Consider the following 72,089-nt stretch of genomic DNA (forward strand, 5'->3'; position numbering starts at 1 on the left):
AAATCAAGTAACTTCTAAAAGAAATTAAGCTTTGATATTATTTTTAATGAAAAGGATTCATTTTTCTGAGGTAACAGGCTTTCGTTTCACGCAAAACGGACTAACGGTTGAATTATTATTAATTAAATACTGATAATTCCATTTATTAACCATTATAAATAATTATTACTAATTTTTAAAACCCAAAAATAATTTTTAAATCATTATTTAAGAAAATCAGGATTAAAAATAATTTTTCTATAATTTTTGAAATTAAAATGAATTTATTATGATTTACTGAAAATTATTTGATAAATTATCAAAATAATTAATCACTTTTAAGTAATTAATAAGTAATAAATAAATAATAAATAATTAAGAAAATAATTCAATCTGATTTTTAGAAAATAATTCAGAATTATTTATAATATAAATTAATTAATTAAATAATTAATCAATCAATTTACAAAATAAATAAAACTGATTTTTAAAATTAATAAAAATAAAATCAAAATCAAAATTTCAGAAACAGTTGTCAGAAATTGGTTTCTGACAAAAACAGATCAAAACCGGGTAATCTGAACGGGTCAAACGGGTTGGATTCCGGGTCACCAAGAACACGCCGGAATTTTTCCAGATTCCGGTGAGTTCCCGGAGTCCGGCCAAGCTCCGATCAGCCCCAAATCAACACCGTTTGGTGCTGTTTTTGAGTGTTTTTCATTGCAAATCAACACAGCAATCCAACCACGGTCAAAACATCACAGAATAACTCCTGAATCAACTTCTCCGGCAAAATTGACATAAACTCCGACCAAAAATCGAATTTGCAGAATCGTACATAAAATCAAACGTTATATAGTGCAAAATGAAGCTAAGAACATATACAATCAAAGCCCTGACATTACAAGAACTAAATATTCACATAAATCATCGAGTTGTGTTTTGAAAATTCGACCTAAACCCTAGAAATCGTTGTTAGGTCCCAATGTGTTTGTAGAAGGGGGGGTTGAATACAAACAGTACCGAATAATCGAATTAAATGCGGAATAAAAAATGTGAAACAAAATTCAAGTTAAATAAAAATATTATTAAACTTGAAAGGTGTTACAACAACTGTATCGATTACAAGGTATTAATCTCAAATCAATTATCACAAATCTAGAATAAATTCGACATGAACTTTTTCTATTTTTGTAATAATTAGAATCAAATGCTAAACGCGATTTGAGATTAAGTTCTAGGGATTTTGATCCGCTAGATTGTTACACAAGAACAAGATAAATAATTCTAGTGGTTTGGATTTAACATTAACAAACTAGAAATTGATCTTGAATTTCTGCAGATGAAGAATGTTATATTTCAAGGCGGCTGCTCTGTTCTTGACTTGTGTGTATTAATGATTAAAAAGATATGTTGCTTCTCTGCTTCTATTTAAATCAACAAAACCAATAGAATTGACTTGGCATGACAATCCTATAGCTGGCAAGACTTTCGGTAGGACAATTGAATGAACTAGCAAGACAATCTGAATGAACTAGCATGACAATCAGAATGAACTAGCATGACAATCAGAATGAACTAGCAAGACAATCATCCTCCTAGAGTAACTTTCGGTATGACAATGGAAAATGGCCTAGCATGACAATCGGTATGACAATCCAGATTGTCATGCTAGTTCATTTTCATTTGTTTTGCTGATTTAAGCCTTGAATTTAATCCAATTAAGCTTCTGAAAATTCCTAAAATTCCTAGAATTAATTCAGAATTAATTAATCAATCAATTCAATTAATAAATAAATTATTCTTCGCAGATATAATTTATTTTCTTAATTAAATTAGATGACTTAATTAATTAATAGAGAATTAATTCTAGTCTTGAGCAGCAACCATTCTTCTGCAAATCTTCTGAAAATCACTGAAAATTATGAATCAATTCCACCACTTCAACGTTGACACTCGATGTACTGTCTGGTTCATGAGTGACTAACTTCCGTGACGTTTCTTCATGTCTTGACTCTGACACTTTGATTTTCTTCAGATTAAATTCTTGTAATTAATTGATACTCTGACGAGATCTCTGTCACTTGATTAAATCCACGATCTTGACTTATATCACTGAGGCATGATCAATTTCTTGAACTTCTTCCAGTGAATTAATTCCTCAAGTCTGTAGATGAACCTTGTCTCTGAATCCTTTGACAGATATTACTTTGCGAGATCTCTCTGACGGTAGATCCACTATTTACTTATTACATTCTTATTTGAGTTGAGTTGAATCCTCGAATATACAAATAGGTCTATGACATATGACTTACAATCTCCCCCTATTTGTTTGTTAGACAATGACACACAAATACCTAGAGGATAACTCAACTAACAAATAAGAAAAAGATATAAACATACATGCAAAGTAAATAGTAGAAAAGTTCTGGATGAGATTTAACATTTTCCAGATTCCAAGTAGATGTTCCTCTAGACTGAACATATCTTCAAGTAGTTTCATCTTCATTTGTACAACCACATTTCCTGTTGAGAAGCCCATATCTCTTGCTTCTCCCCCTATGAGAATCAACTGATTAAAGAAGATCACCTTCGTTTTACCACATCTCCCGTACAATAGGATCCGCAGATAAAAACCAATGGTACTCCCCTAACAGCTTCTTCCCTTACTAGGAAATCACCTTGTGTTTACCACCTCTCCCGTACAATAGGATCCGTAGTTACAAACAACAATGGTGTGGTGTAGTGTACATATGATCTTTTTCTTCCTCCCTGCTATTTCTCCCCCTTAGTTGAGGAATCCTCCAAACTATTACTTAAGCTTTTATCTCCCCCTTAGTGAAGGAATGTATGCCGTCGTCTGAAGGAGTTCTCATATTTCACTTGGTTGGAAAAGAAATAACAAGTAGTTTCTCTTTCTTCCTCACTGTGAGTGTGTGATCCTGTTTTAGTGTACCTCACATGTGTTTCACTCTTCTCTCCACTCGTGTTTACACTCATTCTCACAAGTGTATCACTCTTCTCTCATAGCTCCATAATCCAGCTGTACCTGCAAGGAAAATCACCTTAGCCATCCTTAAGGAGGTCACAGGTGGTGCAATGGGAGTTCACAAATCCCCATCCTTGTTAAACTCGTCAGATGAATCTGAGTCATAATTTACAAGTTGCTAGTTTCCCTTTTAGGGTTCCAGATTTGAATTCTGGGAAGGTAAACAATGATCCAACAAATTTAGCATAAGGATCAAAGTTCCCTTCTAATGTCTGTGAAGACATTTCCTTGTGACTTATCAGGTAATATCTGAATCATTGTCAACAAGTTGCCGATCTGCACCTATGTCAGATCCACTATCCGCAGATGCATCCAGGGGATTTAAGCCTGGGGAGGTAGATACTGACCACTGACATATGGCTTTTGGATCAGTATCCTCTCCTAACACCTGTAAAGGCAATTGGTCCACTAACGAACCTTGAACAATCGAATCTGACCTTAAAATGGTCGAAACTCTTGTTTCCGTCAACTCATCCTTTGTGTGTGTAACCTCTCCTTGTGCATCAAGAATTGATTATGTTTGAAGTGGTGACACTACATCGGATACCTTGGCCGACAGGCAAAATTCAATAGACTCACCCTGTTGAGAGAATGAATCTAGTAACTGTTTTTGAGCCTTTTCAGCCATTACATCTTTTTGAGAAGATGTATGGGGGCTAGCAGTTGTCTCGGTTTAAATACTACTCATCTATGTATGAGACAGAGCTACTGGGTTGACTACAGAACCTTCCTTATGTGGTGCACTAGGCACTATCTCCCTCACGCTCATTCATACTATATTTAGTGGTAAGAGAGTGTTGGTTGGTTCTGTTTTTTGTGTTTGTCTTTACAGTCTGGGATAGACGTTGTGGGTTTTCAACCTCATGACTGTCAATGAAAGAAAGTCATTGGAGACTGAACCTGTAACACAGAATATATGGTAATAGAGAGAAAATGATTTACAATAGTGATTTTAAAAGATTTTACATGAAATAAGAAATCACTAATGTAGAAAGAAGTTTGATTTTGTTTTTCAATATGAATGAGTTTTTGATAAAACATTGATCACTTAGGGTAAAGTCTAAGTAATTCTCATTCATGTCAAAAGCTTACAAATATCTGCAACATAATGTTAACAAGATATCATTGACCGATACTTGTCAAGTACTTTAGATACTAATTGTTATGTTGCATAATTAATATACCACTGCACATATAAAACAATATGATAGTGCTTAGTGATAAGAGAGTTATAAATATGACGACTCTACTTATTCATATAAAATTGTAACTGCAGTTAGAGTGCCATACCATGTCCTTGACGATTGCTTGAGCAATATACTAGTTCATACCAACCTGAAGTGAGATTGTGAAGAAGAGATTGCATAGTCCAATAGATCTGCAGCTGCAAAGTCCATGAACTGTGGTGCACTGACTTCCTCTTTTAACTCACCAACCACGAGTACACTTGTACACATCTTACTAGAGTACAATTCCAAGTGTAATGTGCAGCAAGTGCCTGATATATCGTAATATTCTCAAGTCTCGTCACTGGTGCTATATGTTAGATACTGCTTCCTGATAATAACCTAGCACAATATACAAAATTTCAATGATAACATTCCCAGCTTATAAACAGCCATATCCCTCAGATAAACCTTTGCTGTTATCTCCAAAGGTAATCAGGGGGCCAGCTTTCTCAATCCACATTTGATAGCAGGGCTCTATCTCCGGTCATAAGTCTTGATGATCCACTTGTCAAGAATCCACACTACCGGTTACACCTGTATACTGCCCTGCACTTCAAATGGATTAGACCTTCTTCGGAACCCAAACTTGGTTGGGCCCGGCATACTTGTAGAATTGTCCTTTGTCAGGCAAAACAACATTTTTAATTTTAACGATCTCAACATCCTCAATGACTGAACATTTGACCTTGTAAACAGCCTTAACAAATTTCTGTTTAAGCTTAGGCACAAATGTCTCCTTTCTAGCCTTAGAAGGACTAGCAGTCTTAGACCTATCATGCTTCTTGTTATTCACATGCTGACGAGTAGTACTCTTATCATTAGACACATGCTTACCATTAAAATAAGCATACATCATATTAAAAGCACAAGACATACAATTAGCAACACTACATGCTTTATGAGAGTGATTAACAGCAGGCAATTTATGCATGGTAGACATGGCATTATTGTTATCCAACTCATGTGTGTCTGAGTTAGTCTCAGTTGCTTTCACAACTTTGACTGGAACTTTCGACTCACTTGACTTGGAAACAATCTTCTCATAAGCATGATCCTCAGCACGTATTTCTTCTTGAATAACAGAAGAGGTCGCATCAAATGGTTCAGCAATTGATGCTTTATAGAGGGGTTCATCAACACCCTTAAGCACATGTGGTACTTCCCTCCCTTTAGCACAGACATGGGGAGGGGAGTTTATGCCTAATTCTCCAATAGCAGCATTGTAATCATAACCTATTCCAGATGTTTGATTAACAGCTTGCTTACTGTAGAACTCTTTAGCCTTCGAACAAGAATTGAAGTAGGCTCTAACCTTAGTCTCAAGACCGGTGATCTTGTCTTTGAGAATAGTTTCGAGTTTTCTATAACAGTCAACTCTATTCTCTAGAAAAGATACCTGTTCTTTTAATTTGTCTTGATTAATGTGCACAAGTCTTAATTCATTGACCTCTTTCTCAAGGTCTGTGATCTGTAAACTTAACAGTTCATTATCACGACGTGCACAATCTAAGTTACCTCTTAGATGATAAACCATTTCAGCATCAGAAAGTTTTACCTCTATTCTTGACGATGAAGCTTTTCCATCAATAGCCATAAGAGCAAGATTTCCTTCATCTTCATCTTCACTGTCAGTATCATCCCAGCTTCTTCCCTTTGCCAGATAAGCCCTTTCAGAGTTCTTTCTTACTTGCTTTGGCTTCCTACATTCTGTGGCAAAGTGTCCCAACTCATTGCAGTTATAGCATCTAATGGTGCTTCGATCAACCATCCCTGTTTTGTATCCACCACTGCTGGTGTTAGAGGATGAAGATCCACCTTTCTGGAATTTGTTGTAGTTGGACTTGTACTTAAGCTTGGGATTCCTCTTGAATCTGACATGGGAGAATCTCTTGACAATTTGGGCCATTGACTCGTCTTCCAATTGCTCCAGCTCTTCCAAGGAATAAAAATCATCACTTGATTGATTTGTAGTAGGAGGATCATATTCTGCTACTAACTCATTTTCCTCACCCTTGGAAAACTGTACCATTCTTTCTAACTGTTGAGATTGTTGTTGTTGTTGACCTTCAGCTACAAGTGCAGTAGATGTGCTGACCATTCTATCCTTCCCGTAGACTTCCTTCTGTTGAATCTGCTCCAACTCATAAGTTTTTAACACTCCATAGAGCCTGTCCAAAGAAATCTCACTCAGATCTCTAGCTTCTCTAATGGCAGTGATTCTATGTTCAAGATGAGCTGGCAGTGTTAAAAGGAACTTTTTGTTGACCTCCCTGATTGAATAATACTTTCCATTGATGTTCAGGTTGTTGATCAACGCATTGTACCTCTCAAACACTTCAGTAATTCCTTCTCCTGGATTTGATTTGAAATGTTCATATTCAGAGGTTAGGATTTCCAACTTGTTCTCCCTAACTTCCTCTGTGCCTTCATTAATCACCTCAATAGTTTCCCACATGTGTTTGGAATTTTTACAGTTCATCACATGTCTGTTCATCAAGGGATCAAGGGAATCAATTAATATTAATTGAAGGCTGGCATCCAAGGAGGCTTCTTCCTTCTCAGCAGGAGTAAAATCTTCAGGCTCTTTTGGATAGGTTCTAGCTTCAGTAGTCACCACACCATCTATTATTACCTCCGGTTCAATAACCATCGGAGTTTTTATACCCTTCTTTAACAAGTTTGAATATTTGGGATTTGCAACTTGTAAAAATAATAGCATCTTCTTCTTCCACATGATATAATTCTCTTTATCAAATTGTGGAATTTTAACGGTTCCAACTTTATGTGAAGTCATTATGAATTTTTGAATAAATAAAAATTCAAGGAGTTGAAAAATCACAAAAGTCTAGGATCTTGATTTGTTCGTTAATCAGAAGGCTCTGATACCAATTGTTAGGTCCCAATGTGTTTGTAGAAGGGGGGGTTGAATACAAACAGTACCGAATAATCGAATTAAATGCGGAATAAAAAATGTGAAACAAAATTCAAGTTAAATAAAAATATTATTAAACTTGAAAGGTGTTACAACAACTGTATCGATTACAAGGTATTAATCTCAAATCAATTATCACAAATCTAGAATAAATTCGACATGAACTTTTTCTATTTTTGTAATAATTAGAATCAAATGCTAAACGCGATTTGAGATTAAGTTCTAGGGATTTTGATCCGCTAGATTGTTACACAAGAACAAGATAAATAATTCTAGTGGTTTGGATTTAACATTAACAAACTAGAAATTGATCTTGAATTTCTGCAGATGAAGAATGTTATATTTCAAGGCGGCTGCTCTGTTCTTGACTTGTGTGTATTAATGATTAAAAAGATATGCTGCTTCTCTGCTTCTATTTAAATCAACAAAACCAATAGAATTGACTTGGCATGACAATCCTATAGCTGGCAAGACTTTCGGTAGGACAATTGAATGAACTAGCAAGACAATCTGAATGAACTAGCATGACAATCAGAATGAACTAGCATGACAATCAGAATGAACTAGCAAGACAATCATCCTCCTAGAGTAACTTTCGGTATGACAATGGAAAATGGCCTAGCATGACAATCGGTATGACAATCCAGATTGTCATGCTAGTTCATTTTCATTTGTTTTGCTGATTTAAGCCTTGAATTTAATCCAATTAAGCTTCTGAAAATTCCTAAAATTCCTAGAATTAATTCAGAATTAATTAATCAATCAATTCAATTAATAAATAAATTATTCTTCGCAGATATAATTTATTTTCTTAATTAAATTAGATGACTTAATTAATTAATAGAGAATTAATTCTAGTCTTGAGCAGCAACCATTCTTCTGCAAATCTTCTGAAAATCACTGAAAATTATGAATCAATTCCACCACTTCAACGTTGACACTCGATGTACTGTCTGGTTCATGAGTGACTAACTTCCGTGACGTTTCTTCATGTCTTGACTCTGACACTTTGATTTTCTTCAGATTAAATTCTTGTAATTAATTGATACTCTGACGAGATCTCTGTCACTTGATTAAATCCACGATCTTGACTTATATCACTGAGGCATGATCAATTTCTTGAACTTCTTCCAGTGAATTAATTCCTCAAGTCTGTAGATGAACCTTGTCTCTGAATCCTTTGACAGATATTACTTTGCGAGATCTCTCTGACGGTAGATCCACTATTTACTTATTACATTCTTATTTGAGTTGAGTTGAATCCTCGAATATACAAATAGGTCTATGACATATGACTTACAATCGTGAATCATTATCCAAGCATCATTTGTTCAATTAAACACCATGAATTGACTGTAAATCATCTAACAAAGCTATATCAATCATCAAAACATCACAATAACCCCAGAATCAAAAAGCCCTAATTCGAACATAAACCCTAGAAATCAAAAATCAAAAACGATGCAATAAAACGTGAAATTGATGCAAGAAACAGAAAGAACGGATCAAAACCTTCGATTTGAGTACTTGAATCACACCAATTGATACTGTAATCAGTGAGAAATCACGACTTGATTCTTCGACCCGAACCTGTTCTTCCCGACCCGATTTCAGAGAATTTTTGGTAATTTTGCAGATTTTAATGATTAATTATAATTAATTAAATAAAAATTAGGCTATTTATAGTAGTAAAAATAATACTCCTAATTAAAATTAAGGGGCTAATTATACATTAAATAAAAATATTGGGCCCTAATTTTTATAATTTTTGAGTATTAAAATTTAATTTATAAATATTTTATATATGCAATATATATGCCAAAAATTCCCAAAAATTGTGAAAAATGCAAAAATGCAAAGAAATAATATAAATGAAAGTCCTATAATTTTATAAAAATAAAAATGTGATTTTTGTGGGGGTTTTGACACCCAATGGGGCCCGGAAAAATCATATTTTCGCAAAACGAGAAAATTTATAAATTATCTAGATGTTCAGAACAAGGCGATTGTAAAAGCCATTTGATGAAAAATAAGGCCCATTATTTTATTTGAAATACTGGCTTTAAAATCATCGTTTGGGTCATAAAACGTTTGAAATAAAACCTATAAATGCATAATAAAATATCTAAAAAATACCTTAAAATACAGAAATGACGTGGAATACACGTATCACGTAACAGTTAGGGTTTATCAGATAATCACACATAAATGACACATTAATTCACATATTTTATTATAATCATGATATAATATAAACGTAAAGTTCCCAGTCGTTACATCCTTCCCCCCTTAAAAGGATTCTGTCCTCAGAATCTTCTATGAAAACAAATGAGGGTATTTCTCTAATATTTCACTTTCGAGTTCCCAGGTTGATTCTTCAACCATAGGATTTCTCCACAACACTCGCACTAAATATACAGACTTATTTCTCAACATTTTCTCTCACCGATCTAAAATTCTTACCGGCTATTCTATAAAAGACAAATCAGGTTGGATTTCTATCGGCTCATACTCGATTACATGCCTAGAATCAGGATTATATCGCTTAAGCATGGACACGTGAAACACATTGTGAATATCCTGCATATGAGGCGGTAAAGCTAATTCGTATGCAACTTTTCCCACTTTCTTCAAAATTTCAAACGGTCCAACGTAACGTGGTTTCAATTTACCCTTATTGCTAAATCTGGTTAATCCTTTCCATGGCGATATTTTGAGTAGTACGTTTTCTCCTTCCTGATAGTCTATATCTTTCCTGGCTTGATCTGCATATTTGCGTTGCCTGTTTTGCGCTGCATCGAGTCGTTTTCGAATGAGTTCAATCTTTTCTTTCATCTGTTGAATTAGTTCTGGACCCAAAATTTTGCGTTCTCCAACTTCATCCCAATATACTGGTGATCTGCATTTTCTCCCGTACAATACTTCATACGGTGGCATTCCAATGCTGGCGTGATAACTGTTATTATAAGAAAATTCCACTAGGGGTAGATGTTTATCCCAACTGCCTTCAAAATCTATCGCACAAACTCGTAGCATGTCTTCAATCGTTTGGATAGTTCTTTCACTTTGCCCGTCGGTTTGCGGATGATAAGCGGTACTCATGTTCAATTTAGTTCCAACACATTCTTGAAATTGTCTCCAAAATCTTGAGTTGAAACGAGGATCTCGATCAGACATGATAGAGACTGGAACTCCATGTCGCATCACAATTTCTTTGAGATATATGTGTACTAGCTTGTCGAGTGAAAATCTTTCATTGATTGGTAGAAAATGTGCCGACTTCGTGAGTCTGTCAATGATTACCCATATCGCATCATGATTTGCCTTTGTCCTTGGTAGTCCTACCACAAAATCCATCGCTAGATGTTCCCATTTCCATTCTGGAATGTCTAATGGTTGCAATAATCCACTCGGACGTTGATGTTCCGCTTTAACTCGCTGGCATGTGTAGCACTTACTTATCCATTCAGTTATTTCCTTCTTCATGTTCGGCCACCAGAAGTTTTCTTTCAGATCACGATACATTTTTGTACTTCCTGGATGAATGGAATACTTCGAATTGTGCGCATCTCGCATTATTTCTTCTTTTAATTCTACTACGTTAGGGATCCAGATTCTCGACGCAAAGCGTAAAATTCCTTCATTATCTTTCTGAGTTGTGATTTCTTCTCCCGTCAGGTCGTCATCTTGACTCATCACTTCATTCTGACAGCGGCGAATCTTTTCTAACAATTCCGGTTGGAAAGTCATAATGTAGATAACTTCTGTAGATTCATTGGAAATACGAATCTCAATTTCCAATTTGTCGAATTCCTTGATTAAGTCTTCACACGAAGTTAACCGATTCAATCTTTCTTTCCTGCTCAGCGCATCTGCTACAACATTTGCTTTTCCTGGATGATAACTAATCGTGACTTCGTAATCCTTTATCAATTCCAGCCATCGACGTTGTCGCATGTTCAGCTCCTTTTGCGTAAAGATATACTTTAGACTTTTATGATCTGTGTAAATTTCACATTTTTCACCGTAGAGATAATGTCTCCAAAGCTTCAACGCAAATACGATCGCTGCCAATTCCAGATCATGAGTGGGATATTTTTGTTCATGAGGTTTAAGTTGTCTCGAAGCATATGCGATGACGTTACGTGGTACATCAGTACACATCCTAACCCGCGATATGAAGCATCGCTGAAAATGACGAAATTTCCTAGCTCGTCTGGCAATACAAGTACTGGTGCGGTTACTAACCGATTTTTCAGCTCTTGAAAACTTTCTTCACACTTATCACTCCATTCAAACTTTTCACTTTTTCGAGTTAACTTGGTCAGCGGCGTTGCTATTTTCACAAAATCTTTGACAAACCTTCGATAATATCCTGCCAATCCCAAGAAACTTCGAACTTCTGTCGGCGTCCTTGGTCTTTCCCAATTTAACACAGCTTCAATCTTTGTTGGATCGACTTGGATGCCTTCTCTACTGATAATATGCCCTAGAAATTGTACTTCTCTTAACCAGAATTCACATTTCGAAAATTTTGCGTATAGTTGCTCTTTCCTCAGAATTTCCAAAGTTATTCTCAAGTGTTCTGCATGCTCTTCTTCTGACTTGGAATAAATCAAGATGTCATCAATGAATACAATCACGACTTTATCCAAATATTTCTTGAATACTCTGTTCATCAAATCCATGAATGCTGCTGGCGCGTTTGTCAGACCGAATGCCATTACCAAAAACTCGTAATGCCCATATCTTGTACGAAACGTAGTCTTTAGAATATCTTCAGCTTTAATCTTCAATTGATGATAGTCTGATCGCAAATCTATCTTTGAAAACCATGCTGCTCCTTTTAGCTAATCGAACAAATCGTCGATTCTCGGTAAAGGATACTTGTTCTTGATAGTGAGTTTATTCAATTCCCTATAGTCAATGCATAATCGCATGATGCCGTCCTTCTTCTTCACAAATAACACCGGTGCACCCCATGGGGATACACTAGGTCGTATGATGCCTCGGTCTAGAAGATTTTGCAGTTGCGTTGATAATTCCTTCATTTCGACTGGAGCCATCCGATATGGAGCTTTCGAAACTCGTTCTGTACCTGGTGCTAGATCAATTATGAACTCAATTTCTCGATCTGGTGGTAACCCTGGAAGCTCATCTGGAAAGACGTCTGGAAACTTGCACACAATTGGAATATCTTCTATTCTAGGACTTCCTCTTTCGGTATCTAACACGTAAGCTATGTATGCCTCACATCCTTGTCGAAGCAATCGTTTAGTCTGCATCACAGTAAGAAATTTCTTCTGCTGTTTTTCGCCTTTGAATATTACTGTTGCATTCTCCGCAGTTCGCAATTTGACTCTCTTATTCGCGCAATCCATCTGAGCGTTATGACATGCTAACCAATCCATTCCCAAGATAATATCGAATTCTCCTAGTTTAAAAGGAATTAAATCTATCGAAAAATGATGTCCGGCTATTTCTATATCACACGCAGGACATACTCGATCTACCGGAACTTGGTCGTCATTCGCTAATTTTATAATTAACGTTTCGCCCAACCATTCGATTTCACAATATAACTTACCAAGAAATTCTTCAGAAACAAATGAACGAGTAGCTCCAGAATCAATTAATACTTTTGAAATTACAGAATTCACCAAAAGTGTACCTGCAATAACACTCGGACTCTGCACCGCTTCTTTCATGGTCATGTTAAAAGTTCTTGCTTTGGGTTGATTAGGCGGCGGCGGAGGTAATGCTAACATTCTCGGAACACTGGCTTCCATAGCTGATCCTTTGCAATTTCTGGCGATATGCCCTTTCTTTCCACACTGGAAACAAGTCATCTCTGCTGTTCTACCTGTTGGACATTCGTTAGAATAATGCCCTTTCTGCTTACACCGATAACACGTTACATCCCTTTTGATACATACACTGGTATGCTTTCGATTACATGTCTTGCAGTACGGCACTGGAACTCTGACCATTCCCTGCTGACTGGAGGTTTGGAAACGATTACCTGCCTTCTGTGAACCTTGTCCTATCCTTTTAAAATTCAAATTTGCCCGGGCTTAGAATCCCGGCTTTCTGCTGGAGCGATCTGGGAAACTTCCCTGTCCCTTGTCTTGCTGAGATCTTTCACTTTCCCCTTCTATAATTAAAGCTTTCTGAACTACGGCGGTAAACGTCGTTAATTCGAAAACTGCAACTTGGCCACGAATCCATGGTCGTAATCCTTCTTGAAACCTTTGAACTAGTTTTTCTTCAGTGTCAACCTGTTCTGGAACAAACCTAGCCAACTCAGTAAATTCGGCTTCATATTCTGCCACAGACATATTTCCCTGCTTCAGTTCCAGAAACTTAATCTGCATTTGATTCTTCACATAGCGAGGAAAATGCTTTTCTAAAAACAACTCTTTAAACCTATCCCATGCAATAACTTCTTCACCCTCTAAGGCCTTTTTAGATTCCCACCAATAATTCGCCTCTCCTTTCAATAAGTAACTAGCAAAATCAGTCTTCTGGTCCTCACCTACCTTCACTAGTGCAAACGCTTTCTCTACTTCTTTTAACCAGGTGGTAGCTTTAATAGGATCAGTAGTCCCTTCAAACTCTGGAGGTTTAACTGACTGAAACTGCTTAAAAGTAACAACAGGTAATACTGGTGGTAATTGAAGCTCAGGACGAGGTGGCTGTTTTAACATTTGTTGTTGTATCTGCTGTTGCTGATGCTGCATCTGCTGCTGCATCATTACCATCTGTTGTTGCATCAGATGGAACATTTGGTTCATGGTCTCATTAGTCTGATTTTCAGAATTGCTGTTAGAGGTCTCAGCCCTAGTCTTTCTTTTTGGTGCCATCTTCTTCTGATAATAAAACAGGTGATATTTATTTAACAGTTTAATAAACAATCGACAATATGTATGGAAAACAATTTATTCTGTATTCATAACATGGTTTATTTAAAGAAAACAGTTGTTGAGTGTACAGACTGGAAATGTAAACAGTTAAATAAAATAATTGTTTTTTTTTTTTCAACAGGAATTATAATATGAAAAACTGTAAAGTGAAAGTAAATGCTATAAAACTGTAAAGACTGAAATTTAAATAAAAAAAAAATTTGAAAAAGTTCATCTTATATATATGTGACACCAGCTTCAGGTGTAAATGCTTGATACAAAAAGTCTCGGGCTACTGGTCATCACTACGGCTACAAGTCACTCTATCGCTACAAGTTAAACTACTACTACAAGTTAAACTACTGATACACACATACACACTACTCACTAGGTTATACTATGCTGCCTCTATATACACATGCACTCTGGAGTCACCGTCTCAAACCCTCTCAGAACCCAGGCGGAATACGCCTAAGCTCCTCTCTAAGTGCCTGGACCAAAGTCTGTGCCAAGCGAAAAACCCTGTAGAACTCTGCAAAAGAAGGAGGTCCATCATGAGTCAACTCATCCAGCTCCCAAGTAGCACTCATCAATACTGACTGTAATCGTTGTCTCATATAATAATCCGGCTGTAGGGCCGCTAACGGTCCTCTGTCCCTCTGATCAAACAGATGCATAATCTCCCGACAATGTGCCCACCAATACTCCACATCATCCCTCATAACTCTATACTCATGGTATGGTACCATATGCGGCTGAGCAACCTGACCTACTGACTCCTGAGAAGGAACCCTCGGAATACCTGCACCCTGTTGGGGTAAACCTAACTGCAGATCCACATCATGCTCTCCCATCCCCTCTACTGGAATCATCTGAACTATGTCCGGCTCCGGGGCATGCACTGGTATAGGAGGTAACAATGGTGGTGGTGGTAACTCCTGCTCAATACCTAGTATAAACTGGTGCTCAATAGGTAAAGGAACCATCGGCTCAAAAAACTCAAATGGATCAAACATCTCTATGGGATCATGCACTATCTCCTGTACTGGTGGTACCGGCTCCTGTGGCAATGGTGGTGGAGGTGGTAGAGGAGGAAACATATGCTCAGATACTGGAGGTATGGCTGGTGTTACTGGCCCAGTGACTGTCCTCTCGGAAGATGCAGAATAACCAGAAGATGTCATCTGATAATATACCAAAGAAAAGAAAAGGTCATTAACAATCCTAAGATTATTTCCCTATTCTAATCTGACCTAAATCCTAGCACTATTCATCCTAATTTGACTATCCCTATCTTATGTGATCTCCTTATCCTATCTTAATCCTAATGTTCTTGTTTTCAGGGAACAAACCTACAGCTCTGATGCCAAACCTGTAACGCCCTCCAGACCCGGGGCATAAGTCTGGGGGTTACTAGCTAATCACCAAACCTGTACAATTTGATTAACAATTAATAAAGAAATGAAATTAAACCCCTTTAACACTAACCAGGATCATTTTAGGTTGAAGTATGAAAACAAGAACCACTAACTACTTTTATTACAAACCAACATTCAAAGTCTCACCAACTCTCTTTATTACAAACCATTGTTTAATTCATTTTAAGCTAAGTTCAACTTTTATTCAAACACACACACCTACTATCTATCAACACTCCACCTGCTCGGGCAACTCAAAGCTTTCTTCCTGGATTGGGATCAACACCTTGGGTATAAGAGGATCCCGAGGCTTGACTCGCTTCTTTACCACTCGAGTCCTGATTGGTTTCATATTCCTTCTTAACTGGAAACAATAAGGTGAATAACAACAAAAGGGGTGAGCCAAAAGTTGCTCAACAAGTCCACAAACATATAAACAGTGTTAAAGCATTTTAAATGAATCCGCCATCCCAGGTATATCTGCCAAGATATAACCTCACGAGAATAGAAAGAAGGCCATTATTGGCGAGTACAAATAAACTAAACTGGACACAAGTTCGCATCTATATTCTGTTGATCAGTCAGAATATAATGCAGATCCATATCTCAATATATAGATCCAGTCGGGTACCCAGGCACTACGGCCCACGTTGAGGCACCAGTCATCCCGGTCCTCAGGATTAAGACACATTCAATCCCAAAATATCATTATCCAGTCCATCGCCTAGCAACCGGGACAATCGGTATGCTTTGATATATTCCAAACACTAGAATATATCAATCTCCATGTGTTACCAACAGAATATGAATCAAGAATCAAAAGAAACGGAGAAATCAAGAATTGAAATGAAATACGAACAAAGGAATAGGGATTGTATATTAGTGATCAAGAACAATAATCAAGAGAATGTAAATGTGATAAATATTTGAATCAATATCACTATTCTGAAAGTAGAATAGAGGAAAAACTTGCCTTCTGCGCGACTTACTGCAATTGAATCACTTATTTCTATCACCTTGGACTATTACCGACTCAACTAGCCTGGCTGGCTTAGCTTCTGTTGGCAAAACAGACTGGTTAAGTCACGTCGTACTTTATTTGCATCTTGAATCGACTTCAAACTGATCCTAACATCTACCCATGCGCTTATGATTGACTCATGTATTACATATAAGCAAGTAAGACTCGATTAACCACGTAATACACATAAGCACATAAGCACATAATCATTTTTATGGTTAAAATAATTTTTAAAACTAAAATCGACTCGTTGATCGCTCAACTGATCGTTATCTGACTCGTTTCCCATTTTTCCGGAATTTTTCGGACTCGTCTCGGCACGTAACTTGACTGATAATCAAACAAGTCACAAAATCAACTAACTTCTAAAAGAAATTAAGCTTTGATATTATTTTTAATGAAAAGGATTCATTTTTCTGAGGTAACAGGCTTTCGTTTCACGCAAAACGGACTAACGGTTGAATTATTATTAATTAAATACTGATAATTCCATTTATTAATCATTATAAATAATTATTACTAATTTTTAAAACCCAAAAATAATTTTTAAATCATTATTTAAGAAAATCAGAATTAAAAATAATTTTTCTATAATTTTTGAAATTAAAATGAATTTATTATGATTTACTGAAAATTATTTGATTAATTATCAAAATAATTAATCACTTTTAAGTAATTAATAAGTAATAAATAAATAATAAATAATTAAGAAAATAATTCAATCTGATTTTTAGAAAATAATTCAGAATTATTTATAATATAAATTAATTAATTAAATAATTAATCAATCAATTTACAAAATAAATAAAACTGATTTTTAAAATTAATAAAAATAAAATAAAAATCAAAATTTCAGAAACAGTTGTCAGAAATTGGTTTCTGACAAAAACAGATCAAAACCGGGTAATCTGAACGGGTCAAACGGGTTGGATTCCGGGTCACCAAGAACACGCCGGAATTTTTCCAGATTCCGGTGAGTTCCCGGAGTCCGGCCCAGCTCCGATCAGCCCCAAATCAACACCGTTTGGTGCTGTTTTTGAGTGTTTTTCATTGCAAATCAACACAGCAATCCAACCACGGCCAAAACATCACAGAATAACTCCTGAATCAACTTCTCCGGCAAAATTGACATAAACTCCGGCCAAAAATCGAATTTGCAGAATCGTACATAAAATCAAACGTTATATAGTGCAAAATGAAGCTAAGAACATATACAATCAAAGCCCTAACATTACAAGAACCAAATATTCACAGAAATCATCGATTTGTGTTTTGAAAATTCGACCTAAACCCTAGAAATCGTGAATCATTATCCAAGCATCGTTTGTTCAATTAAACACCATGAATCGACTGTAAATCATCTAACAAAGCTATATCAATCATCAAAACATCACAATAACCCCAGAATCAAAAAGCCCTAATTCGAACATAAACCCTAGAAATCAAAAATCAAAAACGATGCAATAAAACGTGAAATTGATGCAAGAAACAGAAAGAACGGATCAAAACCTTCGATTTGAGTACTTGAATCACACGATTTGATACTGTAATCAGTGAGAAATCACGACTTGATTCTTCGACCCGAACCTGTTCTTCCCGACCCGATTTCAGAGAATTTTTGGTAATTTTGCAGATTTTAATGATTAATTATAATTAATTAAATAAAAATTAGGCTATTTATAGTAGTAAAAATAATACTCCTAATTAAAATTAAGGGGCTAATTATACATTAAATAAAAATATTGGGCCCTAATTTTTATAATTTTTGAGTATTAAAATTTAATTTATAAATATTTTATATACCAAGGAAAAGGAAAATGCTAGTGTTAATATATTAGATACAAAATTGGGTACCGGTATTAGATGACATTAATCATATTTTAATGTGTTATAACTCAGCCAAATTTTTAAGATGAAAATGCATTAACACAAATATGAGCTAATTAAATATTTTGTAACATAAAAAATTTTGATACCCAGTTTTATGTAACATTACTTTAAAATAATTTTAAAAATAATTTTAAGATACCAATTTTGTACCCCGTACGTGCTAAATTTCATAATTAAACGCAAGCATATGATCTAATCATTGTAACTTTTAATAAAATTTTGTAGAATAATGAACACATACTAATAACTCAAAATTATAAATTTATTTTATATATACAGAAAATCCAGAGCTATTAAAATGTATGATTCAATTAAAGTAAACTAAATTTTGAGATTTAGTTGTTACGGCAAACACTATAAAAATGGAAATTCATATGCGTGAATTTAGTTTGTTTTGTTAGTTGGGTTGGGGGGGGGGGCAATTAACACGTGTTAAGAAACAATATTAAGAAAATGAGTAACAGGAGGCGACTCCGTAGTAGTACTGTACAGCAGTAGTAGTAGTTACAAAAGGTCAAAAAAGAAAGCATGTCGGTTAGACCCACCGAAACACAAGAGCCTTTAAAAACACATGCTAAATTCTTGTCTTCCTATCCTTATTTTATATATATTTATCCATTCTATACACGTTACTTTTAGTTATATATATATATATATATACCTACTTGCTATCCATTTATTCAGAATCACTTGTACAAAATTGAAACACAGTCATCAACAGAGAATTTAGGCGTCAACATGTCGAGAATTTCGCCGGAAAAGTCGTCTAAGTTTGCTCGGACTGTTAATCTGCTCAGCCATTATGTTAAAGAGAAGGGTAGTTTGCGAGATCTTAATATAGGGATCAATGGAGATGTATCGGTTGAGAATGATGTCAAGCCCATGAATCTTTTTCCTCAGTATGCTACTATGCCAGATGCCATTAGAATCACCAGCTCCAGGTTTGTTGTTTTTCCTCACTTTTCTTGTTCAAGATTTAAGTTGTCAGAAGCGTAGTTCAATACCTTGTAACTTATAAGTTATAAATTATTTGTACTCGTAACTTATAAGTTTTGAAAACTTTTGAAAAGCCAAATTGGAGTAGATGATCATCAAGAGCGTTTTTTAAAGATGGAATTTTAATTCATATTTAACTGTTATTATAATTTTTTTATTATTAAGCTGTTTAGTTTGTATTCCTAATGAATTTTTGCGTATAATTGCTTCAGGGAGCTTCAAAAAGGCCAAATGACTATAATCTACGCGGGACAAGTTTTGGTGTTTGATGATTTTTCTGGTGTAAAAGCCAAAGAACTGATGCAATTAGCAAGCAAGTCTGTTGCGCCATCATATGTTAACACAAGCAAAGCCGTCGAAAATAATGGAAACTGGAAGCCCTTTGCCTCCAACAGTGGTTCAGCTCAATCCCAGAACGAAATGAAGCAGGCAGTGGGGTTGGATCTGCCAATTGCAAGAAGAGCGTCACTGCATAGGTTCTTGTCGAAAAGAAAAGGCAGGGCTAGTGCAAGAGGGCCATATCAACTGCACAAGCCATCTGCAAAGGAACTGTTTGATCTTAACTTGTAGATCAATGCTAGATAGAGATAACAGGACTTGATTGTTACGGTACCTTCCTATGCGTTGTGCCAAGAGATTTGTTCGATATACACATTCATTTACTAATGATGTTACAAATTTCGCCCTCTGAAGAACAATTTGTTGAATGTATGCTGTGACAAACTTACGAATCTAGTCCCAATAACCAGGTGTCGGTGTGTCCCTTTCCCTGTTAATGAAAGCCTAGTTGGTTGGAGGACTCAAATACTTGTCAAAGACAAGGTCAGGGGAGTGAACGTGTTTAATCATTAAAAAATGTGCGTTACAAATTCATCTGCAATTAACAATACATACCGCCAACTAAATTAGCTCTTCCTCTCTGCCCGAGGCCAACAAGATCCACCTCTACAACATAGTATAAGCCATTCAAATTACAAAATTGTAGAATACATTATATCTCCAATATCTGATCATGATTAAGGCACAACAAGCGAATGAGGAATTGCTGCTTTGGTTGCCACTTCAACTAATGAGCATTCAATTATTACTGAATAGCTAATGGTAGCACAAATTGATCCGGTAAAATCTTTCTCAACGAGTCAAGCTATTACATCTACAAAAATTCCCACAAACCACTGACAACCAAAAACACGAATTCCTCCAAGAAAGTACATGTCAATCACTCTCTAACCTTGCAATATATTGATCATAATATGAACCAGCTCGCTCTAAATCACCAAGTTCAGTATAACAATCAGCTATTGCTCCATAAGCTTCCGTGTTTCCAGAATCTTCTTTTTCTCTTTCTGAAGTTGCTAGAACCATAGAGTGGTATTTAATGGCCTCTCTGTATTTTCCTTGCCTTTGCAATGATGCTCCTAAAATAGGACACATAAGAAAATTATAAATTAGAGCTCCTCGTTTGAGTTTAAACTTTGTACATTTATATATACCAGATGATAAGGATACAGTATAACAGTCAGCACATAATGCAAATTTTGCAAGACATTTCAATTCAGATTGAGAACTCGGAATTATATCTTGATGCATACACCGGAACTTGCTACATAATTCTTTGTATTAAAAGAGGTTAGGACACACCTCCGGTAGGAGTTTTTGGCCCCTTGTACTGATCAAATAAATTTATTTCATTTCCCTTGCTTTCAAGAGATCCAAACATATCATCAAGTTAATATCATTCATCAAGTCATGTAATTCTTACTCTACCTTTCTGTCTTTAAACTACATGATGATAAATTGATGATTAATTTTTTTCTTAGAATATAGAAACTGAGATGGACAAACCTAAGCCTCTAGCAGCCTTTTTCTCCTCTACTGGATCCTTGAGACTCTGAGCAAGTTCAAGGGCTGTCTTAAACTCCACAAATGCCTTTTCCGGATCTTGGTTTCTTAAATAATACTTTCCATTTTTCAGGTGAGAAATCAAGTCATGCTTCCTGGGATCAATGATAACTTCGCTCTCTGCTATCCTAGTACCGACTGGAGCATAACTCAGAGCAGGTGCGTAAGACTCAATTTTGGCTTGCCTTCTTAAAGCTGCATTTATCTGGCGAAGCTGTTCATTAAGGCGATTCAGTTCTCCCTTTCTCTGTCTTGCAAGTAAGCCTGAGACATGCAAACCACTAACTTAACCATTGAGAATGTTACTAAAGAATTGAACTGTCTGATACGAATGAGACCTTGAGGAGAAAAAAAAGTACATTAATATACCATGACCTAATGACTACTTTCATAAGTAAAAAGAAGAAAGATTAATTGACACGAAATCAAGACTGATATTATATTTATTTGACAACTCAAACAACAATTTTTGAACTACAGGTCATGCGCAATGGAGAAAGTGTCTTGGATGAATTTACTTCCAATTCTCACGAACACGGTTATGACTAGAACTCCCTATAAATTTGCTGGTTATTTGAAAAAAGAAGAAAAAATCAATTATGGAACATGGTTTGTAAAGCCTTTTTTATTAAAAAATGAAAAAAGATTGTGCTCTCAAGGCAATTGCTGGAATAGGTGTTTTTTGGTGAACAGTGCAACTGAATAATAACAATATCCCATATTTGGGTGCAGTATCTTAGTAAACATTCAACAAGCAAAAAACTGTGGAAAACGAAATCAGCATAATCTAGTGGTACATTACCTCCAACAGTGGCTCCTACAAGTGCTACAAATAGCAGTACTGGCATCTCAAGGACAGATCTATCACTTTCACATGTTTCGGCCAGGACTTGAAGTGGAGTATAGAACATCAAGGCATTGACAATAATTAGTGCCAACGAGGAGGACGGTATCTGGCAGAGCAACGAAGTAGCAATGTCAAATTAAGACTAAAATAGTTTTCAATCATAAAAAAAGATTGAATTGTAAATAAAGTTACAAATCTGAGACATTTTGTTACCATTAATTGTGAAATTGCTAAAATGCATAATTAAGATCCCATATATGTATATTGAACGTATAGTTATCCAACTGATATGACAGACACTTGATATTCATGAGATTAATAAAATATAACATATACTCAAAATATATTAAAAAAATAACATCAAGATTTAGACCAGCAGAAATACATTAAAAGACAATTCTGATGTCAGTACTCATAATCTTAAAACGATTTTAAGGAAAAAGGAAAAAAGCATTCAATAAGACTCATAATTTTCAGGGCTAAGATTTTGTTGTATTTTTTTATATTTTATTTTAGCTAGATTTTTTGTACGAAAAGAAAATATTCACTAATCCAAGAAATTTTATGAGCTTTACTTAAACTGTGAGTTAATTCTTTACTTTTAGTATCAATTCACTTTTCATAAGAAGAAAAGTCATACAACTGAAACCAATAGAGAACATGAGTTAATCCCAAAATTGTTGTGGGGTGAACCACCATTGTACCTGATGTGGGGAAACGTGTTCAATAACAGTACCAGCATGATTCTGATTACGACCAACCAAACATGTTGGTTTAAGGGAGTACTGTTCAATATAATCTTTCTGCAGATTCAAAAGTTTGCAACCTGCTTTATGAGAGTGTAATGGTCCATCAGAATCACTTACGGAAGGAAGTATAACCTTTCTGATTTTTAACAGAAGAGAAACCACCTGACCTGATATTTAAAAATGTGATCATATAAGAGTCATTTTGCAACACAAAGATAGTTATATAACTTGCACAAAGTCTACCCTAGTTGCAGCAAATATTTTTTACAAAGTAAAAAGTAGGGTACGATGAAATGGAATAGATGAGCTTTCATGTTTTGATATATCAACCATTTTTTCTCATACCCAAAATCATAAAGATTTTTCGGAACCCTTGTCATGAAATAAAACTCATAGATAGTACGTAAATTAGCGATGCAAATGTCTGACATAACATTTGTTCATAGATAAAACCTATCCCTCTATGTTAATGCATCTCCATTTGTAGTTTTAGTTTCTTATGGTCAGGGCCGGGGTAAAATATTCGGGGGCCCTATGCGAAATCACAAAATTGGGCCCCTGATTTTTACTTCAACTGAAAATTTTAATGAGATACAATTCGACAAATAAAATGAATTATCAAACATGTCAACAGGAAATATATATATATATATATATATATATTTTGATAATTGAGTCAAAAATAGAGGCCCTTCTTACTAAGAGAAGTTCTTCTCGGATATTTTTTAACAAAATCCCTCTGAAACACTTTTGACATCCACTTCATCCATAATCCCACATTTGCTTGCCATCTAAAAAGGTCCATTTAGCCTTTATTGTAATATTTTTATTCGTAAATATAAATATAAAGTCTTCAACATTTGGGCCCTGTATTTTCGGGGGCCCTGTTCGGTGGCTCAACCCGCGCTCCCAGCACCCCCTCGGCTTATGGTATTAAGTGTATGCTTAAAATTCTAGCTTTCACAAACTCAAGTCATCATCTCACTATGTCAAATTTCTTGAGCCTGTGTTTGGAAACATGGAATATCAAATGAAGGTTTTATATGAAATGGATTGTGAGATATCATTTCAAACATTCCAAGTTGGGTTTATTTCTAAATACCATGGAATTAACTAACATTAAAATTTTATAAATATGGAAACATGTCATTTGGACCAAATCCATCATTTGAAATATAATCATAGACTCCTAGTACCAAAACATATTATGAAATAAAACTACATTCTCTTTGTCAAATTCTCTTAAAATGGTGAATATCGTTATTTCTTTAAACATCGTGCTATTTGCTAATCAAATAAAAGGAGCATACTACTTATCTCCCATGGTACTAACCTGCAACACAATAGCACAAGGAGTTTTAGAGTAAGTAGATTACACGTCTAGATGATCACTGTAGTTCATTCAATACTTGGCGCTAATGACTGCGAGTCTGCTTAACTAAATTCACCAAGCTTTGTACTTAAATCGTTCAACTAAAGTATAAACACAATTATCGAATACTAGTTTCAGTGCCACAACTACACACTACAGATCAACTACACCTTAAAACTCCAGATCAATCTTGTTTCTAAAAGATAAAATAATGTTAACATATTTTAAGGCTACTAATACTAAACTCAGTTTGATTTTAGTATTGAAATGAACTAAATAGGTTAACAAATATAAAATGAAATAGCAAAAAGAAGCTAATATCTTGATTATGTAACAGCAACAACAATATGAATACAATTAACCTGAACTTACACAAGAAGAGCTAAAGTAAACTTTACTTAAATATATAAAGATTCTTTAACTTTGAATGAATAATAGGAATGAGAAAAAAATAAATGAGCATTTGTTTACCGGAGAAATGGGTTTTCAGAGGAGGGTGGTCGGCTCTCCGGGAAGAAGTGGCAGAATTAGGACGGGGAAGAATGGAGGAGCAACGGACAACAACCGCCATTTTAGATAACTGGATTTTAATAATTGACTCATCTTATAATATTACATATGTTAAAATATTTGAATAAAAATAAAGCGATTTGCAAATCGTATCGAGGAAGTCTCTCAAATTTTACCGAGGAAGACTTGTAAAACTTATCGAGGAAGACTTGTAAAACTTATCGAGGAAGATTTGTAATATTTAATGAAGAAGATTTAAATAACTTACTTAGTAAGACTTGTAAACCAACTACTATAAATAGTTCATTTAGCTAATGAAATGAAACACAACTTTCTCTCCATCTTCTATTCTCCTATACTTTCTCTACATTAAACATAACTAATATTTTCAGTTAAGGTTTATAACACGTTATCAGCCCGAGTCTCTGCCAACTGAAATTTATTCTCGAAAGATCTACGACTTATTCTGACCCACGACCAACTGAAACTTTATTCTCGAAAGAGCTGCGACTTATTTTGACGCACGAGTCCCTATCAACTAAAACTATTTCATAAAAGAGGTACGTTTTCTTTTTCTCATTTTATTCTAAATATCATTACATATTTATGTTACTGATTGAAATCTATAAAGATGACTATGCCGTCAAATAATATTATAAAGATGGCGCTGCCGTCAAGTAATAATCAAAAGTTTTCTGGTCGGCTAGGCCGTCGTAACTTTTGTATAAAGTTATTATTTCAACTTGCCTGTTTAAATATTATGTGACATATTATATCTTACTTAAAATCTATTCAGAATGGCAAATCTTACAAAATTGGAGTTTGTTGCCTTGGATGTTTTGGGGAATAATTATTTGTCATGGGTCCTTGATGCGGAATTACACCTTAGTGCTACTGGCCTAAAAGATACTATTGACCCGGAAAAAATCCCAACTGTTGAACAAAATGCAAAAGCGATTATCTTTCTTAGGCATCACATCCACGAAGATCTAAAATCTGAATACCTCACTATCGAAAATCCACTCACCCTTTGGAATAATCTCAAGGATAGATTTGACCACCAGAAACTTGTTCACTTGCCATCTGCCCGATATGACTGGATTAATTTGAGGTTACAAGATTTCAAATCTGTAGCTGAATATAATTCTGCTATTTTCAAGATAAGCTCAAAATTAATTTTCTGTGATGAAAATATTACTGATGTTGAAATGATTGAAAAGACCCTTTCAACCTTTCACCCCAACACTATGATCCTGGCTCAACAATATAGGGAGCGTAATTTTCAGAAATATGGCGAGCTGATATCTCTCCTTCTTGTAGCTGAAAAGAATAATGAGTTGCTACTGAAAAATCATCGGATACGTCTCACAGGCTCTGCCCAGTTACCTGAAGTACATAACACGTCATTCCTGAAGAATAAACGTGGGAAAGGGCATAGAGGAAGACGGGATTATGGACGAAACCGTGGACGTGGAAATTTCCGTGGTCGGTTTCACAATCAATATTATTCTGACCACCTGAAGTGGCAACGTGATGGTTACAACTCTGGCCACCAGAAATGGCAATGTGAAGTGCCAAATAAAAGAAAGGCACCCCAAGAAGGAGAGAACTGAGGCATCTGTCATAGGTGCGGATCTGAGGGGCACTGGTAACGTACTTGTCGCACACCCAAACTTCTTGTTGATTTCTACGATTCATCCAAAAGGAATAATGAAAAGAGAGTAGAAACCAACTTCGCTAATTATAATCTAGTTAATGAAACAGTCAATAAGGCCTCAAATGAAATAGACACTGGTGCTAATCTTTATTATGGTTTAGACGACTAGACTTCATATGTATAGTCTTACTTTACTTATTTTCTTTGTGTTTTACTTATTTCCATTATGTACTCATTTTATGTACTTGTTTCATGTTGTTGTTCTATGTACTCGGTGTGTTTTTAATAAAGATGTTTTCGTTTATACATGTATAGAGATGGAAGATATATGCATTGTTGACTGCGCAACCACACACACTATTTTACAGAGTCAGAAATACTTCTCACAGTTAACTAAAACCAACTCACATGTTTGGACGGTATCGGGTACATCAAATATAATAGAAGGTTTTGGGAAAGCTAGTTTTCTTCTACCAAATAAGACACACATACACATACAAGATGCTCTATACTCTAGCAAGTCAACTAGAAACCTACTGAGTTTAAAGATATCTGTCTTAACAGGTTTCACGTTGAAACTACTAATGAGAATGAAAAAGAATACCTTCTCATCACCTCAAACACCATTGACAATAAAAGGTTCCTAGAAAAATTTCACTTGATTTCTTCAGGATTATATGTTACGAGTATACGAGTTCTTGAATCTCATAGTGTCAACATCCCCAAAGTCATAGACCCAAAACTACTTTCCCTCTAGCACGAAAGACTCGATCATCCAGGAGTATCTATGATGCGTCGTATCGTTGAAAATTCTGTGGGACATCCTCTTAAAACTCAAAAGATAATATCCCAAGATGAACTTCATTGTTCAGCATGTTCCTTAGGAAAACTGATTGTCCGACCATCCCCAGTTAAGCTTCAAACCGAGTCCCCGAAATTCTTAGAAAGAATTCAAGGTGACATTTGTGGTCCTATTCATCCATCTTCTGGCCCATTTAGGTACTTTATGGTTTTAATTGATGCGTCAACTAGATGGTCTCATGTATGTCTACTTACAACCTGAAATACAACCTTTGCCAAATTACTTGCCCAAATAATTAAACTCCGAGCTCAATTTCCTGACCATCCCATTAAATCAATCTGACTAGATAATGCTGCTGAATTTATATCTGCAACTTTTAATGATTATTGTATGTCAGTAGGAATCTCAGTCGAACACTCGGTGGCTCACGTACATATACAAAATGGATTAGCAGAATCCTTAATTAAAAGATTTCAACTTATTGCCCGTCCCTTACTTCTAAGGGCAGAGTTACTTATATCTGTTTGGGGTCATGCAATACTTCATGCTGCAAATATAATTAAAATAAGACCTTCTGCTTACCACAAACAATACCCTCAAGAATTAGTTCTTGGTCAAGTACCTAATATATCTCATCTAAAAGTATTTGGTTGTGCTGTGTATGTTCCTATATCACCACCACAAAGAAATAAAATGGGACCTCAAAGAAGAATTGGTATATATGTTGGTTTTGATTCTCCGTCTATTATAAGGTATCTAGAACCATTAACTGGTGATGTTTTTACTGCTCGCTATGCTGATTGTCATTTTGATGAATCCATGTTCCCTAAATTAGGGGAAGATAATGATTTGCATAAATTAAATTCCGAAATATCATGGAATGCATTAGGATTAAATTCTATTGATTCACATACTAATTAATGTGAATCTGAAGTTCAAAGAATTATTCATATGCAAAATATTGCTAATCAAATGTCGGATGCCTTTAGTGACTCTAGACATATTATAAGGTCACATATACCTACTATTAATGCTCCGGCACGAGTTGAAATCCCTACTAAGAAATCAATTCCTGAAGAATTGATTGGTGATTCAAAGCCACGCCAGAAGCGTGGTAGACCTATTGGTGCAAAAGATATTATACCACGAAAACGGAAATTGATTGGAATTGCTCCAGAAGTGGCAAAAGTTTCAGAAAATACCCCAGAAGTGGTATTGTCTCCTGAAGAGGTTCAAGCCCCTGAAGTGGCTGTAACAAAACTCCCAGACGTGGGATTGCCTCCAGAAGAAAATGTTGCCCCAGAAGTGGCACATGCCCCAGAAGTGGCAAATACTTCCACATAAGCAAAGGTACCTGAAAATTATGAGATCTCAATGAATTATGTCCATAACGCGAAATTACTAGATCGTGGGAGTATTAAGGTTAATTATGTAATTATGTATATGCTTTTTCTGTGGCATCTGATATTATTATGAACTCCGATCCTGAACCACAAAGTGTGAAAGAGTGTCGATACCGATATGATTGGCCAAAACGGAAAATTGCGATTCAAGAAGAATCGCAATCCTTGCGCAAGAGAAATGTATTTGGACCTACAGTCCAAACACCAGCCGGTGTAGTCCCTGTCGGGAATAGATGGGTGTTTGTACGAAAACGAAATGAGAAAAAATGAAATTGTGATATATAAGGCCTGGCTAGTAGCCCAGGGATTCTCTCAAAGACCTGGTTTTGATTATCAGGAAACATACTCTCTTGTGATGGATGGAGTTACTTTTCATTTTCTAATGGGTATGGCTTGTATGGAAAAACTGGAAACAAGTTTGATGGACGTTGTGACAGCATACCTATATGGATCACTTGATAGTGATATTTATATGAAAATTCCTGAAGGGTTAAATATTGAGGACACTAAGCCTCGACATTTATATTCTGTTAAATTACAACGATCATTATATGGTTTGAAATAATCTGGTCGTATGTGGTACAATAGGCTTAGTGAATACTTATTGAATGACGGATATGTTAATAATCAAGTGTGTCCTTGCATTTTTATTAAACGATCATCAACTGGTTTTGTTATTGTTGTTGTATATGTGGATGATTTGAATACTATTGGTACTACTAAAGATATTACTAATGCTGCTAACTATTTGAAAAATGAGTTTGAAATGAAAGATCTTGGAAGGACAAGATTTTGTTTAGGTATACAGGTGGAACACTTATCTTCAGGAATATTTGTTCATCAATCAAACTACACTGAAAAGATTATTGATCGGTTCTACATGGACAAAGCTCATCCACTAACCACACCAATGGTTGTTCGATCACTCGAGGTTAAAAAGGATCCTTTCCGTCCTATAAAACAAGATGAAGAGACTCTTGGACCTGAAGTTCCATATCTCAGTGCAATTGGCACTCTCATGTATCTTGTAAACAACACACGACCTGATATTGCATTTGCAGTGAACCTGTTGGCAAGATTTAGTTCTGACCCTACTAAAAGGCATTGGGATGGAATAAAACATATATTCAGATATCTTTGAGGGACAATCGATCTTGAACTATTCTTCCCAAACAATTCAAGATCACGGCTAGTTGGATATACAGATGCTGGATACATGTCAGATCCTCATTTTGGGCGATCACAAACATATTACCTATTTACATATTGTGATACTGCTATCTCTTGGAAGTCTACAAAACAGACTATGGCTGCAACTTCATCAAACTACGCAGAGTTACTAGCAATTCATGAAGTAAGAAGAGAATGTTTTTGGCTAAGGTCGGTCATTCAACATATTCGAGAATCATGTGGATTATCAAGTATTTCAGACAGTCCTACAGTTCTATTCGAGGATAACTCGGCATGCATCAAACAACTTAAGGAATGATATATTAAAGGGGACCGAACAAAACACATATCGCCAAAATTCTTCTACACTCATGAACTTCAAGAGAATGGTGATATTGATGTTCAACAAGTTCGCTCATGCGATAATCTGGCGGATATACTTAAGAAGTCACTACCTACATCAACATTTGAGAAGCTAAGAAATAATATGGGTATGCGGAGGTTAAAAAGTTTGCTACATCAAAATGTCAAAATGTGAGACATTTTATTCAGGGGGAGGCTGTACTCTTTTTCCTTCGTCAAGGTTTTTATCCCACTGGGTTTTTCCTTGCAAGGTTTTAACGAGGCAGTCAATCTTTGCAATAACTCGCATTTGACAATCAATGGGGGGTGTTAAAATATTTGAATAAAAATAAAGTGATTGTCAAAGCGTATCGAGGAAGTCTCTCAAATCTTACCGAGGAAGACTTGTAAAGCTTAGCGAGGAAGACTTGTAAAACTTATCGAGGAAGACTTGTAAAGCTTATTGAGGAAGTTTTGTAATACATAATGAAGAAGATTTTAATAGCTTACTTAGTAAGCCTTGTAAACCAACTACTATAAATAGCTCATTTAGCTAATGAAATGAAACACATCTTTCTCTCCATTTTCTATTCTCCTATACTTCCTCTACATTAAACATAACTAATATTTCCAGTTAAGGTTTATAACAACATATATGATACTTATTATGCTGATAAAATGAACCCCCGCAAAAAAGAATTTTACTTTAAAACTTTTAAATTTATAATTATGAATAATGAAAATGAATTATAATTAAAAACCAAGTTTTCGCACATGACCGATTACGGCATCTATAGCAACTCCAACTAGGAGTGAGCAGAAAACCGCACAAACCGCAAAAACCGCTCACACCGCACCAATCCGCACCGCAAAACGCGGTTTTTAATTTTTGTGGTGCGGTTGCGATTTAAATTTTTAATAAACCGTGCGGTGCGGTGTGGGTTGTGGTTTTAAATTTCTGAAATGCGTTTCAAACCGCACCGCACCGCAATATTTAATATGTTATAAATAGTGAACTCGTTTAATAGAATTTAAGAGTTACGATAAACTTAAGGTATTTTTTTCCCTTTGGTTACTTGTTGAGATCGATGGCTTGGAAAAATGATTACTCTACATTAGCTACCAAAAATACAAAACGCAATTAACCATCGGTGTCCACTAGTTTTTTTTAATCATAACTTAGATTTTTAATTAGAATAATTATAACTTATAATTTATAAGTTATTTTTATTTTGTAATTGAATTCCTAAAAAAGTTAAACTTTCCGGTGTATAATTTCTAATTTGTATTATTGAAGAATATTAGTGACTTTGTGTTATATTAGTCGGAAATTTGATTAAATTTAAGTTTTGTATTTTATTTAAATTTAAATTTTGTATTTTATTTAAAATTTTCAAACTTGTAAAGTGTAAACCGCAGTGAACCGCACCACACCGCACCGCATTTTCGTGGTGTGGTTTATGCGATTTTTGAGGGTACGCGGTGCGGGTGCGGTTTGGAAATTCGATCAAACCGCATGCGCGCTTTGGTTTGCGGTTTGAGGAAAAAACCGCACCGCCCGCACCGCGCTCACCCCTAGCTCCAACACTTCCCATCTACTCCCACTGTCTCACTGAAATGTTTATGTTCACTATTTGTATGTATTTCGAGATTTTTATAAATTATAGTTTCATAATATTTTTTAAAGAAATTTTGAATAAAATTTTAAATATAAAACTTTTATTCAGAAAAAAAAAATTAAAAAAAATTATTGAATTAAACTTTAAATGAGCATTGAAAAACGTGTTCAAAAGTAATATAAACAATTCAGTGGGACTAAGGGAATATTAGCTATATCGGTCCAGCTAACACTAACCAGTATCAAATTTAGCTATCTTCTATAAAAACACCTCTAATCACAAGTGTTAGGCAAAATTTTAGCTATCGAGAATCCATGTTGATCCCAATCTCGTTTTTTATATTTATCCAACTCATCACCCACTCAAATACTAACCTCTCCAGCCTGTTCTTTTTTTTTTCGAGAAAATTGCATTTTGCCCCCTTAAATTTGGCCAAAAATTAATTTTACATACTACCTACTTTCAGAAATTGCAGTTTACATTCCCTATTTTGAAATCCGATCCATTTTGCACCATTTTTGCCAAATTTTGTGCCCAAGTTCTTATCTTTAACAACATATATAATCTATCCGTGAATAAAAAAGATTAGATATATTGAAGGAGACAACAATTAGGGCGAAAATTTAGACAAGAAGGGTTAATGTTGAATCGGATTTCAAAATATAGGGATGCGAACTGCAAATTTTGAAAATAGGTATACAAAATTGATTTTGACCAAATTTAAGGGTAGTAAAATACAATTCTCTCTTTCTTTTCTCCATCTACATCAGTTCCAAATTCCGAATTTATCTTTAATCATTTAATTTACTTGAATTAAGGTTGTTGATTTCTTAGTTTTTTTGTTTGATTATATCTTTATTTGTTTCTTTCAAAATTTCCCTTCCCTTCCCTTTTTTAAAATGCCTGATTGTATTATTGTGATAGAAATATATATGTATTTGGGTATTCTGATTTTGAAATTTGGGGGTTTTCATCATATTTACTCGGTTTGATTATATCTTTGAGGGTTTTTCACCAGTATCCTGATTAAAGAACTTGCAGATTTTTATCGCTGAATCTTACTAGATCTTACTGCGCTGAAATCTTACTGAAAGGTAAATACATTTGTGGTCAATATAAACGCAGTGCTTCCGGAGAATGTTCACTGACTTGTATATACACTCATGTTGGCAATTTTATGGTCTTGCAAGTTGACATAACTTCCTGAATTATTATCCGTTGCTAATGAAATTTTGTCAAAATATTCCCGATAATGAATTTTTTGGATGAATCTTTCGACAAATGTAATGAATAGCGGACCAACTGGGATTTCGATATTGTCTTACTGACAAATAGTAAATATAATAATATTTTTAATGCTCAAACTTCGAGCAATGTGTCTGTCCTGTGAACTGAAATCTGCTGATTATTCGTATTGCTAGTGTTGGTACCCGCAAAAGTGCTACTTCTGATTACTTTGATTTAGTTAAAATGATTTAAAATGATGTAACTCATCAACACATGTTACTCTGCTTTTGGTTTAAGTTCTGCAGTGATTTTGTATATACTGTGTATATTGAAGCAAAGAACTTTTACATAAATGAAAATAACAAAAAATATTATTATTTTTGAAATATAACTGATCATTATAACTGTTATAATTGAAATGTTCAACAAATTTTAACTAATCATTATTCTATAGTATTATTTAGCTACTAATTTTACCTTTCCCCCTTAAGATGTTCTAAAGGTGAGAATTTGTTCCGGATATGCCTAACTGAATGAATATATTTCAAATAATTCGATGGCTTTTCAAAATGATAAAATATGGTTCTATATTTGAAATGGATATTTCAAATTTTGAACTTCGGATATGTTATTTGGATTTTTGGATGATTCAAAATATTCCATTTCTTTTGTTTTTTAAGCTAATTCAGTTAGTAATTTTTTTTAGGATTTTGGGCATTTTGATAACAAACCCATATTCGTGAGCCGATCAGATTTAGTTCGATTCAATATTTAAAAACGGAAATTCTTTTCTTAGAATATTCAGTTATTCAAAATAATTCGAATTTCAGATATTCGAATGCTACGCACGAATACACGATATGAATTACTAGTGAAGTTCTAACTTTTAATTTTGACTTCAACCCTTGGTTTTATCGAATTAAAATTGTAAAAATAGACATTACTAAAATACACGCATTAGAAGTTTTTAATAGTTTAATATTATTATTTTTAAATTTTTAATGTTTAATATTTTTATTCGAAAAAGAAGATTTTCAGGTTCTCTTTATCGTATAATAAAAATTCTTAAGTGTGTTAATTATTAAAATGTCAATTACTTAAAAAGGGAGCATCAACCAAATTTTTGGCGGTTAAAACTGTTTACAATTTTTCTTAGTTTAAATTTTTATGAAAGCAAAAATGATTTTAATTTGAAAAGCAGACGGTGGATAAACTTAGTCAAGCAAATACAATATTTTCAACAACCCCAAATAGCACAAAAAATAATAATTAAGTAGATAGCTGATTCATGACTTAAACGATGATTCAAGACTCCTGCTAAATGTTTCTTTTACCCTCGTTTACATCGATTTAAGGTTTACAAGAAAAGATAATTTATAAATAATTTCCTGAATTTGTTTTTTAAAATAAAATTAAAATATCATTTTTTATTAAAACAAACTAAAAATAATTTATGTTGCTATTTTACGTGTAAAAATCTCTAATTAAATGACAACACAATAAAACCATTCTACAATGATAATTGATATCCTCCTTTGTACTAATGCCCCCGAGGCCCCGACCAGTGATCAATCTTTTTTATAAATTTAGGGAAGTCATCACATTTAAAAAGCACTAATTCAGAAAGATTCTACTGTACTCATTTCTGCATTCACGTCAAGGCACCTTTGCTAAACGACACTAAAACATATATACACAGTTCATCGTAATGCGAAGAAATCACTCAAACTCCATAAATGTTCAGCTGCTCAATTTAACTCAACAGAACTACCAACAATCAGTGTACAAATAGTTCATATGCTGACAATTGCAAAGTGTATTTTCTGTAGGAACAAACAGATACAAACACATATGTAATTCACTAGTATTGTATTTCATATACTAGTATTGTATTTCATATACTAATAATAGTTTATCAGCATATGGTACAACCAAAAAGATCATTAAGGATTAATTGGCCCCCGTCCTCTAAAGGTGTTCCAACTGAATGCCTTGAAACAGATGATTAAAGTTTCCACCTAGAATCATATACCAATACAAAATCTCTGGCATCTAAAGATTTTAAACAGTCAATCTAGTGGACAGGATATAAGCAGGGTGATGATTCTAGCAGTGCAGAAATTTGGAAGATCACCAAATCTTGTTCCTGACCCAAAAAAGAAGGATGACTATCCCCAAGACAATTGCAACAGGGGCCCATTTCCGGATCAAAGCCTACATTAGAGGATCAAGCAACAATATATGACAGTTTTGTCATGAAGAAAGAAATTCAAAATCATTTACAGAAGTTGCAAACAATTTAGCCAAAAAAAACAAATTTGCAATTATTTTAGCAAAAAAAATTGCCAACAAAAGATTCACTGTGCATCACAAAATGGGACTTCAAAATAGGGTTCTGCCAACATCGTAACTATTAATGCTTTACTATAATTTTAGTCTTTCTCGAAAATGGATATGTTATACCAGTTCGTTGAATTCACAAGGATAATACAAAGGAAACATCGTAACTAAAGCTTGAATAAAAATACAAAGGAAACATTTGGAGAAAAGCTTTTCCTTTAGTACAACAGAAATGTTCACTCAATTACAGATAATAAAATACCTGAAGTCCATTTTCATGTTTTATAAACACAGGGCATGCCATCATGCCAAGTAGGAAAATGATAATAGGGCATATTCAAAGAAACAAAAGGATTTGTAAGACAGAGCGGGAGATAGATCTCGGCTGTGTAATAAGGAGACAGAAAGCTGAGAAGTTATCAAAAATAAAAGATGGAAATAGCGTACTAATTTGTTTCCTTAATATCAAGGGGATAGTGAGGGATACTCTTTTCTACACGAATAAATGTGAACAAAGTAAAAATTCACTTTCCAGAGATAGAAAAGTATTTATATATGGTACATCGTGAATTTTAGTTTATTGGTGCAGGGTAGGTAAACTTCCCTGCTTTCAATTGTTTGATGATGTCAATCTTTAATCCTAAGCATTGTAACCTAGCAAATATCTCTCTTTCTTGGTAACAAGATGATGAGGGTTCAAGCTCATATGCAGGCCAGGGGTGCCAAAACTTTACTTAATAAAAACAATGATGTCAATATTTAAATTCAATTTTTTTAAGAAAAGAACATTCAATATACTCAAGCTTCCTAAACTTACTATGGACATAAAAGCAGTACATTTTCAATATTCATATAGTTCCTATGTAACTTGGGGACTAATACTTAGTCAATACTAGAAGAAATCCATCATTTACCAGGCATTTTAGATTTAAGGTAATAGTGCAAACTATCACCAAGTTTTTCTGGATGGTCAAGTGTTCATTTCAATGAATGCTTAATTCACAGCCACAAGTCCTGAGCTCAAAACAACTTTGCAACTTATGAAAAAAACCCAAAATTCTTTAGAAATTTGGCAGGACTGCTCAAATCCAGATAATTCTAGAAGTCCAAGCCTAATTACTCATTCATTTTAAATCAATCTGAAAAGCTGAATAAACTAATTGTAGCATACTTTCCTGCAACATTAAAGCCCATCAACTTGCGTAGATTTCTATCATCTATACAAGTGCTTGACTAACTAAATCGTGGAATAAACACTTCATTCCACAGAATTTTTTGAATTAAAAACAGGGGTTGTGAGTTTGGCACGCCCCGAGTTAATTCGTGCACACAGTCCGGGCATTGTAGACTTGCACTGGACAGTGGTACAATACATAACATAAAACACTTTTATACATGACGAGTGTGCACAAACCAACCAAGGGTGTGAAAATATCAGCACCCAACAATATACATAAGATCCAAGAAAACTAACCTGTCGATTCAAATCTTTTGCTTTATCAGCATATATGCGTGACTCTGATGTCAACCGGCTGGACATTTGACTGACCTCTGCAACATTTAACGAGATCAAAAAATATATTGGTCCAAGTATAAGAAAAAAAAATAATTAGTAGGGAAAACAAATCCAAAGTTGTGGATAGAAAGAAAAGGTAGGAAACAAAAATAAACATCCTATCACAAGCTAAATTTATACACACTCCTTCCGACTCAAAATGAGAGGCCACTATACATAGCCAAATGTCCATAAATAAGAAAAGGACTTAACAACAGATGTATCCCAAAAAACATCCTTATATAGTTAGTATCTAACAAATATATAAGTTCCCAATTTTAAACCAAAATGCAGATCTTACAAATAACTACAACAAGGAATTTCTGAAGTGAGATGAGAAGATGGTCAGAAATGAACTTACGATCTAACTTTTCACCAACACCAAGAACTTCCTGTACATTTCGAGTCATTATTTGGTGAACTTCATAGAGTTCATCATTGAGCTTTGCAATATTTCGCTGAGTTCTTGTGTCCTGGTACAATTTCTTTGTTTTCTGAATGAACGTATCTATCAGCATAAAAGAGTAAAAAAAATTATCAGAGCCTGCAATACTATGTAAATGACTACTAATGATGTAAAGAAAATTAAATAATAAGATGCTAGATCTACCAAATTTTATGAAAGCATAGGGTCTTGCAGCAGTTTCAATTTGACTCCCATTAACACGCTCAAATTCATTAGCAAGATCTTCCAGGTATTGAAAGGCAAGTTTCTTTGGATAAGAACGATCACACATTGTCAAGTAACAGACACGCCCTTCAATAATATAACTGAGCACCAAGGTTAAGGGGGAAAAAAGACACAAATAACAGCAAGAGGAGAACAAGGTAAAACAAAAAATGTTTACGCTCAGATGTAAGGTGAACTACAAAAACACATTAATAATGTGTGTATATGTACATAAGCAAGAGTAATTGTTACAAAGCATTATTTTGAAAAACATATCCATCGCATGCTAGAGAACAAGAAATGTGGAAGCTGTTACATGATAGTCACTGGAATTTAAGGAAACTACAACAAAAAATTTGATCTATAAAGTACCAGGAAAGACGGGAAAGATGGTTATTAAAAGTATAACTAATTTTTTTTACTGCAAATCTTAAATATTGTCCTCTATATGAACAGGTGAATAACAGGAAAAAGTAGCATTGCAGAAGTAATGTGAAAGTAATTTATGTGAAGAAGAATGCAAAAGGATACTGGAACATATAGGGGCCAGTTTCAACAGACATCCTTGAAGCTTCATTGTGACCTCTTGAGAGGTTCTTAAACAGCGCCTTGACTTGTTGTTTGTAGATATCAATATTTTGAACTTCACGTCCATCATCCAGACCCTCCACTAGAGGAAGACCATCAGTGACACGAGCAATCATCGTCAACTTTACCATCCTTTAATGCGCTAAGCTAAATAAGTTGGTTGAAGAATCATAAGCTTTAATGCAATCAACGGCATTACAAATTTATACTAGTTTAAAACACAACAATCATGTTAACGACAGTATAAACTAGTATTATTCTCTAGCATTTCGCATATCTAAAAAATGATAGTTTATATCTTGTCTTGGTCCTTCACCGTTGTTTCTCCCTTTATTTTGTTCATTGAATCTTTCATATGTCATAATCTAGTCCTGCAGTTAAATCGAACTATTCGTACCACACAAGTTTAAGTAAACTCTCTCGTAAGCCACTCTTAAATCCGTGTTGCTCCAGAATGCAGCACAATTTCTGAATATATATATTCGAAATCCTATAATTACGATAAACTTTTCTGTCTTCGGTTTTACATATTTAACACACGTATTTAACACGATAACAGTAATTTTTGTAGAAACGACAAAACACATCAATTAACCGATGCACAGATACCTAAGTTAATCGATGATGTAAATCGACATCGTAATAGTAAATAATGCACAACATATAATACGAAGATCACATGATAAAATTATGCAATTAATTCATCATTTCAAACTCTTTGAAGAGAAGAAGATAATTCGATTGGATTTAAGATGATATCAAACAAAATTGATCATAAAAACAAACACAGATAAGAAAGCAAAAGAGGGCACTACAAGCAGATATAGATATAAAAATGTATATGTAAGGTTGACCTACCAAGTAATTTGAATGAAAATCAACGATCTGAGCTGAGAGATGAAGACGATTTAAGAGGATGAGATTTATTAGGGTTTTGAATTCTGATGGTTATTCACAATTTTCTGTTTACGCACCTCTTTTTTGGTACTCATTCATTCTTCATTTCATTTTCCCCCATTCTTTCTTTTCTATTTCCTTTCTATTCTTTTTTGCCAAATTAATTTTATTTTTTTGAAAGAAAATTTTATGCATAATTTTTTGAAAGGGCATCCTTTAAAATATTAATATTATTGCTCTGTTTTTACTAATATATAAAGTAAATATTGGTGCTTTGTTTTTAAAAAAATAAATCTTGTTTTTCTTGTACTCTTTCAAGATAGAATCTGAGTTCTTTATTTTACAAAGAACCCAGGATTTGTAGTAAGACATAACTTGATTTTAATACAAAATTAAGTGAGTTTTTGAAATTGTGTTTGACAGTTTATTTCTGCTAACATAATATAACTGCATCTCTAATCTACTTTGTTCACACAACCACACAAATCGAAAAAGGCTTAAAAATATCCAAAACGCATTCACCACCCCTCTATGTTGTATTCAATATCTAACATCTGTTATGTTTATATGTGTTTTGTACAGTTCGAGATATTTTTCGGGTATTATATTACGTGTTAAATGAATGTATATTAAAAGTTATACTATCCAGGTTTTGTTTTAATAACTGTTATCTCATATAAAGTAATTGGCCTTATTTTGCCTCATATGGTGTATATCATATTGATTTTTCGAACATCCAATTCATTTAAAAAAATGTCTCGTTTCGTGAAAAATGATTTTTTCGGGCCCCAACGGGTGCTCAGAACCCCACAAAATAATTTTTTATTTTTATAAAATTTTGGGACTTTCAAATATTTCATATCTTTGCATTTTTGGATTATTCATAATTTTTGGAAAATTTTGGCGTATATTTTGTAATTATTTGAAATTAAAAATTTAAAAATTATTCCCCATAAATTATTAAATTAAGAGCTAATTAATTTTATTAGGAATACAATTAGGGCCTAAATTATAATTAGGGGTAGTTTTCTGTAATTATAATTAGGCTTATTTTTATTTATTAATTATATAAAATTGTAAAAAATATAAAAAAATATTTCAGAAAAATCAGTAAAATTCTCTGAAAATCGGGTTAGGGTTTTTGAATTCGGGTCAAGAATCAAATCGTGATTTCTACTAATTATAGGGATCAAATCCTATCATATAAGTACTCAAATTGAAGCCCTTAATCTGGTCTATCTGTTTATGGTATCAATCTCATGCATAGATTCACGGATTTTTGACCGGAGAAGATTCCGGTGGCCGGATTCGTCGCAGGATTCTGGGTTCTCGGTGACCCGAATATGTTCTTGGCGACCCGGTTCCCAACCCGTTCCTGACCCGATTTTGATCTGAAAAACCCAAATCCAATTTCAGAAATCTGTTTTTGAATATTATTTTTATTTTTATAAATTCAAAAGTGAGTTATATTTATTTAAATAAATTGATTAATTAATTCAATTAATTAATTTTATAAATAAATCTAAATTATTTTCTAAAAGTTAGGTCACTTAGAGTTCTCGAAGGCGTAAGTATATGTGTATCGAGATGTCTGGGTATTTATAGTAAAAGTAAATTAATTCTCGAGAACTCAAAAATAGATGTTTGGAGTTTGTCTATTGAGAAATTATTTTGAAAAGTGAGGAACATATCGATAATTCATTTTGTTTTATTCTTGTAGAGAACTAAAAATAAGCTTATCGAGATGTCAAATAAATATCCAGTTTGTCCAAAATGGACTGAGTTGTTTCCAATTTTTATTTGAATAAATCAAAATAAAATTAGAAGAATCTTGCCAAAAGTATTTTATCAAAATAATTTATTGGATTAAATTATTTCAGTTCTGAGTTATTTATAAGTCTAAAATTTATACGTGTAGAGAACTCTGTGAGTTAACACTTATAGAGTACTCTACAATGACTTATCGATAAGTCATAATAAAGCTTATCGAGAAGTGTCTCGAGAAGTCGGGAAAAATGACTTATCGAGAACTCACTCGAGAAGTCTTAAAATGACTTGTCGATAAATCAATTAGACTTATCGAGAACTCAGTTCTCTATATACTTTTGATTGCTTTGATTATGCCTTGTGTTTATTTTACATATTAAAGATGTAAATTAACAATTAAACAGTTTTCTTAGAATTTGAAAAATTCCAAGCTGAATTTTGAAATTTGAAAAATCAATATGTTAGATATATTTGAGATGTCATGTCTAATATGTTTCATGTTTAGTTTTCAGATCTTAACAAACAGGAAATATCAGGACTTACTGGAATCAGTACTTACTGGAATCAGTACTTACTGGAAGTCAAAACTTAAGGATATCAGAATTTAGGTTGTCAGAAGATAGATATCAGAACTTAAGTACGGGAGGACTTACAGTTAAGGAAGGAAGCTGATTTACAGGATAGAAGATCGAGACTAAAACAAAAGAAGATATGCATGGAAAGAGTTAGAAGATAAGAAGACTTGTATAAGATATCTGATTGATATATTTTAAGAGACAGAAATATATTCCATATCAATTAGAAGTTATCTTGTAACTGTGTACTATATAAATACAGACACAGGTTTACACTATATGTGTTATCATTATCGAGAAGATCATACATTGTAACCTAGCAGCTTTCGTGATATTTGTGAAAGAGATATGTCCTAAGTCCAATCATGTATGAGGATTTAGGAATAACTTTTATGTAATCTGTTTTGATTTCATTGATATTAATAAAAGACTTGTTTTATTTTTATTGCGGGCTCCATCTATTTAAATGTTTAAATAAGATATACCACAGTTTAGAGTAAAGCTTTTTATGGATTGTGATGAGATCATAATAATGAGACCTAAAAGATGATAACTCTAAACTTAAATAGTTCCTGGTCGTAGGATTACTAACTGGTAATTAATAATCCACAAAGATCGGTACATATTATGCTTGCTTCATTATGAAGGATGTCTGTTCTCATAGATATTTGTGTGGTGACACTATAGCTAGTATGTAGGTGCTTATTATAGAATAAGTTCACTGAACATGACTCACACAACTGAACAACTGATGGAGTTCACTCACGTGTCAGCAGTTGTTCACATAGTGATAGTTGTACAAGTATCCTTAGACTTGAGGTCATCATAGTCATCTTGTGTACAGTGAACTATGCTTTGGTTTAGTTCTTAGTCTCAAGGGACAATTATAAGGGCTCTACTGGGTATAAGAATTTGTACACGAAGATAGTGTATGATCAATAAAGGATCTACCCCTTCCAGTGTAGGAAGAGAATGTTCAATGCTGATCCACTTATGTTAGTTCAGGAATCTATAGCCAGAGTGAATAAAATTAGAAAGGAGTTTCTAATTTACATTAAATAGAACTAAGCATAGTGAATGAGAAAGCAAATGATTAAATAAGATAGGCTTGACACAAGTTCCATGCCTTATATTTAATCGTGACATTGCAGAGTAGAAGGAATTGATTGTACGGTAACTACTCACTGAATAGGTTCTTGGTATTCTAAGCATTGAATTCGTATTATCCGGATAGTCGCGATATGCTGAGAAGTATCCCTCACGATGTAGAATAAATATGATTAATTAATTAATCATATTTAATGAATTAGAGAATTTATATAAATAATGATAAAATAATTTTATTATTATTTATTTGTACTACCGGCTTAATATTGAACCTACAGGGTCACACCATAAAAGAGAATGATTTAATGGTGGAGGAATTAATTAATAATGGCTGATAATTATTTATTTATGAAATAAATAATTAATTGAAAAATTTAATAATTGATTAAATGAGATTTAATTGATTATAAATTAATTAAGAAAAGGTTCTTAATATTATTAATTAAGAATTTAATTTTTGGAAATTAAATCAAGTGAGAGAATTATTTCTAAAGAGTCTAGAAAAAGGATTAATAATTAAAAGGTATTTTAATTATTAGTGAGAATAATAAAGGGTTAATAATAATAATATTTTGTGTGAAAATTTTCAGCTAAAAATTTTGCCTATAAATATACTATTATAAACCCTATTTTTGCCTCAACCAAAAAGATTTACAAAACCCTAATTCTCTCCATCTCCTCCTCCTTCATTACATCGTTTTCTTGGTGGATACCGGTGGAGTGCTTCACACTTGAGGAGCAGCTGCCAAGGATCTCCGTTCAACGTTTTTGGATCGCCATTAAAGACCTCCATCTTTCCATTAACGTAAAGCTTCTTAAGGTAAACATACATAACTACAAATTAAATATTATTTTTCGCATGGATCCTGCGGAGGGTTTCAGTTTTTTTAAGATTTAAATTTACGTTTTCGCTGCGTTTATGTGCTAAAACCCTTCAATTTGTTCATCACTGAGAGAGAACAGTTCCATTGTAACAGAGTTTATTATATTGAATATATCTGTTTACTGTTACTTGTGTTCAAAATCGATTTGGTTGTATTAAACACTGTATTCAACCCCGTTCTACAGTGTTGTGTGACCTAACAATTGGTATCAGAGCTGATCTGTTAACACACATACAGTAAAGATCCAAACAATCATGTCTGAAGAAGTAGAAAATCCAACCAAGCCCACCAAAACTGAAGAAACTAAAAACACTCAAATCCACAGTCAATATGAGACTATTAGGGTTCCCATACTGAGACCTTCTGAGTATCCCATATGGAAAGTGAAGATGGTTATATTTCTGGAAGCTACAGATCCAGAATACCTTAACAGAATTAATGAAGGACCACATAAGCCAACCAAGCTCTGTGTTGTAGTTGCAGATCAGCCAACAAAGACCATACCAAAGGAGAAAAGTGAGTATACAGCTGAAGATATCTCATCCGTTGCCAAGGATGCAAAGGTAAGGCATTTGCTGCATAGTGCCATTGATATATGTTTAACTGTTTTCGATATATGAGCATGTACGTGATTCACCATGATTTGATGTTGATATAATATGCTTATATATGTATGGTTTTGAATATATGATATTCATGTGAGTTGTATAATCATAAGATGATTATGTAATCTGTATATATACTGATATATACATGATTTATGTTTGTTCTAATTATGAGAATCATATTAGATACGGATTCTGAATTGGCTGCTGCAGATTTGCTGAAATCTGGGTCTGGTGTCCGATTTACGAAAACGAATACCCTATTTCATAGGTAAACGAGCGTCTAAACAAAGCTGATAGCTAAAGCTATCGACGACTCATCTGTAAGGCATTTGACGTCGTTTACTTCCCGTAAACAGTGATTCTTGTTTTTCTGATTTTATTCTGATTTTTCTGATTTTTGTCATATTTTCTTTTTATGATTAGATCATGGATAATATGATATGTTAAGATCAGATTATGTGTTTTAACATGCTTTTATGTGTTGTATGAGCATGGTGGATGGTTATGGCCTTTCGACCTTAGTGTAATGGTTTTGGTTTTGGTTTTAAATACGACTTGCATGTCGTTAATCTTTGTAATCATAAATCTCGAATGTAACTCGAGTTATTCTTGTAAGTTCATTAGATTTGTTTTACTTTCAATCATGTAATGTAATTGAAGACTCAAGAAGGATATCCAATGGAGGTGATACAAAGAAGAAGACGAGGCATACAAGTCTAAACAAAGAAGAAGACTTATGTAATAAGTAGTTGTATTTATTTCCATCACCATATTAGATTGACCTTGATCTTTATCATGAGCTTGATAAAGATCACATAGGATGGGGCCATAACCAAAAACATTTACTTTATTACACTTTACATTTACTTGTTTATTTAATTTTATATATGAGATATATGCCTATATTTACCATGCGATGATAGATTTAGGTGAACTTAAATCAATATAAGGCGTGCTCTAGAAAATCTAGAATAGGAATCGTTTCTTGCCTTAACAATAAATATTATGAATACGATCATGAGATTCTTGTGTTTATGAAACACGTAATTGAATATGAATTTTCAATATTGAGAGAAAGGATGATTCTGTCAACAACAGATTTCTATCTGTAAGAAAGGGTTATTAAGTGACGCCTCTTGACAATGCTCCACCCGATCTGGGAATCATCTGATTATCGATTATTGATTTGAAATATTTAATTTAAAAGGAAGAATCTCTTTATAATATGATTATGATTGTAACGTAATATAATCCCTCTAAAATTAAATAATATCAAGTAGTAATTGGCCAATGGCACAACGGGCTTGTGTCGGTCATAGCCTTCCAACATGGTAGAAAGTGGTTCTTATTTTTAAATCATCGTCGTTTCATGCTACAGCCGAGGGCTTTGATTTCAAAATAAGAAATACTTGTCTATTACATAGAGATGTGTACATTGAATTAGAATCTAAAGGTCGGTACGTGCTACAGCCGTGGGCCGTTGGAGACTGATTCAATTTTACGAAATGTTGGGTTAGACTTGACTTAGAATATTGAGTTTGTCGTGCCACAGCCGTGACTCAATTATTCAAGAGGCTAAACTTATATTAGGGAATAACATAAGATGTAATTGACAAGAGTTATCTGCCTATTGAACATCACATGACGTTTCGTGCCACGACCGAGGTTGTGTGGTGGAATGTAGGATCCCTATTCCCACTAGCATTATGAATGCTTAATTTTCACTTAGGGGGTTAAAAAAAATTAGATAAACTAATGGGAGACACTTATGAATAAAGACCCGATTCATATAGTGTTTTGAAATGACATTGAATATTTGCTAAGTGTTGTTATGTGTTTATCATTTACAGATTTACTATATTCGTTATGTCTTCTACACTATCACTCCAGAGTATACTAGATGCTCACAAGTTGACTGGTCCTAATTTAGCTGTTTGTTTTCACTGTAACAAGTTAGGGCACTGGAAGAGGAACTGCAAGGTTTACCTTGCAGAATTGAAGAAGAAGAAGGGTAGTAAGACTACCGCTTCTGATTCAGGCATGTTCATGATCGAAGTTAATATGTCACTATGTCAAATTTCTACTTGGGTATTAGATACTGCCCGTGGTTCTCATATTTGCAATTCGTTGCAAGGACTTAAGGGAAGTAGGACTCTTAAAAAATATGAGGTGATTCTACGTATGGGCAATAGAGCAAGGGTTGCATCCATATCTGTAGGATCATTTAGTCTACATATGCCTACGGGCAAGACTATTATTTTGAATAATTGTTATTACGTTCCCTCTATTATGAGGAATATTGTTTCTATTCCTATGTTGGATTTGGATGGTTTTTCATTTATTATTAAGAATAATGAATGTTCTATCCTTAGAGATAATGTTCTTTATGGACGTGGTATTTTAAATAATGGTATGTATGTATGTGATGTAGATCATGATTTACTTCAGATTGAACAAATTAATAAAAGAAAATGAGATGATGAAAATCTGACCTATTTATGGCACTGTAGGCTAGGTCATATTAGTGAAAATAGACTGCGAACATTGCATAAGGAAGGGTTACTTGACCCCTTTGATTTTGAATCATATCCTACATGCGAGTCTTGTCTATTGGGTAAAATGACCAAATCTCCATTTAGTGGACATGGAGAGAGGGCTGCAGATTTGCTAGGATTGGTACACACAGATGTATGTGGACCAATGTCTACGCAAGCCATGGGTGGATTTTCATACTTCATTACTTTCATAGATGATAGATTTAGATTCGAATATGTGTATTTGATGAAACACAAGTCTTAAGCCTTTGAAAAGTTCAAAGAATATAAACATGAAGTGGAGAAACAAACCAAACACAGTATTATAACTCTTCGATCAGATCGAGGTGGTGAATACTTGAATGGAGAGTTTCTAGATTATCTCAAAGAAAATGGTATAGTCTCCCAGTGGACTCCTCCATATACTCCACAGTTGAATGGGGTATCTGAAAGGAGAAATCGAACTTTGTTAGATATGGTTCGGTCCATGATGAGCTATGCAAATCTTCCAGTATTCCTATGGGGTTATGCATTGGAAACCTCAGCATATTTACTGAATAAGGTGCCTTCCAAATCTGTTCCTCAAACACCATATGAGATATGGAAAGAAAGGAAACCGAGTCTTAAACACGTTAAGATTTGGGGATGTCCAGCTTATGTCAAGAAAGTTGACCCAGATAAGCTGGAATCTCGATCCGTAAAATGTAATTTTGTGGGATATCCTAAAGAGACTTTGGGGTATTACTTTTACACCGATCATCGGGTGTTTGTCTCCAGACATGCTACCTTCTTGGAAAAGGAGTTTATCCTTGAAGGAAACTGTGGGAGCAAAATTGAACTTGATGAAGTTCAAGAAGCACAAACTACTACGGATCAAGTGGAAACACCTGTTCAGACTGAACAACCTTCTGTGGAACAGCCCATTCGTAGAACAGGGAGAGTGTCTCGCCAACCTGAGAGGTATTATGGCCTTGTCATTGAGAATGATAGTGAGTTGTCAATCATTGATGATGACGACCCTGTGACCTATAATGAGGCTATGAGTAGTGTTGACTCAGAGAAATGGCATAGTGCCATGAAATCCGAAATGGTATCTATGTATACCAACCAAGTATGGACTCTGGTTGAGGCGCCTGAAGGTGTTAAGCCTATTGGGTGCAAGTGGGTATACAAAAGAAAGATTGGAGCAGATGGCCAGGCGGAGACCTATAAGACCAGGCTCGTGGCAAAAGGATTCAAACAAAGGTAAGGGATTGACTTTGATGAATTTTTTTTGCCTGTAGCCCTGTTAAAATAAATTCGGATTTTGCTTGCGATTGCTGCTTACTACGACTATGAGATCTGGAAAATGGACGTGAAAACGGCCTTCCTCAATGGGAACTTGAGGAGGAAGTGTATATGACACAACCAGAGGGTTTTCTTTCCAAGGGAAATGAACACCTAGTGTGTAAGCTGCTGTGAACTATATATGGTTTAAGGCAAGCTTCTCGTAGATGGAACATCCGTTTTGATGAGACAATCAAAGAGTTTGGTTTTATCAAAAATATAGATGAACCATGTGTCTACAAGAAGGTTAGTGGGAGCGCGGTAACATTTCTTGTATTGTATGTGGATGACATACTTCTTATAGGAAATGATATACCGATGCTACAATCAGTCAAAGTATGGCTATCAAAGAACTTCACCATGAAGGACTTGGGAGAAGCATCCTACATTCTCGGTATGAAGATCTATAGAGATAGATCTAGAAGAATGATAGGTCTTACCCAGGGTACATACATCCAGAAAGTGCTTAAAAGGTTTAGCATGGAAAACTCCAAAAGAGGTCTCATACCGATGAGCCATGGAGTGTCCCTTTCCGAAAAAATGTCTCCAAAGACACCTGAGGAAAGAGAGCGTATGAGTAAGATTCCTTATGCTTCAACAATATGATCTATCATGTATGCGATGTTGTGTACAAGGCCTGATGTTGCTTATTCAATTAGTGTGACGAGCAAATATCAGTCCAATCCAGGTGAAGACCACTAGAAAGCAGTGAAAAACATCCTTAAGTACTTGTGAAGGACTCAGGACATTTTTCTTGTTCTTGGTGGTGAATCTGAGTTGAAAATAGAGGAGATATCAACGTCGAGAGAGTTGACACACATAACAACGTAGCAGACCCACTCACAAAGCCACTTTCTCAGAGTCACTTTGATCGTCATAAAGACAAGATGGGTATTAGATACCAGAGTGATTGGCTTTAGTACAAGTGGGAGATTGAAAGAGATATGTCCTAAGTCCAATCATGTATGAGAATTTAGGAATAACTTTTATGTAATCTGTTTTGATTTCATTGATATTAATAAAAGACTTGTTTTGTTTTTATTGCGAGCTCTATCTATTTAAATGTTTAAATAAAATATACCACAGTTTAGAGTAAAACTTTTTATGGATTGTGATGAGATCATAATAATGAGACCTAAAAGATGATAACTCTAAACTTAAATAGTTCCTGGTCGTAGGATTACTAACTGGTAATTAATAATCCACAAAGATCGGTACATACTATGCTTACTTCATTATGCAGGATGTCTGTTCTCATAGACATTTGTGTGGTGACACTATAGCTAGTATGTAGGTGCTTATTATAGAATAAGTTCACTGAACATGACTCACACAGCTGAACAACTGATGGAGTTTACTCACGTGTCAGCAGTTGTTCACGTGGTGATAGTTGTACAAGTATCCTTAGACATGAGGTCATCATAGTCATCTTGTGTACACTGAACTATGCTTTGGTTTAGTTCTTAGTCTCAAGGGACAATTATAAGGGCTCTACTGGGTATAGGAATTTGTACAAGAAGATAGTGTATGATCATTAAGGATCTACCCCTTCCAGTGTAGGAAGAGAATGTTCAATGCTGATCCACTTATGTTAGTTCAGGAATCTCTGGCCAGAGTGAATGAAATTAGAAAGGAGTTTCTAATTTACATTAAATAGAACTAAGCATAGTGAATGGGAAAGCAAGTGATTAAATAAGATAGGCTTGACACAAGTTCCATGCCTTGTATTTAATCGTGACATTGCAGGGTAGAAGGAATTGATTGTACGGTAACTACTCATTGAATAGGTTCTTGGTATTCTAAGCAGTGAATTCGTATTATCCCGATAGTCACGATATGCTGAGAAGTATCCCTCACGTTGTAGAATAAATATGATTAATTAATTAATCATATTTAATGAATTAGAGAATTTATATAAATAATAATAAAATAGTTTTATTATTATTTATTTCTACTACCGGCTTAATATTGAACCTACAGGGTCACACCATAAAAGAGAATGATTTAATGGTGGAGGAATTAATTAATAATGGCTGATAATTATTTATTTATGAAATAAATAATTAATTGGAAAATTTAATAATTGATTAAATGAGATTTAATTGATTATAAATTAATTAAGAAAATGTTCTTAATATTATTAATTAAGAATTTAATTTTTGGAAATTAAATCATGTGAGAGAATTATTTCTAAAGAGTTTAGAAAAAGGATTAACAATTAAAAGGTGTTTTAATTATTAGTGAGAATAATAAAGGGTTAATAATAATAATATTTTGTCGGAAAATTTTCAGCTGAAAATTTTGCCTATAAATATACTATTATAAACCCTATTTTTGCCTCAACCAAAAAGATTTACAAAACCCTAATTCTCTCCATCTCCTCCTCCTTCATTACATCATTTTCTTGGTGAATACCGGTGGAGTGCTTCACACTTGAGGAGCAGCTGCTAAGGATCTCCGTTCATCGTTTTTGGATCGCCATTAAAGACCTCTATCTTTCCATTAACGTAAAGCTTCTTAAGGTAAACATACTGAACTACAAATTAAGTATTATTTTTCGCATGGATCCTGCGGAGGGTTTCGTTTTTTTTTAAGATTTAAATTTATGTTTTCGCTGCGTTTATGTGCTAAAACCCTTCAATTTGTTCATCACTGAGAGAGAACAGTTCCATTGTAACAGAGTTTATTATATTGAATATATTTGTTTACTGATATTTGTGTTCGAAATCGATTTGATTGTATTAAACACTGTATTCAACCCCCTTCTACAATGTTGTGTGACGTAACAATTGGTATCAGAGCTGATCTGTTAACACACATACAGTAAAGATCCAAACAATCATGTCTAAAGAAGTAGAAAATACAACCAAGCCCACCAAAACTAAAGAAACTAAAAATACTCAAATCCACAGTCGATATGAGACTATTAGGGTTCCCATACTGAGACCTTCTGAGTATCCCATATGGAAAGTGAAGATGGTTATGTTTCTGGAAGCTACAGATCCAGAATACCTTAACAGAATTAACGAAGGACCACATAAGCCAACCAAGCTCTCTGTTGTAGTTGCAGATCAGCTAGCAAAGACCATACCAAAGGAGAAAAGTGAGTATACAGCTGAAGATATCTCATCCGTTGCCAAGGATGCAAAGGTAAGGCATTTGCTGCATAGTGCCATTGATAATATCATGTCAAACAGGGTAATTCATTGCAAGACTGCAAAGGAGATATGGGATACTTTGGAGACAAGATGTCAGGGAACTGATGCAATCAAGAAGAACATGAGGACTATACTCGCTCAAGAGTATGAGCACTTGACTCAAAAGCTGATGAGTCATTAACTGACTTATATGACAGGTTTGTCAAACTCTTGAATGATCTGTCACCGTTGGACAAGGAATATGATCTTGGAGATTCAAATCTAAAATTCCTTTTAGCTTTTCCTGAAAGTTGGGATTTGAAGTCTACTACTATAAGAGACAACTATACTCTTGATGAAACTACTCTTGATGAAATTTATGGTATGCTCAAGACTTATGAACTTGAGATGGATCAAAGGAGCAAGAGGCATGGGAGAAAGTCAAGGACAGTTGCTCTTAAGGCCGAGGAGGAATCCCCCAAAGTGGCTGTCTCAAAGAAAGGCAAAGGAAAGGCTCTCATCATAAAGTCTGGTTCAGAATCATCAAGTTCTGATGATGATGATTCAGAAACTGAAAGTTTACCTGAAATTGATGCTGATGAAGAGATGATGAAATTGTGTGCTCTTATGGTGAAGGGCATTACAAAGATAACCTACAGGAAATTCAGAAAGGGAAAGAAATTTTCCAGGAAAGGTGGAAGTTCTGATAAAAAAGGTTTCAGAAAGTATGAATGCAAAAGTGAAAAGTCTGACAGAGGAGACAACTCAAATGTCAAATGCTACAATTGTGGTGAAAGAGGCCACATATCTCCTGAGTGCAAGAAAGGAAAGAGTGACAAAGGCAAGGCACTTGTCACAAAGAAGAAAAGCTGGACAGACTCTTCAGATTCTGAAGATGAGGTGAATTATGCATTAATGGAAAATGCTGATGGCAGCCCTGAAATTGTTGAATTAAAGGTACCTCAAACAACTTATGCTTTTCATACTGATAATATTACTGAGTTGAGATTATATCTTAAAACCATGTTTATTAGCTACAGAGATCAAACCTTAACATGTGAAAGATTAACTTCTAAAAATCTTGCTTATAAGAAAAGGAATAATTATTTAGAAAAATAGTTAGTTATGTTCCATCAAACTCAGAAAGAAAGAGATGATGCCTTTTATGTTAGAGATGAATTGCTAAAATTGAATAAATCTCTAAAAACTGAGTTAGAAAAAGAAAAAGAGATTATCAGGACTTGGACTAACTCTGGCAGAACAACTCAGAATTTATTAAGTAGTGGAAAATGGAAAGAGGGATTAGGTTATGGAGATGATAAAAGTGAAAAAGAAACTGAACAAATTGAGCCAATTGTTGTTAAACAAACTGCTAAGCCAAAGGTAAATCCTGTTAAATTTGTAGCTAAAACTGTAAAGTCTGATTCTGAAAAGATGAAAGAGTCTGTAACAGAAGTTAAGGAAAAGTCAACTTCTGACAAATTAGAACAGGATAAACCAGCTGAAGTTAACATATGCTTAATGACAAAGAAGCATCTTAAGCATAAGCTGAAAGAAATAAGGAATGTCAACAAGGTAAAGGCAGCTAGGAAAAAAAGGAATGGAAAGGAAGGTGTGAATAAAAGCAATAATTATATGCTTGTTCCTAATGCTCCTAGAAAGAAATGTTATTAACTGTGGAAACTCTAACCATCTTGCTTCTTTTTGCAGGAAGAATAAGAATATAAACTCTTTACCTCCTAAAGCAGGAGTTAAGAGTCAGTCTGTTAGGTTTAAGCCACAAAATCCTTATTTTCATTGTGGTAGTTTATGGCATTCCATTTATACTTGTAAGGAATATCATAGTTTGTACTATGATCATTATCAAATAAAACCTTCTTTGAAGAAAGTTACCTTAATTCCTTCCAGTGTAAAGTTTGATGCAAAGTCTGATATAAGTTCTGATAAACAGCATATTAGCATAAACTCTGATATTAAATCCGCTGCAAATGCTAACAAACTTAAAAAGGCCAAAGGATCCAAGCAAGTCTGGGTCCTTAAAACTAACCATTAGTGGTCTTTGTGATTGTAGGGCAACAGGATAAACATCCTAGTACTGTGTTAGGTCACACACACTGTAGAGGGGGTGGATACAGTGTATAGCACAATCAAATCGAATTCTAATAACACAAGTAACAGAAAACAAACTTTATTCAAAGCAATAAACTCTGTTACAGGATGGAACTGTCCTCTCTCAGTGACGAACAAATATCACGAGAGCTGCTAGGGTTACAAAGAATAATATTCTCGATAATGATAACACTTATAGTGTAAATCCTATGTCTGTGTTTATATACTACACAGTTACAAGATAATCACTAATTGATATGGAATATAATTTTGCTTCCTAAAATATATCAATCAGATATCTTTTCTTCCAAGTATTCTATTCTTCATAGAATTCTTTCTTCATGCATATCTCTTCTTATGTTTGTCTCGATCTTCTCTTCCTTTAATCAGCCGCCTTCCTTATCTGAACGTTTCCTTTAAGTCCTGATATTATTTTCTGATAAATATCTCCTGAACCTTAAGTATTGATGACTTAAGTTCTGACTTCAGTATAAGTGCTGATTTCAGTTAAGTACTGATTTGTCCTGTTTAAGTAAGATCTGAAAACTAAACATAAATCATATTAATCATGACATTATCAAATATATCTAACAATCTCCCCCAACTTGTAAATTAGCATAATATACAAGTTTAACAGATATTTGATGATGTCAAAAACATTAAGTACAAATGCATGAGAATTTGACTAGATAACTACAACTTACAGTCCTTAAAGCTTTACCAACTTAACTTCTGATAACAACTTCAGTCTGTATAGATATCAGAATTTGAGCAGTTGTAGATCTTGACTTGGCTTCACTTTCTGATCTCTCTGATGTCAGGAGTTGTTCTGAGATAGTTCTTTAACAAACATCTCTCAGCATATCTGAGTTCATCAATCATCCTCCTTTTAGCATCTTTAAGCTCTGCAGAATCTTCACCAGTTTGGAAGATAGCAGCCCTGAGATCATTAATTCTAGCTTTCCTTATGTCCTGATCCAGTCTAATCAAATATGCCTTGTCAGACTCAAGATTAAATTCTATAGCCTTATAATCCAGAAAGGTAGTTATAATCTTAGCAGAGTTAGGCTTCATCTCAACAATATCACCCTTGTGATCTCTGTACTTTGGAAGATATGTGTTGTCAGACTTTATAGAATAAAGCCTTTTCTGTCTCTGAATTTGATTTTTCAAATAGTTTGCAGCACTTTCTGTTATTCTGTCATTCACTTGAAGTAAAAATAAAACATGTTCCAGTTCTTTAAAATACTTCAGTGGAATAACATTTTCCCTTATATGGTAAACCCTACCATCTGTCATGAAGTACAACAAGATGTGTTCTTTCAAGTATGTATGATAAACCATCTGTATAGATTCTAGTTGATTCAATCTTTCAGGAGTTGCTCCAATACCTGGTTCACTTAAGGAAGTTGGATCATTGGTTGTGTTCTGTACTCTTCTTTCATCAGCACTACCCAATCCAGATTTATCTCTTGCTTCCTTTCCAGTAACCACTCTTGCTTCAAAACCACATAATGCAGTCTTCAAAGGTTGAGTCTGTTTGGCTTTGGTGAAATCTGGTAGGAGTAACTTTGAAGGTTTAACATGAGCAATGTCAGAGGTTTCCTTTTCCTTATCTTCTGATATCAAGTCAACTTGAGCTATGTTAGAGGTTACTTGCTTCTTTGTAATATCAGAACTAACTATCTCTTGACTCTGAACAACTTGAGCCATGTCAGAGGTTGTCTTAGAAATCTTCCTTGAAGTCAGAGTAAGATCAGCATCTTCAACAGTAATTTCTTCATCCACAGGAGGCACATAAACCTTTATAGGTTCACCAACTTTTTCTTTGCCCATTGACCTTGGATCTATCTGCATTTGTGATTTAACCTTGGTTGTCTCAACATTTGTCCTTTCTCTTATCACAATGCCTTTGGCCTTAGCAAGTTTCTTTTTACCATCAGAAGCTTCAGATTTAGAATTGACTTTTTCTGACTTAGTCTAGCTTCTTCTTCCATCAGACTCTCAAAGTCCATTCCTGGATTTTCCTTCAGAAATAACTGTCTTGATATTTCTTCATCAAGATCCAAAAATTCATCAGAACTTATCCTTTTACTAGTATCAAAAGTAATTCTTTTTCCAGTATCAGAACTTGTTCTATGACTTGTAGCTTCAGCTCTTCTTGATGAAAGACCTTTACCTTGACTATGACCTCCACCCATTCCAGAGTTTCCCTGGTCATCTTTTTCATCATCCTTCCCCTTCAGTGTCTTAACAGTTTTGCATTTGGACTTAATTACTTTCTCCCCCTTTTCAGCATTAGCAGGTAAGAGAAGAGAGACAAGCAATTCCACTGAGGATTGAATTTCATTGAGTTGAGATTGCTGAGAAGCTTGATTTTTCAAAATTTCATCAATCTGAGACCGTTGCTTCTCTTGGGTCTTCTCAATGTAAGCAACTCTGTCAAAGGTAGGTTGAAAGAAGGTTTTCTTGTTAATTTTCTTAGTCTTTTCTTGCTTGAGCAATTCTTCCTGAATTTTATGCACCTTTGCATGAGTTGTTGAATGTAGACCTTGAAGATGTCCAGTACTCAATGCAGTGACTCGAAGCTGTGTCTTGAAATCATCATTAATTAGCATCCCATCAGCTTTTACCACGTGCTCAGCAAGAATTTTTTCAGATGGAACAAAGGTAACTGTGTTCCACTCCTTAGTCCACTCATGTCCTCTAGGATTTTTACTCCAAGGTACTGGTACTTCCCCTGTAACAAACTTCTTGACTATCTCACTTTTGTGAATAGTTTGTTGAGGTGCATGTCCTGAAGGACCGGTTGCAGTAGCATCTTCATGTATAGCAGCATCACCAGTAGTATCAGCATTTGCAGATTCAGAACTTACAGAATCAACATCTTCTGATAAAAGAACAGTATGAGAAGCAATTGAGGCTTCAACATCATCCTCTAAATGCTGATCTGCTTCCAAGTTCTGATCAACATCCATAGTCTGATGCTCACCTATATTCTGATCATTAGTATCTAGATGCAGAGAAGGTGTTGTAGACAATTCTGGAGATATGGATAAATCAGGATTTAAAAATGCATCAGAATTTCAAACAACTCAGAAACAACATCTTGCAAAAATATAAAAATTTCATTAATATATTAAGAGAATACATTCATGAAATTGAAATTACAGCACAAGATTACAAGAGTGTCCTAAGCTACAAAGCCTATTTCTTCTTCCTACTCTCTACAAATAGAACAACGAGACGAATGATTCGCTCCTGCTGTCGAAGAGCTTCCAGCCGTGCTTCTTCCAATCGCTCAACATGGCGATGGTAATCCATATAGAAGAACAAGAGGTCTGTCAGAACCTCTTGGGGAACAGAGTCCCAAACCTCATCAGGAATGGCAGTAATATGCCATTCCTGCTGCCAATCTGGATAGCTCATGGTGAGAGAGAAAGTATCATAGTTTAGAGCTAAGTTGTAGTTCACCATGATTGTGATGAGAGAGAAATAGATGAGATTGAGAGCTTGAGAGTTGGAGAGAAAATGAGAGAAAATGAGAGATGTACTGACTGGAGTGAAGTGTTGGTTTATATAGGCAATAGAATGCCAGGAGACGCAAATAAAATTTAATGCTGACAGGTAGAAATAATTCTACCTCGTCTCCCTAGACTGAGGAGAATAAAAACAGCCATTGGAAGTGTAAAACAGGGTTTAATGCACACAAGAAACAAGTAAATATTACTGTGCAAGGACGTGTACCACTAACCCTAATTGTATTGACTGTTAATATTCCCCCCAAACATATTATGATTTAAAATAAAACTGTTTCAGATTTTAACCACAAATAAGTCAAGTAAAGAATAAGAATTTAATATCAGCACTTAGACTTATATAAGAACTTAACAGTCATCAGAATATGATTTCTTAACTCGAAAAGTTGACTGCCTATTTCTGTAATTCTTCACACAAATTCTGATTTCGGTTCTTCAGAACTTAATCATCAGAACTTCCATCAGAACCTGTCCTCAGAATGTATGCAATCTGACACATAAAATGTTCATCTAAAACAACATTGATCGCCACAGTAATTTTCATCATTCATATGGAGTGTAAGTGTGTGCATTAAGCGAAATATCAGACAAAGAGTAAAGTCTGATTCACTTCAGTACATCTTAGAAATAAGGCATAACTAAGAACTTTACTTAAAATCTGTCATTATTCTGAAGCCTACTATTAAATGAGTTCATGCATGAGTCCACCTCAACTGTTTTGTGCTTATTTTATACATCTTTTGAAATTCCATTTTACAGTGGCTTCTCAGTGTAAGTGAGTCACGACTGCTTATCAGAATTTATGCTATTATCAGAGTATTTCTCCAGTAATCATAGAGTGTGAAAAGTCATCAAGAAAAATGTTTATTTTTGCTTTTCTGATGCATATTACTTAATACTAGCAATACACTTGGGTCGTCCCTTCCATATTTTTTACTCTAGATCTCAAAGGAGTACCTGATTTTTATTCCTTTTTTTTCCTTTTTCTTTTGATAAGTGAGGTTTATCAGCACTTAGTACATCCATAAGATTTACTAACATCAGAACTTAACAGATAAGAAGCACTATTCTAGTTTTTGACTTAGTAATAAGATACACAAAGTAAATTGAACTAAGCTCAATATCAGAGTTTGCTTGTGTTAATAGATTTCCACATAAATAATTACTTCAAACATGGGATCTTTAGTATATTAAAGACTACTTGGTCATCATCTAGCACAGTTATCCTCATAGGATTGAATAGTCACAGAAACAGTCATTTCACTATCAGAGTTTAGAAATTCACATTAGACAACAATCAGTACTTAAGCAATTTTCAATTAGGCACAAAATACACAAAGCGAGTAATATCTGTAAATACTGATCATAAAGTCTGATGCATCAGAACAAAAGCTAAGCAGATTTAGAGAAAGAACCTGAAACCATTTTAAGTTCATTTACCAATCTTGTAAAAGTAGCTTCACATAGTGGTTTTGTGAAGATATCTGCTAGTTGTTGATCAGTTGGAACAAAGTGCAATTCCACTGTACCTTCATCCACATGTTCCCTTATGAAGTGGTACCTAATGCTGATGTGCTTTGTCATTGAGTGTTGAACTGGATTACCTGTCATAGCAATAGCACTTTGATTATCACAGTAAATAGGGATTTTTAAAATATGTTAACCCATAATCCAGTAACTGATTCTTCATCCAAAGAATTTGTGCACAGCAGCTTCCTGCAACAATGTATTCTGCTTCTGCAGTTGATGTGGAAATTGACTTTTGTTTCTTGCTAAACCAAGAAACCAATCTGCCTCCAAGAAATTGGCAGCTTCCACTTGTGCTTTTCCTGTCAATTTTGCAACCTGCAAAATCTGCATCTGAGTAACCTATTAGTTTAAAATCTGATTCTCTGGGATACCACAATCCCAGATCAGCTGTTCTTTTAAGATACTTGAAAATTCTTTTCACAGCTGTTAAGTGAGGTTCTCTTGGATCTGCTTGAAATCTTGCACAAAGACAGATAGCATACACGATATCAGGTCTACTAGCAGTTAGATAGAGTAGAGAGCCAATCATACCTCTGTAATCAGTAATATCTATTGATTTACCAGTATCCTTATCCAGTTTTGTTGCAGTGGCCATGAGAGTGGATGCACTTGAACAATCTTGCATTCCAAATTTCTTCAGCAAATTTCCGGTGTACTTGGTTTGACAAATAAAAGTGCCTTCTTCATTCTGCTTAACTTGAAGGCCCTGAAAATAGCTAAGTTCCCCCATCATACTCATTTGATATCTTGACTGCATCAGTTTGGCAAACTTCTTGCAAAGTCTGTCATTTGTAGAACCAAAGATGATATCATGAACGTATATCTGAACCAGAAGTAAGTCCTTTCCATGCTTGAGGTAGAACAGTGTTTTGTCTATAGTTCCTCTGTTAAATCCACTTTCCAGAAGAAACTGAGCTAAAGTCTCATACCATGCTCTTGGAGCTTGCTTAAGGCCATAAAGTGCTTTATCAAGCCTGTAGACATGATCTAGATATTTGGGATCTACAAAGCCTGGAGGTTGTTCCACATATACTTCCTCCTCCAATTCTCCATTAAGAAAAGCACTTTTCACATCCATTTGAAAGACAGTAAACTTTTTGTGAGCAACATAAGCCAAAAATATCCTTATGGCTTCCAATCTAGCAACTGGTGCAAATGTTTCATCATAATCAATTCCCTTCTATTGAGAATATCCTTTTGCAACCAACCTTGCCTTATTCCTTGTAATTATGCCATCACTATCAGTTTTATTTCTGAATACCCACTTTGTACAAACAACAGATCTGTTCTTTGGTCTTGGCACTAGGGTCCAAACTTTGTTTCTTTCAAATTCATTCAACTCTTCCTGCATTGCTTGCACCCAATCAGCATCTAGAAGAGCTTCTTCCACTTTCTTTGGTTCAGTCTGAGAAAGAAAAGAATTGTAAAGACATTCACTTGAAGTAGCTATTCTAGTTCTGACACCTGCATCAGGATTTCCAATAATTAAGTCAGGTGTATATGATTTAGTCCACTTCCTTGCAGATGGAAGGTTTTCTCTAGAACTGGATGCTCCCCATGATCCATGCTATCTTCATCAACATTTTCTGATGCTCCCCTTGAAACTATGCTCTCTGAGTTGGATCCTTCAGAATTTAAGTTTTCAGAACTATCAGAACTTGGCTTATCAGAACTTGACGAATCAGAACTTGAAGAGCCAGTTGTATGTTCTGATGTTTCTTGAGATGTGGTTATATCTTCAGTATGCTCCCCCTGCACAGGTGCATCTTCCTTTGGCGTAGTCACCACAGTTTCAATAACATCAGAGTTTAATCCATCAGAGTTTGTAGTATCAAGGATTTAGACTGTCAGGATTTTCAGTATCAGAATTTAAGTCTTCATTTTCAAATCTCAGCTGATCATGATCATTGAAATCTTCAAGTCCAGTAATCTTCTTATCATCAAAGGAGACACCCTTGTTCTCAAGTTATAGACTCTGAAGGCTTTTGTGGAAAGTGAATATCCAACAAAGATACCTTCATCAGCATTTAGATCAAATTTGGATAGCTGTTCAGGATGAGTCTTAAGAACAAAACACTTGCATCCAAATACATGAAAATACTTCAGATTTGGCTTCTTTTTCTTCACCATCTCATATGGTGTCTCTCCATGCTTGTTAATGAGTGTTGCATTCTGAGTAAAACAAGCAGTCTGCACAGCTTCAGCCCAGAAATAGGTTGGTAGCTTTGCTTCATCAAGCATAGTTCGTGCAGCTTCAATAAGAGTTCTATTCTTTCTTTCAACAACTCCATTTTGCTGTGGAGTTCCAGGAGCAGAAAATTCTTGCTTGATTCCCTGGTCTTTGCAGAACTCTTCCATTGTAGAATGCTTGAACTCAGTGCCATTATCATTTCTTATAATTTTCACAGAGTCTTTAACCAATTTATCCAGTTGCTTGACATGATCAATCAAGATAGATGCAGTTTCACTTTTGTGTGCAAGAAATACACCCTTGTGTATCTGGTGAACTCATCCACTATGACCATAGCATATTTCTTCTTTGCAATAGACATGACATTCACTGGACCAAATAGATCAACATGTAGTAGGTGATAAGGCTCAAGAATTGATGATTCAGTCTTGCTCTTGAATGAAGATTTCCTTTGTTTAGCCTTCTAACAAGGATTACAAAGGCCATCAGGAGCAAATACTGACTTTGGCAGTCCTCTCATAAGATCTTTCTTTACTAGCTCATTTATATTGTTGAAATTTAAATGAGAGAGTTTCTTGTGCCAGTTCCAGCTTTCTTCAATTGATGCTCTACTCATCAGACAGATTGCAGAACCATCATTACTTGTTGAAAGCTTGGCTTCATAAATGTTACCACGCCTGTAACCTTGCAGAACAACTTTGCCTGTAGATTTACTTACAACTTCACAGTGTTCTTCAAATAAATCCACATGATAACCTCTGTCACAGATTTGACTAACACTCAGCAGATTGTGTTTAAGTCCTGAGACCAGAGCTACTTCTTTAATGATGACATTCCCAAGAATGATATTGCCATATCCCATTATTTTTCCAATTTTGTCATCTCCATAAGAAACACTTGGGTCAGCCTTCTCCACAAAGTCTGATAGCAGGAATTTATTTCCAGTCATATGTCCTGAACATCCACTGTCCAGAGCTAGGATGTTTTTCCTGTTGCCCTGCAATTACAAAGACCACTAATGATTAGTTTTAAGGACCCATACTTGCTTGGATCCTGTGGCCTTATTAAGTTTGTTAACATTTACAGCGGATTTAGCATCAGAGTTTATGTTAACATTTTTCTTATCAGCATTTACACTATCAGACTTTGTATCAGAACTTATACTAAAAGGAAGAATGCTAACTTTCTTTAAAGAAGGTTTTATTTGATAATAATCATAGTACAAACTATGATATTCCTTACAAGTATAAATGGAATGTCATAAACTACCACAATGAAAACAAGGATTTTGTGGCTTATATCTAATAGACTGACTCTTAACTCCTGACTTTGAAGGTAAGGAGTTTATGTTCTTATTCTTCCTGCAAAAAGAAGCCAGAAAGTTAGAACTTCCACAATTATGACACGTTTTTCTAGGAACATCAGGAACAGGCTTATAATCATTGCTTTTATTCACACCTTCCTTTCCATTCCTATTTTTCCTAGGTGATTTTACCTTGTTTGCATTCTTAACTTCTTTCAGCTTATGCTTAAGCTGCTTCTTTGTCATTAAGCCTACGTTTACTTCAATTGTCTTTTCCTATTTTAGTTTGTCAGAAGTTAATTCCTTTTTAACTTCTGATTTCTCAGTATCAGACTTTATAGCTACAAACTTAACAGGTTTTAACTTTGATTTTTGTTTAACAACTATAGGCTTAATTTCTACAGTTCCTTTATCATTCTTATCATCTCCATAACCTAAGCCCTCTTTCCAGTTTCCACTACTTAACAAATTCTAAGTTGTTCTGCCAGAGTTAGTCCAAGTCAAGATAATCTCTCTTTCCTCTCTAACTCAGTTTTTAGAGATTCATTCATTTTAAGTAATTCATCCCTAACATAGAAAGCATCATCTCTATCTTTCTGAGTTTGATGGAACATGACTAACTCTTTTTTTAAATAATCATTCCTCTTTTTATAAGCAAGATTTTCAGAAGTTAATCTTTCACATGTTAAAGTTTGATCTCTATAGCTAATGAATATGGTTTTAAGATATCTTCTCAACTCATTAATATCATCAGTATGAAAGGCATAAGTAGTTTGAGGTACCTTTAACTCAGCAGCTTCAGAACTGCTTTCAACACTTGCCATATCAACATTTGCCATCAAGGCATAATTCTCCTCACTTTCAGAATCTAAGGTATCTGTCCAGTTTTTCTTCTTTGTAACAAGAGCCTTGCCTTTGTCACTCTTTACTTTCTTGCAATCAGGAGATATGTGGCCTTTCTCACCACAATTGTAGCATTTAACATTTGTGTAATCTCCTCTGTCAGACTTCCCTCCTTTGCCTTCAGATTTTCTGAAATTCTTCTTATCAGAACTTTCACCTTTCCTGGAAAACTTCTTTCCCTTCCTGAACTTCTTGTATGCAATCTTTGTGATTCCTTTCACCATAAAAGCACACAGCTTCATCATCTCTTCATCAGCATCCGTCTCAGGCAAGTTTTCAGATTCTGAGTCATCATCACTATCAGAACTTGATAACTCAGTATCAGACTTTGTGATGAGCGCTTTTCCCTTGCCTTTCCTTGAGGTAGTTGCCTTGGGGGATTCTTCTTCAGCCTTAAGAGCAACTGTCCTTGACTTTCCTCCTTTCCTCTTGCTTCTTTGTTCCATCTCAAGTTCATGAGTCTTGAACATCCCATAAATTTCATCAAGAGTCGTTTCATCAAGATTATAATTGTCTCTAATAGTTGTTGCCTTCAAATCCCAGCTTTCAAGAAGAGCTAACAGGAATTTAAGGTTTGAATCTTCAAGATCATACTCCTTATCAACCAGTGACAAATCGTTCAAGAGTTTGACAAATCTATCATATAAATCAGTCAATGACTCATTAGCCTTTGAGTCAAAGTGTTCATACTCTTGAGTGAGTATTGTCTTCATGTTCTTCTTAATCGAATCAGTTCCCTGACACCTTGTTTCCAAGGCATCCCATATCTCCTTTGCAGTCTTGCAGTTAATTACCCTATTTAACATTACAGTATCAATGGCACTATGCAGTAAGTGTCGTACCTTAGCATCCTTAGCAATTGAAGCGATATCTTCGGCAGTGTAGTCGCTCTTCTCCTTTGGTACTGACTTTGCTGCTTCACCTGCAACTGCAACTGCGAGCTTGGTTGGTTTGTGAGGCCCTTCATTGATTCTGTCAAGATATTCTGGATCAGTTGCTTCCAGAAACATGGTCATCCTCACCTTCCATACGGGATATTCAGATGGCTTCAGAATGGGAACTCTAATAGTCTCATATCGACTATGAATTTGTGTCTTTGGAGGTTCTTCAATTTTGGCGGGCTTAGTTGGAGTTTCTACTTCAGACATGATTATTTTTGGATCTTAAACTGTTTGTGTGTTAACAGATACGCTCTGATACCACTTGTTAGGTCACATACACTGTAGAGGGGGGTGAATACAGTGTATAGCACAATCAAATCGAATTCTAATAACACAAGTAACAGAAAACAGACTTTATTTAAAGCAATAAACTCTGTTACAGTATGAAACTGTCCTCTCTCAGTGACAAACAAATATCACGAGAGCTGCTAGGGTTACAAAGAATAATATTCTCGATAATGATAACACTTATAGTGTAAACCCTATGTCTGTGTTTATATACTACACAGTTATAAGATAATCGCTAATTGATATGGAATATAATTCTGCTTCCTAAAATATATCAATCAGATATCTTTTCTTCCAAGTATTCTATTCTTCATAGAATTCCTTCTTCATGCATATCTCTTCTTACGTTTATCTCGATCTTCTCTTCCTTTAATCAGCCGCCTTCCTTATCTGAATGTTTCCTTTAAGTCTTGATATTATCTTCTGATAAATATCTCCTGAACCTTAAGTACTGATGACTTAAGTTCTGACTTCAGTATAAGTGCTGATTTTAGTTAAGTACTGATTTGTCGTGTTTAAGTAAGATCTGAAAACTAAACATAAATCATATTAATCATGACATTATCAAATATATCTAACATACTGGATAATGGATGTTCAGGTCATATGACTGGAAATAAAGCCCTGCTTTTAGACTTTATGGAGAAAGCTGGTCCAGGAGTCTCTTATGGAGATGGCAACATGGGAAAAACTCTGGGATATGGCAATATTAATCTTGGGAATGTCATCATTGAAGCAGTAGCTCTTGCCTCAAGACTTAAACACAATCTGCTGAGTGTGAGTCAAATCTGTGACAGAGGTTATCATGTGGATTTCTTTGAAGAACACTGTGAAGTTATAAGCAATTCTACAGGCAAAGTGGTTCTGAAAGGTTACAGGCATGGTAACATTTATGAAGCCAGACTTTCAACAAGTTCTAATGGTTCTGTAATCTGTCTATTGAGTAGAGCATCAATTGAAGAAAGCTGGAATTGGCACAAAAGACTCTCTCATTTAAACTTCAACAACCTAAATGAGCTTATAAAGAAAGATCTTGTGAGAGGACTGCAAAAATCAGTATTTGCTTCTGATGGCCTTTGTGATTCATGTCAAAAGGCAAAACAAAGAAAATCTTCTTTTAAGAGCAAAACTGAGTCATCAATTCTTGAATCTTATCACCTACTGCATGTTGATCTATTTGGTCCAGTCAATGTCATGTCTATTGCAAAAAAGAAATATGCTATGATTATAGTGGATGAGTTCACAAGGTACACTTGGGTGTACTTCTTGCACAAGAAGAATGAAACTACATCTACTCTAATTGATCATGTCAGACAGCTGGATAAGTTGGTCAAAGATTCTGTTAAAATTATAAGAAGTGATAATGGCACTGAGTTCAAGAATTTAATCATGAAAGAGTTCTGCAAAGAGCATGGAATCAAACATGAATTTTATGCACCTGGAACTCCATAGCAAAATGGAGTTGTAGAAAGAAAGAACAGGACTCTCATTGAAGATGCACGAACTATGCTTGATGAAGCAAAGCTGCCAACCTACTTTTGGGCTGAAGCTGTGCATACTGCTTGTTTTACACAGAATACAACACTCATAAACTGTAATAACCCCAAAATTTTTCAACTTTTTGTAACCCTTGTGAATAGTGTTTTAGCTGAATGAGAAAACTTTTCACGCCACACTATGTAGGGGTTCTGTTATGGATATTCTGGGATATTATTAGTACTCTATGAAGTATATAAGTGTATGTAAATATCGTCAGAATCCAATTCCGAACACTTTGGTTTTTCCCGGAAATCCACAAGATACGGAGAGAATTGAGTATAAGATAACAGGATAAAAAGGATTTAAATTAAAGGATTATGATAGAGGATCATAAAAAGGAATATAATGTATTGAGAAAGGTTAAGGGAACCTAAGTAATAAGATCCCGGGTATGATCCTTCAAACGATAAATGAGAACGAAAGTTAAGCGAACCGTATAACAGATCAGCGGTCATTAGGCAAACGATTAGGAAGTTAATCAAAGGGATTAATGGGAATGATGTCATCCAACCAATAGAAAGAAGACAAGGAAGGAAGGATGACATCATGAGGATGAGGTAAGCATGACATGGGAAGGAAGGAGGTGTGGTTGAATAAGGACCACACAAATTCAAGGGCAAGGTAGTAATTTGCTAAATCAAATACAAATCAAGCCAACCAAGCTAGCAAAATCATTTCATCAAAAATCAAAAACAACCAAGGCATTTGTTCTTCATCTTAGCTCTCGGCTTTTTACATTTTTAAAGGCTAGATTTTTCAAAAATCAAGATCCAAGCATCCTAAATTGGTAAGAAAATTCCCTAATCATCTTTATGCTTAGTTATGGCTATATCATGAGTTTAAGCCATTAATTCTTTCTCTAACTTCTTCATTTAATCAAAGAAGAAGACAATGAATAGTGTTTTCAAGTTTTTAACTTGAACTTTTTCTTGTTTTCTTGAAGATCCAAGCTTTCCTAAGGCTTCTCAAAGCTTCTTAAGGCTTCCTAGCTCCACCCACCACTTCAAGGAAGGTATACCATTTCCAAACCCTAGGTTCATATATATTATAAGGTGATTTTGAGTAGTGGGTTGATATTGTATCTTGTTGTTATGATTTAGAGTTTGAGATTTGGTATGGTAGTGAATGGAATGGTAATTATTGTGGTTTTGATTTAAAAGAACTTAAGAATGATTAAAGTTAAGTTTAAGCATAAGTATGAAAGATTAAATTGAATTGGTTGGGGTGGTTATGATGTGATAAGGATGGAGGATGGTTGTATGTTGGATTTGAGGTTGATTTGGGTTGTTTGTGAATGGGTTAAAATTTGGAAATCACGTAAACATAGCCGTCGTAACGTCCGATTTTCTTTGGACTGTTTTTGTGCATAGCATTAGGACCCGAGGACCCCCTGCTAGATTGTGACCACTGCCATGTTTAGATAGCTCATGTTACGAGCTTCGTTTTGATATGTAGTTCGTTCGATTCCGATTTACGGTTTAGGAGAAACGACCGTTTCAAGTAACGGCGTTTCGCGAACGAAACTTTTTCCCTCGCCTTACTTTGAAATGTAGGTTAAAGACCAAAAAGGGTTAATTAATGTATGAAACATTTATGGTAAGTGTGTTAGGAAGTTGGTAAGTCATTCGCGAAGGAATCGCTTTAAAACTCGTAAAGGTTAAATTATTAAAAATGGTGGAGCCGAGGGTACCCGAGTGACTTAAGCAAATCAGTGAGCGCAAAACAAGCGTTAGAGTCTAAGTTAGTTATAGTATAGATTTACAAGTGATTTTGGTTTAATTCCAACTTACTTGTTGTTTATAGGTTATCAGACTCGTCCCGAGCCTTTCTCACCCCCAAGTCGCTCAGGCAAGTATTCTATCCGTTATACTGTTGTTGTGATGTATACACTTGTATATGCATTATCTTGCGATAGATGCATGTTGGTTATTTAGCAAATTCTTGCGATATATTGTAGCATGTGATATGGTATATATGCATGCCTGTTTCATATTCTTGAAATATATATCTGTTGGTTCAGTTGATAATACCTATGCTAGAGGATAGCGGTATCTTGCATATACCCTTAGTATAGGGACCCAAAGGTGAAAATATTTTCAAAAACCGGGAGTCGAGGATCCCGAGTAGATTTTATATATATGGATATGGATATTTATATATATATATATATATTTATATATATGTATGGTTATAGTTTTCCAAACTATTAATCGAATAAGGTTTATTCGATAACTTGAAACTTTATTTTATTATTAAATATTATTTCGAATATTATTCGAAGGCGTATGACTCCTTTATTTTATTTAATGAATATTATTTATAATATTCATTCGAGGTATTATGACTCAGCTTATTTTATTTATTGAATATTATTTGAATATTCATTTGAGGATGTATGACTCCTTTATTTTATTTAATGAATATTATTTATAATATTCATTCGAGGTATTATGACTCAGCTTATTTTATTTATTGAATATTATTTGAATATTCATTTGAGGATCTATGACTCCGATTATTTGCTGAGATATATTCTTTATTTTATTAAAGAATAAGGTGTAAATAATCAAACTTATTTTCGATTATTCAAATAAAGATAATACTTTCATATAAGTATATCTTTGTTTATTTAATACTCGTTTCAAGTATAAATTTTAATACTTCTACTTCAATTATTTTTATAAAGACTATTCTTTATGGGAATATTATTTAAATAATAATATTCGGTCATTTTCTAAATATTCTGGGGACTGATTTACTTCATTAAATCAGCTTTACTCCAAACACTCTTTAAAGTGTTTTCGAGTCTTCAAAATGATTTTTAAAAGTCAGAGTGGATCCCAAAACTCATTTTTATATTTAAGATCTTCCTTTTTAAGGGGATTTAAATACTCGCTCAAAACCTGGGGAATCCGGCTCTGTGGTGTATTTTATATTCGCAACGAGGTTGCAGTTTTGGTAAATGAATTGATTACTTGCCCAACGTTCGGGAAGTAAGCCCATCTAATTGAGTCGGCATAAGCGACAGGCCGGGGTACGGTCTATTATTGTGTAAGTGGCTGGGTGGCAGTCCATCAACGCGTGAGGGGCCGGGGTACGGTCTAGCGCGAGGTCCTAATGCGTCCAGGGTGATGACCGGTGAGGAATTCATCCATCTACAGTAGAAAAGGTTACTTATTGGTATCTTTGCCTGATCAGCAAGATATCGGGTTTATGCCAAAATTCTTTTCCTTTCCAAAATTCATTGGATGTTTCAAACTCTGTTCATACTTTACATAACAGAGGTTTCAGGAAATGTTGAAAGGGGTATATATATGTGGTTATATATATATCGGGACTAAATAAAGTATCTCATAACTTTTTCATTCAATAATCTTTCAAAGATTGAATCTATTCAAGTCTTAACTTGTGGTCTCATCTATGGGATGTTTTTCTTAAAACCTATAATACTTTGAACGGTGGCAGTTCAAGTAGCTTTATATATGATATAAGTGTGGTGAAGTATTGGTAACTTCATTCCTTATTTTTACTTATATCTAGTAAGTAATTATCTTGCATATGATAGAGATGCTATTAAGTATCCATTTAGATACTTATATTATTGTTATCACTATACATATTATCTTGCGAGCTGTAAGGCTCACTCTTGCTTTATTTCTTCATCACACAACAACAGTTAGGAGAGATGGCCAGACTCCAGCAGACCCAGCGCAAGCGCGTGGGAAGCGCCCCGCGTCTTCCCGCTGATGTTGTAGCTGCTATAGCTGCAGAGGTAGATCCATTGTAGTTCAGACCATCTACTTTTGAGAATCAAATTATGTATAATTATAACTTGTGGCAGATAATGGCAATTAACTGTAAATTTATCAAGTAATCATTTTGGGTTGTAATAATTTTAAATTGTGGATTCAAAGACTTGTACTTATTTCAATTTCATCTCTGAGACTATAACGGGTTGTGGTGTGTGTTAGTGTGGGGTCACAGTATGAGGTTATTTATTATTAATTAAGTGAAGTGATATTGTGGAAAGAAAGACCGTGACAACCCGGATCCCCGACCCCGGATCTGGGGGTGTTACAGAAATGGTATCAGAGCTAAGCGTTATAAACCTCAGAGATGATGCGACGATATAATAACAAACTCACAAAGATAATAAGAACTCTTGCCAAGTTCATGGTCGGACTACTTAAAGTAGTACTGACAGTTAAAACCCTTACGGGAACCCTTATAAGTATCATGATAGTAACTTAGCTCGTTTAATGTGTAGGCGCCTGAGATGGAGGACCCTGAGATGTTCGAGCGTGAGCATGATGAGGCACTGCTAGATGTTGAGGATCAGGAGGAGCCTGAGATGGAGGAGGATGAGGAGGACCCCTCAGAGGAGTCAGAGACGGAGGTCATTGCTATTTCAGATGAGGAGGACCCGGATGAGGTCCCAGTAGCTGAGGAGCGTGTTGGACCTATGGTAGTGTATGCTGGTATCCCTTTACCCACACTTCCGGTGGTCAGAGCCCCTACCCCTCCACCACTATCTTGGATTCCTGATGATGACAGCTCAGAGACCCATACTTCCGAGCCTAGGCAGACCGAGGAGGCACCCTCAGCGGCTCCGGATTCACCACCTCTTGACACTGCCCACAGGCAGTCTTCGTTAGCTCATGGATATGTTCAGGATGTTTTGAGGACCCGAGTGGCTGTTGCCGAGGCCCGACTGGATGAGGCCAGGAGGGAGTTGGATGCAGAGAGGGCGGGTAGGCGTACCCGAGCTTATGAGACCAGGGCTTCTATACCCCGATCCTTGAGGAGGGAGCTTACGGGGATAGAGCTCACGTCCCGAGCGAGACTCAGATCTCTCCAGGGGGACAGGCATGGTAGCATCTCCAGGCGGCAGGCCGACTATATCTTCCGTCGTGCGATGGAAAGGGTTTGGGAGCTGACCCGTTCCGGTGTGTGATTCAGGATTGATGATGGAATAGTCTAGTTGTCTAGTTAGCCGAGGCCTTAGTAAGAGCCAATTTTCCGGGATAGTTGACTTGTATATAGCATCCCTTTTTCTGACTAGACAGATAGACTCTTGTGTATCACTTTTGGGGCAGATGACTGTAGCACTGTTATACTTTTGACCAGATCAAACTATGTATTCTCGCATTATGTATATATTTGTTTCCTTTCAGTTCAGTTCCATAGTGACGGGATCACTGTTTTATTATTATTATTACTGCACTTCGTATTAGAACTTTCTTAAAATAATAGAACTGCGTTATACGTTCTCCCCATTATAAGAGCTGTGCAAGGCACAATGTTGTATATGATTGTGACCTAACGTTGAATTTTCCCAATAATTGTTTTTATTATTATCAGAATCATGCCGCCAAGAAAGATTGGAACTAGGGCGAACCCTGGGTCTGAGGACCAGGGAAGCCATAATCAGGACAATAGAAACCAAGAACACAGTGAAGAGGAAGATGAGGATTATGTGGAACAGGATGACTCCCTGTATGAAGAAGAAGAGGAAACATATGATGTTGAGGGATTTGAGATAGAGGCTGAAGAAGGAGAAACCGAGGTTGAGCAACCAGTACCAAACCCAGGCATGGATCCCATGGGTCAGTTTATGCAACTCCTAAGGCAGAATTTAGAACGTCAACCCAACCCACCCCCTCAAGGAAGTAACAATGCAGTGGCAAACTCTTTCAGGGCTTTTAAGTCCCTTAAGCCCCCTGAGTTCCACGGATCAGCCGACCCAGTTGAGGCAAGGGCATGGTTAAAGGAAATGGAGAAATCTTTTGAGATTTTGAGTATCGATGAGGCACAGAAAACTGTATTTGCTACCTACCTTCTGAAAGGAGAAGCTAACTACTGGTGGGAGGCCAAGAAAAACATGGAGACAGATGCTATAATAACCTGGGAGAGATTTAGTCAGTTGTTTCTGGGAAAGTATTTCCCGAGGTTTATGGAAAACCAGATGGAGCTCAAGTTCTTGGAGCTAAAGCAGAATAACTTGTCTGTAGCAGAGTACGAAGCGAAATTTACTGAGTTATCAAGGTTTGTGCCGGAGTTTGTAAGCACTGAGGAAAAGAAAGCTAGGAGGTTTCAGCAGGGACTGAAACCATGGATTCAGAATAGGGTGGCAATCCTTGAGCTTACGGACTATGCCACTCTGGTGCAAAAGGCAATGATTGTAGAAGTTGGAAGTGAACAGATGCAGAAGGAAAGAGAGGAGAAAGGAATAAAGAGGAAAAGTATGAGCATGGGTGGAGGTTCCGCAGGAAGGAGCTTCCCAACTAGATTTAATCGAGGAGCAGTGTCCCTACCAGGAAGGAACACTGGGTTTAAGCGGCCAATGAGTGTGAGTGTGAGCCAGGGCGGCCAGAAGTCAAGAATGTCCTATCCCAACCAATCTCGACCCCCATTGCCAGCCTGTAACATATGTGGAAGGAATCACACTGGGGAGTGTAAAGGAAGGCCAGTAACCTGTTTTAAGTGCGGTCGGGAGGGCCACTATTCAAATAAGTGCCCATCATTAACCCCTGCCGTCGTTCCAACCACCAATTGTCATCAGTGTGGACGCTCGGGTCATTGGAAGAAGGAATGCCCAATGAACAAACCAGCAGCTTCGGGAGCAAGCAGGGCTGCTTCTAATAAGCCACCTACTGCGAGGACTTTCAACATGACAGTCCAGGATGCTATGAAAGATTCAGATGTGATAGCAGGTACCCTTTCTCTAAATTCAGTCAGTGCA

At 35.1% G+C, this 72,089-nt stretch overlaps 4 protein-coding genes across 7 annotated transcripts; 2 read left to right on the forward strand and 2 right to left on the reverse strand.

Moving 5' to 3' along the window:
• Window positions 1–19,083: 19,083 nt before the first annotated feature.
• On the forward strand, window positions 19,084–20,178 carry LOC141684499 (protein TIFY 10a-like). The gene is made up of 2 exons (XM_074489511.1): window positions 19,084–19,361; window positions 19,629–20,178. Exons 1-2 carry the CDS (start codon window positions 19,159–19,161, stop codon window positions 19,984–19,986), a joined length of 561 nt encoding a protein of 186 aa, XP_074345612.1. The 5' UTR covers window positions 19,084–19,158; the 3' UTR covers window positions 19,987–20,178.
• Window positions 20,179–20,239: 61 nt separating this feature from the next.
• Window positions 20,240–24,906, reverse strand: LOC141684498 (protein FLUORESCENT IN BLUE LIGHT, chloroplastic-like). 2 transcript variants are annotated; one of them, XM_074489509.1, is made up of 5 exons: window positions 24,758–24,906; window positions 22,870–23,081; window positions 22,121–22,271; window positions 21,262–21,582; window positions 20,240–20,834 (listed from the first exon to the last, which is right to left on the reverse strand). In XM_074489509.1, exons 1-5 carry the CDS (start codon window positions 24,855–24,857, stop codon window positions 20,632–20,634), a joined length of 987 nt encoding a protein of 328 aa, XP_074345610.1. In that variant the 5' UTR covers window positions 24,858–24,906; the 3' UTR covers window positions 20,240–20,631. The 2 variants fall into 2 exon arrangements, with proteins under 2 accessions (XP_074345610.1, XP_074345611.1); XM_074489510.1 differs by having other exon boundaries at window positions 22,870–22,991; window positions 24,758–24,882.
• A 687-nt stretch (window positions 24,907–25,593) lies between these two features.
• Window positions 25,594–26,409, forward strand: LOC141685517 (uncharacterized). Its single transcript, XM_074490611.1, has one exon. The coding sequence runs from the start codon at window positions 25,594–25,596 to the stop codon at window positions 26,407–26,409; it is 816 nt and encodes a 271-aa protein (XP_074346712.1).
• An 8,312-nt stretch (window positions 26,410–34,721) lies between these two features.
• LOC141684538 (25.3 kDa vesicle transport protein SEC22-1) lies at window positions 34,722–39,197 on the reverse strand. Of its 3 annotated transcripts, none has more exons than XM_074489562.1 (6): window positions 39,028–39,197; window positions 38,113–38,301; window positions 37,522–37,682; window positions 37,273–37,419; window positions 36,831–36,907; window positions 34,722–35,230 (listed from the first exon to the last, which is right to left on the reverse strand). In XM_074489562.1, exons 2-6 carry the CDS (start codon window positions 38,298–38,300, stop codon window positions 35,147–35,149), a joined length of 657 nt encoding a protein of 218 aa, XP_074345663.1. In that variant the 5' UTR covers window position 38,301; window positions 39,028–39,197; the 3' UTR covers window positions 34,722–35,146. The 3 variants fall into 3 exon arrangements, with proteins under 3 accessions (XP_074345663.1, XP_074345662.1, XP_074345661.1); XM_074489561.1 differs by having other exon boundaries at window positions 38,113–38,311; XM_074489560.1 differs by having other exon boundaries at window positions 38,113–38,316; window positions 39,028–39,195.
• Between the last annotated feature and the right edge of the window lie 32,892 nt (window positions 39,198–72,089).

Source organism: Apium graveolens, chromosome 9, assembly GCF_009905375.1.
Source record: "Apium graveolens cultivar Ventura chromosome 9, ASM990537v1, whole genome shotgun sequence".
Lineage (NCBI taxonomy): Eukaryota > Viridiplantae > Streptophyta > Magnoliopsida > Apiales > Apiaceae > Apium > Apium graveolens.

What these genes read in the sequence shown, in the direction of transcription:
- LOC141684499 (XM_074489511.1), top strand. Translation starts at nt 19,159, where the DNA reads ATGTCGAGAATTTCGCCGGAAAAGTCGTCTAAGTTTGCTCGGACTGTT. An exon ending in ATTAGAATCACCAGCTCCAG is followed by an intron (nt 19,362 to 19,628) that starts GTTTGTTGTTTT and finishes TAATTGCTTCAG; the next exon opens with GGAGCTTCAAAAAGGCCAAA.
- LOC141684498 (XM_074489509.1), bottom strand. Translation starts at nt 24,857, where the DNA reads ATGGCGGTTGTTGTCCGTTGCTCCTCCATTCTTCCCCGTCCTAATTCT. An exon ending in TCTGAAAACCCATTTCTCCG is followed by an intron (nt 23,082 to 24,757) that starts GTAAACAAATGC and finishes TTTAAATATCAG; the next exon opens with GTCAGGTGGTTTCTCTTCTG. An exon ending in AAAGGCTGCTAGAGGCTTAG is followed by an intron (nt 20,835 to 21,261) that starts GTTTGTCCATCT and finishes GTCCTATTTTAG; the next exon opens with GAGCATCATTGCAAAGGCAA.
- LOC141685517 (XM_074490611.1), top strand. Translation starts at nt 25,594, where the DNA reads ATGGCAAATCTTACAAAATTGGAGTTTGTTGCCTTGGATGTTTTGGGG.
- LOC141684538 (XM_074489562.1), bottom strand. Translation starts at nt 38,300, where the DNA reads ATGGTAAAGTTGACGATGATTGCTCGTGTCACTGATGGTCTTCCTCTA. An exon ending in ACTGGCCCCTATATGTTCCA is followed by an intron (nt 37,683 to 38,112) that starts GTATCCTTTTGC and finishes CTTGGTGCTCAG; the next exon opens with TTATATTATTGAAGGGCGTG. An exon ending in CAAAAGATTTGAATCGACAG is followed by an intron (nt 35,231 to 36,830) that starts GTTAGTTTTCTT and finishes CCTCTAATGTAG; the next exon opens with GCTTTGATCCGGAAATGGGC.